Source organism: Oncorhynchus masou, chromosome 24, assembly GCF_036934945.1.
Source record: "Oncorhynchus masou masou isolate Uvic2021 chromosome 24, UVic_Omas_1.1, whole genome shotgun sequence".
NCBI lineage: Eukaryota > Metazoa > Chordata > Actinopteri > Salmoniformes > Salmonidae > Oncorhynchus > Oncorhynchus masou.
Window position 1 is genome coordinate 59,872,045 of NC_088235.1, and position 72,089 is coordinate 59,944,133.

The 72,089-nt window shown below is 43.5% G+C and overlaps 1 protein-coding gene across 2 annotated transcripts; it reads right to left on the reverse strand.

Annotated features, from left to right (window-relative positions):
- Positions 1–28,033: 28,033 nt before the first annotated feature.
- Positions 28,034–50,499, reverse strand: LOC135512414 (uncharacterized). Of its 2 annotated transcripts, XM_064934430.1 has the most exons (6): positions 50,229–50,499; positions 34,313–34,408; positions 31,762–31,903; positions 29,633–30,036; positions 29,291–29,519; positions 28,034–29,055 (listed from the first exon to the last, which is right to left on the reverse strand). In XM_064934430.1, the coding sequence occupies exons 3-6, from the start codon at positions 31,898–31,900 to the stop codon at positions 28,934–28,936; spliced, it is 894 nt and encodes a 297-aa protein (XP_064790502.1). In that variant the 5' UTR covers positions 31,901–31,903; positions 34,313–34,408; positions 50,229–50,499; the 3' UTR covers positions 28,034–28,933. The 2 variants fall into 2 exon arrangements, with proteins under 2 accessions (XP_064790502.1, XP_064790501.1); XM_064934429.1 differs by lacking the exon at positions 34,313–34,408.
- Between the last annotated feature and the right edge of the window lie 21,590 nt (positions 50,500–72,089).

Sequence of the window (72,089 nt, forward strand, 5' to 3'; positions counted from 1 at the left end):
GTAATGCATGGAAAATATGTTTAACAATGTTCAGGTAACCTCAGCAAAATTATGTATTTATTAAGGTCAATGTTTTTATTTGAAAAGCAACTCAATTTAATCAGTCATTTTTTAAATATCAACTATGTTTTACTTGAGTAGTTAACTGTGGGTTAGTGGGTTAACTGCCTGTTCAGGGGCAGAATGACAGATTTGTACCTTGTCAGGCCAGGGGTTAAAACTTGCAACCTTCCGGTTACAAGTCCAATGCTCTAACCACTAGGCTACCCTGCCGCCCCAGATCAGCTCTGAAAATATATAAGGTGAAAAGACCAATGTGATTAGTCAAAAAAACAATTAAGCCCCGTTATCATTGGCACATTGAAGTAAACCCAGATTTGGCCAGTGTTGCAAATTTAGTGACACTCCTCTAGCGACACATTTTTTTAAAAGCGACTAGCGACAAAACTAGCGACTTTTTCTGGTGTTATTGGAGACTTTACGCACGTATCGTTCCTACTCTTCTCAACGAGCAGCGGGTGCAGCCGTCGGCCCCACCCAGTCTCAAAGCACTCACAGGCGGCCCAGTCCTCACGCAGCAGTCCCTCCCAGCTGCAGTCAGAGCAGGAGATGTTCACCTCTATGAGTCCAGACTGCAAATGAATCGCGCATGCGGGAAGCCGCCGCTGGCTGATCCCACCCTGGTTTACATATATATATTTTTTTACCTGAATTAGGGCCAGACTAGTTACTAGAATTTTCTCACATTGCCATTGACAGTTTTTTTATTGTCTTTTTTTGGTCCATTTAGATTGTTAATGTAGATTGTATATAACAAAATGTTATGGTTAAAAATGTTAATGTTTTACTGTGACTTGTTGTAGGCTCCTAAGTGGACCATAAGGCTAAAAACCAAACCAAACCAAATTAAAAAAAAAAAAAACTAAGTAACTCCGCCAGTGTCTCTTTTGGGTCACTTTTGCCGGTCAAAAGGAGGGTTGGAATTGTGACATAAAAAACAACAAGAATCGACAGAAAAAGTTCATTTGTAGTTCTAAACATATTTAGGGTGTTTTTCTCTCACTTTTTGTCTCCCCCACAACATTATTCCTCTCTCCGACAGCATCCATCACAATTACATGCACATGGTAAATTATGCAAATTAGGCGCTGATGTCATTTGGCGACTTTTAGGACAGCCAATAGCTATTTTCCTTACTGAGGAGTTGGCAACACTGGAGTGGGGCTGGCAGATATGATAAATTATGTCATGGTGCTAGGTAGTCAATATGTGACTACGCTAATGTTACAAGCTAGCCAGCAAAAATGTTTAACAATTTAATTCACCCTCATCATGCTGTAACTAACATTACTCAATACTCCTGCCAGTGCCAGCCAGACTCGGAGCCATGTATTTAGCTGGTTGATGTTAGCTAGCTTAACAGGCTATCTAACTTAATTCCTACCTTGCTTGCCATGGCAATGGCAATGGCTATTAGCTAACCAAGCAAACCAGACGACAGGTTTGATATGATGTAGTCAGCTAGCTAGCTTTCAATATAACCTGGTCAGCTAAAATTCCTGCTAGCTCACGTTTCAACTCAGATTTGCCAGCTAACGTTAGGTAGCTAGCATTTGAGGGATGACTGTTCTTATAAAAGTGTAGTGCAAAAATGAATGAAGGATCCAGCTATGGTGGTAATTTGTGTCATGTTTGACTACTGCAGTGCTTCTTGTCCATGTGCTAGCTAACAGCAACAAGCCCAGACGAGCTAGTTAAACATTGTGTCAGAATCAAGCAGTGACCAGTTTGGTGGTTGCATAGTAACGGCGTCACCAGCCTGAATTCTAATGGAGCTGGCACCTGTAGTGAAACGGCTGCACTGGCCCATGTTTCCCTCAACCCAGCTCGAATTTGGGAATTCCATTCCAGCCAGCTCGAATTTTAAGTGCCAGTGGAAATGGGGCTTTAGTGGAAAAATATCAGAATCGGACTGCCTGTATAAAAGCAGCCAACTGTGTATTAGCAGCGATCTCATGCGACCATTACATTTAGAACATGCTCGTTAACACACTCGTACAGCAATAACATCAAACGTACATTTGTGAACTTGTACACATTGTAAATAGAATGGGCTTTCAGAACGTGACCTACCGCTTGCATATCCATACCAGACTGGGAAGAATTGACATTACACCTCATTGGCATCTTAATTGAACCAACCAATCGGAATACATAAACATTGAACACATATTTCTGCAGTGGAATGTGGAAACATAACCAACCCCGTCAGCACATCCTACATCTTTCTCTCTCCATTAATACAAAGTAATGGTGGGCCTTATATTATGATTGATGAGACTGATACATGTGGTGGGGCTGATGGCTGAGGTTTGGAGTTTGCCTTTTCTTCTTACTTCTATATCATTAGCCCAACATGTATCCTATAAAATGACTATATTACATAGATTCTATACAGTATGTCATTCTATTATTAGCACTCAAAGGGTGTACATCTACTGTCTATGTATCATGTAAACCCTGAGCTCAGTGTACCAACTGTCAAACACTGTATCGATGGGTCAGTAGAGTCACATAAACCTCATGAGGTAATTCATGAATAATTACACACCAGGCTGTGACTCATCAAGGATCATTGATTTGATCTACAAAACCAGGCAGCATCCACACAATCCGCTGAGGTACTGTATAACATGTTTGAGAAATGAGTACCGTCACGATCAGCTTTGCTGTAAATAAGCCATACTAAGTGTGTTTATCCTAGCCTACTGGATCGGGGGGTGTCCCCCCCCTCATGCGATACGCATGAGGACCCAGGACATAGACATCTGATATGGGCAGAAAGCTTAAATTCTTGTTAATCTAACTGCACTGTCCAGATTACATTGAAAGAATACCATGCTATTGTTTGAGGAGACTGCACAATTATGAACTTGAACATGTATTAATAAACCAATTAGGCATATTTGGGCAGTCTTGATACAACATTTTGAACAGATATGCAATGGTTCATTGGATCAGTCTTAAACTTTGCACATACACTGCTGCCACATAGTGGCCAAAATCTAAATTGCGCTTGGGCTGGAATAATCATTATGGCCTTTCTCTTGCATTTCAAAGATGGTATAAAAAAATATTTTTTTATTTGTATTATCTTTAACCAGATCTAATGTGTTATATTCTCCTACATTAATTTCACATTTCCACAAACTTCAAGGGGTTCCTTTCAAATGGTATCAAGAATATGCATATCCTTGCTTCAGGTCCTGAGCTACAGGCAGTTAGATTTGGGTATGTCATTCTAGGCGAAAATGGAAAAAAAGGGTTGGATCCTTAAGAGGTTTTATAACTGACATACTTTAAAAAGTGTGCGCTCTCTCCAGGAGCAGTCAGAATTTTCTCAAAGTTGTTCACAACCTCCTCTGAATATACAGTGTTGTGACCCGCCTCAGGCAATGAGATTGTTCAAAGGCAGCAGGCAAACTCTGAGCCCCCTAGTGCTATGGGGAGGGCTGTGACACAGCGTGTTGGAGAGCTAAACCGAAAGATAGACAAATCACAATATACAGGATCAAAGATTTTGTGTTTTCTTGAGAAAATAAAACTGCCTGTCTGTCTTCCTGTGTTTGTTTGTACCTATACCTGTGGAAATCTGTATATTTGTGAATGTGCATGTGAGTGGGTGTTTTTGTATACATATGTGTTTGTGCAAGTGCAGTGATTATTTTCCTATCCAACTGTGAGTGATGTGAATAGCCATAGTTGATGGAAAGCCATATTAGCTGGCTCAAGGGAATATGTTTATCTGTTGTCAGTGTTGCAGCAAACATAGATCATTGTCATTTAAATGAACAGCAACAACAATCAAAGATGAAGAAAAAAAAACGTAATTACATTTTACCTTTGTGAGAGATAGACTTGATTTGGTTAGCCGGGGAACATCAGAGGGAATCAGAGCGCCTGCTCAGGACTCTATGATGAAGCTCTGGTCTAATGTGTGCTGACAGCTGAATGGCTTGTGAACAGAGGACAGGGCCCACGCTCTGTGGACTGATACATATCCAGGCCACTGAAAAATCAACAAAACATACCTAAACCAGGTCAACGTGGGCCACTTATTTTTCGCATAGATCAGCACTGTGATTAATATACCTCAACACAATTCCCAGTACTGGGTTGCAATGCCTACCAGTGAAAACCTCTCACTAGTACCATAGAAGGAACTGCTCTTGCACTGACAACATCTAACTGGTCGCCTCATTTGCTCAGGGCTACAGTGTATGAGCAGCCATGTATGGTGTAATCAGCAGAATAATGGTTCGCTGGGTTCCTGCGTAGGGTGTGTGTGTGTACGTATATGCATGCGTGTGTGTGCCCGTGTGTTATCTAAACGGTGCCTGTTTGGGCTATAGGCTCCACACTAAAGCAATGTAAAGCAAGTTATGTTTGGAAATTCTCCACCACAGCAGCACTCATGTCACACTTGAATACTGTATCTCAGCAGTGCTATATGTCTTCCCCTAACTGGCTAACTGGCCACTAGGGTTAAATGCAGCAAACAGCCACCCACACGTCCCACCAATTGTTCACATGATGTTTCTGGCATTGGTCTCCTTATCTTGTAGAATGAGAACAGCCTTTGGTGCTGGCCAAACAGCGCTGTCACATGGTTTGGATCCAGGTCTTTCCCTCACAGCCTTCAACTCACTGCAGTCCCCAGGCCATTTTCTTTTTGGCCTTTTACAACTCCCAGCATGGCCATTTCACTCTGGCCTCCAAATGCAAAGGCCTGGTTTTCCACACTGGGCTCCTTCTTTCTCCCATGAAGTGTTGTCCTATCTCCTTTAGGCATCTGAATGGATGGAAAAGTTTGCCTTAATCAGATGGAGTGAGTTGAATTCCTATGCAATGAGGGATATGAATAGTCATTGTGGGTGAAAACATGCAGACCATACACGCCACGGTTGCGGAGAGGACTTCTCTATTGTGGAGGAGAAATCAGAAGTCTATCTGAGGTCTCGCTCTCTCTCCGGGGCTAATAGTGCACTACCTACATCTTAACCTAGCTGAGAGAGACGCCTTTAGGTGTAGTGATTGTGAGAAGAAAAACAACTCTGTGTCCTATTCATTTCATCATTGTGATTAACCTAATTCTATTTCTCTGGCCGCCATGTCCCAAAGGACTAGTGATTATCACAAATCCATACATAAGGGAGACAACATCTGTGTATTCTTCTCTTTTACACGTTTCATACACTCTTATCACAGTAGTGAGTGTGTACATTTTCATACTTATTTTTGTCACACTGGTGCCACCGTGGGAATCAAACCCACAATCCTGGCATTGCAAGTGCCATGCGCTATCAACTGAGCTACACAGGACACCCTTCATTGGTCGGTGTGAGCTGGGGGTAGAGCTGCTTCCTCCTGTAGGTTGACTCGATTACTACACAAAAAATGCCCCCAGAGTTATCACTCACGAGTAAATCAAATCAAATCAAATATATTTATATTAGCCCTTCTTACATCAGCTGATATCTCAGAAACCCAGCCTAAAACCCCAAACAGCAAGCAATGCAGGTGTCGAAGCACGATTACCAATCTCTCATACCACACACTCTTCCTCAGCTCCCTCACTCCCCCCATCTGATGCTGTGATGTCTGGGATGCTGATAGCATCTCTGGCTCGTGTTTAGACTGCCTGCTCCTGTTGTTTTTGTCTCCGATGGTGCTGAGTGTGTGTGTGGGCAATACAATGAGAAGCATGCTGCTGCCATATCAATTACAATGAACACGGTCACATGAAATATCATGTCATTTTTACATGGTCAAATCTGTACTCTCTTAATGTGAAAATGTCAGAAGGTATACACAGTTCGGCCATTTTCCACATCAATCCTCTGTTTTAGTAGATACGTTTAATTTAGCTGGGAACGGTAATGGTGACACATGATGCAGAGGAGTACCATAAATTTGCCTGAGAGAAAATTGTACTGTTTGGCATTCCTCCCAAGCTTATCAAGCCATAAGCCTTTCTTCATTTGACATCCTTTACAAAAAAACAAACACAAATTTGCAGTTTCACACGTGAAATTACATGTTCACAGGACTGCAGTAGAAAGAGACAGCAGTTTTAAGTTCCACAGAGTCCACATTGCAGAGGACTTGTCATGGACCAAGAGCACCACCACTCATCAAGAGAGCACAACATCGTCTCTACTTCCTAAGGTGGCTGAAGACGTTTGGCATGCCACCCAGGTCCTCTCCAAATACTACCACTACACAATCAAGAGTGTCCTGACCGGTTGCATCGCGGCCTGGTATGGGAATTGATTCGTCCACGACCTCAAGGCCCTCCAGCAGGTGGTGAAGATGGATCAGTACATCATCGGGACTGTATTTCCACACATCCAGGACATCTACTTGAAACGGTCCATGAGGAAGGCCCACAGCATCATCAAGGACTCCACACAACCCAGCCAAGAACTGTTCACTTCCTTACCGTTGGCCAGACGGTATCGGAGCATGAGGTCTGATAACAACAGTCTCAGAGACAGTTTCTATCCACAAGCCATCAGACTGCTGAACACTTAAACTGGACTGACCACTTGCTCTGATTCTCCATACCTTAGCACACATGCACCCACTCACTCACTCACTCACTCTCGCGCGCGCGCACACACACACACACACACACACACACACACACACACACACACACACACACACACACACACACACACACACACACACACACACACACACACACACACACACTGCTACCAAATTCTTATTCTAATTGATAAATACTGCACAATTTAAACACTTGCCCCCCCCAATACCCTGTTCCCCAAAACATGTATAAATATTGGATGATAAATTTTTTTACTGTGTTATACTTCCTTGCCTTCAGAAAGCATTCATATCCCTTGACTTATTTCACGTTTAGTTGTGTTACAGTTTGAATTCAAATGGATTAAATCTTTTTTTCCCCTCACCCATCTACACACAATACCACATAATGACGGTGAAAACATGTTTCGATTTTTTTGCAAATTTATTGGAAATTATATGCAGAAATATGTCATTTAAATAAGTATTTGCTCCCCTCAGTCAATACTTTGTAGGAGCACCTTTGGCGGCTATTACAGCTTTGAGTCCTCTTGGGTCTGTATCAGTTTTGCACATCTGGATTTGAGGATTTTCTTCCATTCTTCTTTGCAGATTATCTCAAGCTCTGTTAAATTAGATGGGGAGCGACGGTTGAAAAGCATTCTTAAAGTCTTTCCAAAGATTTTCAATGGGATTCATGTCTGGGTTTTGGCTGGGCCGTTCAAGGACTTCCCCATTCTTGTCCTGAAGCCATTCCAGCTTTGTTTGAGGTTATTGTCTTGTTGGTACATAAATCTTTGCCCCAGTCTAAGGTGGTTTGCACTCTGAAGCAGGTTCTTATCAAGGATTTGCCTGTAATTGGCTGCAGTCATTGTTCCCTCTGTCCTTACCAGTCTCCAAGTCCCTGCCTCTGAAAAGCAACCCCATGGCAGGATGCTGCCACCACCCTGCTTCACGGTACGCATGGTGTTAGATGGCTGTGCCTGGTTTTCTCCAGATATAGTGGTTTGCATTCAGGCCAAACAGTTACATTTCTGTCTCATTAGAACACTGGATCTTTTGCCTTATGCTCTCAGAGTCTTTCATGTGCCTTTTTGCAAACTTCAGGCGTACTGTTGTGTACCTTTTTCTCAGGAGCGGCTTTTGTCTTGCCTCTCTGCCATAAATCCCAGATTGGTGAAGTGCTGTAGAGACTGTTAATCCTTCTGGCAGGATCTCCCATCTCAGCCAAAGAGCTCTGTAGTTCAGTCAGTGTGGTTAATGGGTTCTTGGTCACCTCCCTGACCAATGTACTTCATGCCTGGTTGCTCTGTTTGGTCAGACTGCCAGCTCTAGGCAGAGTCTGGGTAGTTCCATATTTTTTCCATTTCCCAATGATGGAGTCCACTGGGCTCTTGGAAACTTTCAACACTCTAGAAGTTGCATTATACCCTTACCCAGATACAGTACATTCAGAAAGTATTCAGACCCCTTGACTTTTTCCACATTTTGTTACGTTACAGCCTTGTTCTAAAATTGATTAAATAAAAATATTCTCATCAATCTACTCACAATACCCAATAATGACAAAGCGAAAACAGGTTTTTAGATTTTTTTGCGAACGTATAAAAAAAATAACTCCAGAAATACCTTATTTACATAATTATTCAGACCCTTTGCTATGAGGCTCGAAATGGAGCTCAGGTGCATCCCGTTCCCACTGATCATCCATGTTTCTACAACTGGATTGGAGTCTACCTGTCATAAATTCAATTGATTGGACATTTATTATTTTATTTAACTAGGCAACTCAGTTAAGAACAAATTCTTATTTACAATGACGGCCTATCCCGGCCAAACCCTAACAACGCTGGGCCAATTGTGCACCGCTCTATGGGAATCGCAATCATGGCCAGTTGTAATGCAGCCTGGAATCGAACCAGGGACTGTAGTGACGCCTATAGCACTGAGATCGAGGGAGAAGGGACTTGGTCAGGGAGGTGACCAAGAACCCAATGGTCAATGTGACAGAGCTCCAGAGTTCCTCTGTGGAGATGGGAGAACTTCCAGAAGGACAACCATCTCTGCAGCACTCCACCAATCAGGCCAGACGGAAGCCACTCCTCAGTAAAAGGCACGACAGGCCGGTTTGAGTTTGCCAAAAGGAACGTAAAGACTCAGACCATGAGAAACAAGATTCTCTGGTCTGATGAAACCAAGACTGAACTCTTTGCCCTGAATGTCAAGCGTCACGTCTGGAGGAAACCTGGCACCCTCTCTACGGTGAAGCATAGTGGTGGCAGCATCATGCTGTGGGGATGTTTTTCAGCGGTAGGTACTGGGAGACTAGTCTGGGAGACTAGATGAATGGAGCAATGTACAGAGAGATCCTTGATGAAAACCTGCTCCAGAGCGCTCAGGACCTCAGACTGGGGTGAAGGTTCACCTTCTAACAAGACAATGACTCTAAGCACACAACCAAGACAACACAGGAGTGGCTTTGGGACAAGTCTCAATGTCCTTGAGGGACCCAGCCAGAACCCAGACTTGAACCCGATCGAACATCTCTCGAGAGACCTGAAAATAGCTATGCAGCGACGCTCCCCATCCAACCTGACAGAGCTTGAGAGGATATGTAGAGAAGAATGGCAGAAACTCCCCAAATACAGGTGTGCCAAGCTTGTAGTGACATCTCAGGGATGATCAAAATAAATTGGATGCACCTTAGAGAGTGTCATAGCAAAGGGGTGTGAACACTTACAGTACCAGTCAAAAGTTTGGACACACTTACTCATTCAGGGGTTCTTTACTTTTACAATTTATTTTCTACATTGTAGAATAAGTGTAGACATCTGAACTATGACATAACACATATGGAATCATGTACCAACCAAAAAATTGTTACATCTAAAGATATTTTATATTTAAGACTCTTGAAAGTAGCCACCCTTTGCCTTGATAACAGCTTTGTACACTCTTGGCCTTCTCCCAACCAGCTTCACCTGGAATGCTTTAAAAACAGTCTTGAAGGAGTTCCCACATATCCTGAGCACTTGTTGGCTGCTTTTCCTTCACTTTGTGGTCCAACTCATCCCAAACCATCTCAATTGGGTTGAGGTCGGGTGATTGTGGAGGCCAGGTCATCTGATGCAGCACTCCATCACTCTCCTTCTTGGTCAAATAGCCCTTGCACAGCCTTCAAGGTGTGTTTTGGGTCATTGTCCTGTTGAAACACAAATGATAGTTCCAATAAGTGCAAACCAGATGGGATGGTGTATTGCTGCAGAATGATGTGGTAGCCATGCTGGTTAAGTGTGCCTTGAATTCTAAATAAATCACAGACAGTGTCACCAGCAAAGCACCCCCACATAATCGCACCTCTTCCTTCCTGCTTCACATTGGGAACCACACGGAGATCATCTCACAAAGACACGGCGGTTGGAACCAAAAATCTCAAATTTGGACTCATCAGACCAAAGGGCAGATTTACACCAGACTAATGTCCATTGCTCGTGTTGTTTTGGCTCAAGCAAGTCTCTTCTTCTTATTGGTGGGCTTTAGTATTGGTTTCTTCGCAGGAATTCAACCATGAAGGCCTGATTCACGCAGACACTTCTGAACAGTTGATGTTGAAATGTGTCTCTTACTTGAACTCTGTGAAGCATTTATTTGGACTGCAATTTCTGAGGCTGGTAACTTATTGTCATGTTTGTCGTATTGATGAGACCAAGGCGCAGCGTTGTAAGTGTACATAACTTATTTAATGAAAGAACGAACACTGAACAAAACGAACCGTGAAGCTGTATGACTAGTACAAACAGGCAACTAAACATAGAATAACAACCTACAAAATAACCAAGGAATATGGCTACCTAAATATGGTTCCCAATCAGAGACAACGATAAACAGCTGCCTCTGATTGAAAACCAATCTAGGCAACCATAGACATATAAACACATAGACTAGAGAAACCCCTAGACATACAAAAAACCCTAGACAATACAAAAACTAAACAAACCACCAATTTTCACACCCTGACCTAACCAAATAATAAAGAAAACAAAGATAACTAAGGTCAGAGCGTGACACTTATTCTCTGCAGCAGAGGTTCATCATAGCGCTTGGTGGTTTTGCGACTGCACTTGAAGAAACTTTCAAAGTTCTTGAAATTTTCCTGGTTGACTGACATTCATGTCTTAAAGTAATGATGGACTGTCGTTTCTCTTTGCTTATTTGAGTTGATATAATATAGACTTGGTCTTTTACCAAATTGGGCTATCTTCTGTATACCAACCCTACATTGTCACAACACAACTGATTGGCTCAAACGCATTAAGAAGGAAAGAAATTCAAACAAATGAACGTTTAACAAGGCACACCTGTTAATTGAGAGAAGAGAAGCTGGTTGAGAGAATGCCAAGAGTGTGTAAAGCTGTCCTCAAAGCAGAGGGTGGCTACTTTGAAGAATCTCAAATTTAAAATATATTTTGATTTCACTGTATGTAAATGTGATTTGTGATATTTCTGTATATTATTTTCACTACATTTGTACAAATTTCTAAAAACATGTTTTCACTTTGTTATTATGGGGTATTAGGTGTATATTGCGTGAGACAAAACATATATTTGATCAATTTTTAATTCAAGCTTTAACTGTCACGATCGTCGTAAGGAGCAGACCAAAATGCAGCATGGTATGTGTTCATGATGATTTTTTTAAATTAAAGAAAGCACTGAACACTGAATACAAACTATACAAAAACAATAAACGAATAACAGCCGTGAAGCTATAATGAGAACTGTGCTGCCACAAGCAACTAACATAGACAATCACCCATAACCCAAAATGACAAAACAGGCTACCTAAATATGGCTCCCAATCAGAGACAATGACTAACACCTGCCTCTGATTGAGAACCATATCAGGCCAAACACAGAAACAGACAAACTAGACATCCAACATAGAATGCCCACTCAGATCACACCCTGACCAAACAAAACATAGAAACATACAAAGCAAACTGTGGTCAGGGTGTGACATTAGCATAAAAAATGTGCAATAATTCAAGGGGTATGAATACTTTCTGAAGGCACTGTAAGCTAAAATGTTTATTCTATTCTACTGAGCCATTTACTTTATGTTCGTATTCTTATCTTTTCTTATTGTTGTTGCATTGTCTAGAATGAACCTGCAAGTAAGTATTTTGTTAGACGGTGTGTACTATGAGTACTATGAGTAATATGATTAGTATTACATTTGCAGTTTCACGTATTAAAAACCTTTACAGGTGAAAAATCAGATATGCAGTTTCACTTGAAAAACTCCCTCGTGAAAATCTCATGTTCACATGAGGATTTGCAAGTTCACGTGTAAAAATCACATTTGCAGTTTCATATGTGAAAACTCCACGTGAAAAACTCACTTTCACATGTGGAGTTGCAAATTCACATATGGTGGTGAAATAGAATTATTCTCTTCACATGTGAAAAGGCGGTGTTAACATATTGCAGAATAAGTTTTTCCACATATGGAATTGCAATTTCTGTAATGCCAATCTGTAAAAAAAGGTAACTTAGACTACCTGAGTATAATAATTCAAGTGTGTGAAAAAGTATTATTTCTTATTTCTGGGACATTCATTCGGAGTCTTGCTGCTGCAGGCGCACACCTCTCTTATGTTAAAATTAAACAGTCAACTCTAGTTTTTGTCATTTTTATGCACTTTTTCCCCCCACACTGTCTGAAAGTGTTCAAAATACACTGAAAACACCCAACATGAATTACAGCTCAATTTAACCAATTTATGAATTTGCAATTAATCGTGATTAATCACAGCCAATCCTGCCATAAACTCAATGACATTTTTGCATCATTTGACAGCGCCAGTTGACATTAAAGTCCACTACACTTTGACGAGCTTTTTCACACATGAGTCGGCCATGGTTGCTCATGGTCATGTGATGAGGTAGCCCTGCCTGCGACTTCAAAATGAGTGTTGGCCCTCTTGGTCACATGGTCAAGCCATTGGTTGAATAGTCCAGCCATTGGGTTCTCTTTTGAGAGACCAAGGTTCTAATCCCGAGAGTTACAAAAGCACACATTTGGTAGCATCACATTATAATGTCATACTATCACGTGTGCTTTTGTAACTTTCGGTCTGAGTCGTGAAAAATGTACATGTGAAACTTCACGTGTCCAAGAACATACGGCTCAGACACGAGACGTGTGTGGCAGGGTCGACAGACAATCATAGACTACAAAGGGAAAACCAGCCACGTCACGTACACCGAGGTCTTGCTTCCGGACAAGCTAAACACCTTCTTTGCCCGCTTTGAGGATAACACAGTGCCACCAATGTGGCCCGCTACCAATGTCTGTGGGCTCTCCTTCTCCATGGCCGACGTGAGTAAGACATTTAAGCATGTTAATCCTTGCAAGGCTGCCAGCCCAGATGGCATCCCTAGCCGCATCCTCAGAGCATGTGCAGACGAGCTGGCTGGAGTGTTTACGGACATATTCAGGTAACTGAACTAAATGACTATCGCCCCGTAGCACTCACTTCTGTCATCATGAAGTGCTCTGAGAGGCTAATTAAGGATCACATCACCTCTACCTTACCTGACACCCTAGACCCACTTCAATTTGCTCACTGACCCAATAGATCCACAGACGATGCAATCACCATCACACTGCACTAGCCCATCTGGACAAGAGGAAAACCTATGTAAGAACTCTGTTCATTGGGCCTCCCGGGTGGCGCAGTGGTCTAGGGCACTGCATCGCAGAGACTCACGACCGGGAGGTCCGTGGGGCGACACACAATTGGCCTAGCGTAGTCCGGGTTAGGGAGGGTTTGGCCGGTAGGGATATCCTTGTCTCATCACGCACCAGCAACTCCTGTGGCCAGCCGGGCGCAGTCACCAGGTGCACGTGTTTCCTCCGACAGATTGGTGCGGCTGGCTTCCGGGTTGGATGCGGGCTGTGTTAGGAAGCAGTGAGGCTTGTTTGGGTTGTGTTTCGGAGGATGAATGGCTTTCGACCTTCGTCTCTCCTGAGCCCACCCCCTCTACAGAGGGTGGTGTGGTCTGCCCAACACATTACCAGGGGCAAACTACCTGCCCTCCAGGACACCTACAGCACCCGATGTCACAGGAAGGTCAAAAAGATGATCAAGGACATGAACCACTTGAGCCACGGCGTGTTCACCTAACTATCACCCAGAAGGTGAGGTCAGTACAGGTACATCAAAGCTGGGACCGAGAAACTGAAAACCAGCTTTTATTTTAAGGCCATCAGACTGTTAAATAGCCATCACTAGCCGACTTCCACCCGGTTACGCAACCCTGCACCTTAGAGACTGCTGCCCTATATACAAAGACTTGGACTCACTGGGCACTTTAATAATGGAACACTAGTCACTTTAATCACATTTAAATAATGTTTACATACTAGTTTACTCATCTCATATGTATGTACTGTATTCAATTCTACTGTATTTTAGTCAATGCCACTCGAACATTGCCCAATCTAATATTTATATATTTCTTAATTCCATTCTTTTAATTTTAGATTTGTGTGTATTGTTTTTAGATACTACTGCACTGTTAGATACTACAGCACTGTTGGAGCTAGGAACACAAGTATTTCCCTACACCTGCAATAACATCTGCTAAATATGTGTTTGTGACCAATAACATTTGATTTGATTGGGAATCATGTGTCTGACTTGTGAAATGCCTTATTTTATCAGGGAGTCATACTGAGACCAGTGTCTCTTTTACAGATGAGCCTTGAATTACAGAAATTACACACAACACATCAACATAAATACAAAATCCAAGCAGGGAAAAAAACACGGTCATAAACAACAAACACACTCATCAGTTATAAGGTCCTCAACCAGCTTTCTGAATATTCCTGAAGGCACCAAAACATCAAATGTAAGAACATTTTGAAGATTGTTCCACAAATAAGATGCATGAAAACTTAAACCTGATTTACCTAACTCAGTAGAGACCAAAGAATTTCTAGAGTTAACAATCCCTGAGACCGGGTGTGGTAACTTGTATGTCTAAAGTTTAGTTAAGATGTAAGGCTCAGTGGGACTTTTTGTAAAAGGGCTTTGTAAATGAAAACATAGCAATGTATCAGCCAACATGACACCAAAGAGGGCCAACCAACTTTCTGGTAGAGAATGCAGTGATGAGCACTAAAAATGTTGACCGTAAAAAAGCGCAGTGCTTTTTTTGGACACCTTCCAAAGTACATATACTTAAATGGACACCATCCAAAGTACATATACGTAAATCATCAGAGTTATTTTTACGTTCTCCAGAGAACAACATATACTTAGTTTTACCTGCATTCAATACTAATTTCAGGTCAATAAAGTTTTCCTGTAATACAATGAAGGCAGCCTGTCGTTCAGATAGAGCCTTGTCAACCTTGGGGGCAATAGCATGCAGTATCATCGGCATACCAGTGCAGGTTGCAATTTTTGTTAATATAAACAGTCAAAAGTACAGGACCCAGAATCGACCCATATCCACGAAACCTGATTTAACACCATCAGTAGATACACAAAGAGTTCTGTCTGTCAAGTCATTTGTAAACCAGCTACATGTAGCCTGGTCTAGGCCAATTGAGGAAAGCCTCTGAATTAGCTATGAGTAATCAAGAGAATCAAGAGAAAGCCTTTGACAGGTCAATGAGGGGATAGTACTAGATATAATCATCAGGTTAAAAATATGGGTTAATGATTCAGCAATCAGGGGGGCAGAGAGCTGCACAAAAAAGGATCAAGCAGATCAACCCCAGTGGATTTTTTTTTAACATCAATTTTAAGCAAGGCATCTTGCACATTACAGAAAGTTACATGTTAAAATGAAAACAGATTCACTAGAAGTTGACTGGTTAACCTTCGAGTCAGCTAGAGGATGGCAGAGGGAAGAGCAGTCAATTGACCGACCAGGGTCAATTAAACCACAGTTTCTCTCAAATAAAAAGCCTGCCGAGACAAAATGATGAGTAAAAGCATCACTTATCCCATTCTTCGGGGACTCAATCTGGCAACCTTTCGGTTACTAGTCCAACGCTCTAACCACTAGGCTACCTGCCGCCCCATATACAGACATATACAGTACCAGTTAAACGTTTGGACACCTACTCATTCAAGGGTTTTTCTTTATTTGACTATTTTCTACATTGTGGAATAATAGTGAAGACATCAAAAATATGAAATAACACACATGGAATCATGTAGTAGCAAAAAAAGTGTTAAACAAATCAAAATATATTGTCTATTTGATATTCTTCAAAGTAGCCACCCTTTGCCTTGATGACAGCTTTGCACACTCTTGAAATTCTCTCAACCAGCTTCATGAGATAGTCACCTGGAATGCATTTCAATTAACAGCTGTTATTGTCATTTATGGAATTTCTTTCCTTCTTAATGAGTTTGAGCCAATCAGTTGTGCTGTGACAAGGTAGTGGTGGTATACAGAAGATAGCCCTATTTGCTAAAAAACCAAGTCCATATTATGGCAAGAACAGCTCAAATAAGCAAAGAGAAATGACAGTCCATCATTACTTTAAGACATGAAAGTCAGTCAATATGGAACATTTCAAGAACGTTGAAGGTTTCTTCAAGTGCAAAAACCATCAAGCTATATGATGAAACTGGTTCTCATGAGGAAAGGAAAGGAAGACCTAGAGTTACCTCTGCTGCAGAGGATCAGTTCATTAGAGTTACCAGCCTCAGAAATTGCAGCTCAAATAAATGCTTCACAGAGTTCAAGAAACAGACACATCTCAACATCAACAGTTCAGAGGAGACTGTGTGAATCAGCTCTTCATGGTTGAATTGGTGCAAAGAAACCACTACTAAAGGACACCAATAAGAACATACTTTCTTGGGCCAAGAAACACGAGCAATGGACATTATTAGACTGGTGGAAATCTGTCCTTAGGTCTGATGAGTCCAAATGTGCGATTTTTTGGTTACAACCGCCTGCCTTTGTTAGACGCAGAGAAGGCAAACAGATGATCTCTGCATGTGTAGTTCCCACCGTGAAGCATGGAGGAGGTGGTGTGTGGGTGTTTTGCTGGTGACACTGTCAGTGATTTATTTAGAAATCAATGCACACTTAACCAGCATGACTACTACAGCATTCTGCAGTGGTACTCCATCCCATCTGGATTGTGCTTAGTGGGACTATCATTTGTATTTCAACAGCACAATGATACAACAGACATCCAGGCTGTGTAAGGGCTATTTGAGAAGATGGAGTGCTGCATCAGAGGACCTGGCCTCCACAATCACCTGACTTCAACCCAATTGAGATGGTTTGGGATGAGTTGGACTACAGAGTGAAGGAAAAGCAGCCAACAAGTTCTCAGCATATGTGGGAACTCCTTCAAGACTGTTGGGAATGAATTCCAGGTGAAGCTGGTTGAGAGAATTCCAAGAGGGTGCAATGCTGGCATCAAGGCAAAGTGTGGCTACTTTGAAGAATCTAATATATTTTGATTTGTTTAACACTTTTTAGGTTACTACATGATTACATATGTCTTATTTCATAGTTCTGATGTCTTCACTATTATTCTACAATGTAGAAAATAGTAATAATAAAGAAAAACACTTGAAGGAGTGTGATGTGTCCAAACGTTTGACTGGTACTGTGTATATATATATATACACAAAATGTTTTGTTCATATGTTTTCACACGTCTCTGAAAACCATGTGTTTTTTTCACGTTCTTTTGATGTGTTTTTTGTTGTTGTAAGGGATAGACAACAAATCCTCACTTGCTATCTGGTGAGCCGTTTCAAAATCTCACCTCGCCAATGATACCGCTGTGGCTCTTTACACTTTCATCTCACTGAAAAGGTTCCCTATTTAACGAGGATACCAACACAAATTCAACACATTCAAAAACATTTAGTGTCAGGGAATTTCACATGCGGCGGAATGTATGAAACAGTTGTCTGTAGCCCTTTTATGTAAATGAGACATTTGACAATAGTAATCTCCATCATGATAGTCATCTGCATCATGCAGACGATACACAACTTTACATTTCTGTGTTACCAGAGGATTTTAGCTCCGTACATCAATTATTAAACTGTATTAGTGATTTAAATAATTGGATGGCTCACATCATCCTCCAGTGAGGCTGTTTCTCTCTCAGACTGATACAGAGAGACTCAACTATGCTTTTACGACAAGCAGGTTTGACTACTGTAATGCTCTCCTGTCTGGAAAAGCCATTGGTCAACTGCAAAACACACAGAATGCTGCACCATGGGTATTGACCAAGATCAGATGCAGAACACATATTACTGTTATGTACTTGAGTGAAGACCCAAAAGCGGTTTTAACAGAAAACAGAGTTCTTTAATGAAAAACAGGAATGGCATAAATCCTCTTCCAACGTTGTCAATGGAACAAAAAGAACGTTAGTATAATGCAGGATGCACCTGCCAGGCAGACTCCGACAGGATAGGACAAGGTGGAAGCAAACGAGACGACAGCTTGCTTCTGGCATCAAAAACACAAACAAGAATCAGACACTGAAAGTAGCAGGAACAGAGAGAGAAATAGAGACCTAATCAGAGGGGGAAGAGAGAACAGGTGGGAAAGAGTGAATGAGCTAGTTAGGGGAGATGTAGAACAGCTGAAGAATGAGAGACAGAGAAGGTAACCTAAAAAGACCAGCAGAGAGAGACAGAGTGAAGAGAAAGGACAGGAACAGACATAACAAGACATGACATATTACACCGTTACATTTAAAAAAATAATTTTATGATTAATCTATTGCTTTTTAAATCAATTGTGCAAGTTATATACCCAGTAGGTTCCTCAGGACCTTTGGCACTGGCCTTATAACTATGCCAAAGCCTAGGACCAAGAGGCATGGAGAAGTACCCTTTAGTTATTATGCCCCCAGCCTCTGGAATAGCCTGAGAACCTGATGAGGGCCGATACTGTGGACATATTTAAAAGAGATTTTAAAACATACATTTTTAGCTTTGCTTTTCCTTAGGGTGCTTTTTAGTCATTCTGTATTATTATTTTTTTTTTTTATCCTCTTATATTTGTTGTGTAGTAAATATTTCATAGTTTTTGTGTGTGAAGCACGTTGCATTCCATGTCTTAAATGCGTTCTGTGAATAAAGCTTGATTTGATGCTTGATGTCCACAGAAGATACTGCAACCTTTATAGTATTGTGACATCTCTCATGGAATGTCGCTCCGTTTGCTTGTGCCACAACTGGCCGGAGTCGACGACGTAGGTCTTCATAATCATCATCGTCGTTCCTATCAGTGTAGCGTCATCCACCTAGGATGGTCTGGCTGATCTAGGATCAGATCCTAACCATCTCTCTGGACCAAACACAAAGGTTGCGGATCAAACATGCCCGGTGTTGATTGGGCAATGTGTGATCACTTGTGCAAACATGGGAGAGAGCAGTTTTACTCTGCAGTCTTCACAATATCTCACCATATCTTATCTGCATGGCGCTGAGACTACGTACTGAGGGATAATGTGACGTGAGTGCCTTTTTTTAACCAATCTCAGTCCAGGTATGTTGTAGAGACGAGTGAGAGATCTCCTGTTAGGACAATAGCCTACTGTGACTACTGGCAGCCATTCACAGCATCTCCCGACCACCTTCACCAAAACCATCTCTGGATCTGTGGCTGTGAGTCTTCTTTGGGTCAAACGAGGTCCATCAACTGGAGGAAGCAGCTTGCGCATCACAAAAACAACTTCATTAAAAGTAGAGTTTCCTTTCTCTTCTTGTGCTGGACCTTTTCAAAGAGGAGCCCACCGAGTAGCCAGCGGCTGACCGACACTGACCCTAAGTAAGCACAAAGCCTGTGAGAGCAAAGGGGTTCCGGGGGGTCACAGCTTCCATTATTGTCCCTTGTATAGCTATTGACAGTTATGTTACTGAAACACACACACACACACACACACACACACACACACACACACACACACACACACACACACACACACACACACACACACACACACACACACACACACACACACACACACACACACACACACACACACACACACACCTCTAAGTTTGATGGGAACCCTAAGGAATGCCAAGCTTAAAGCACATCCCTGTTTATAAAGGGCTGCCACTATTCCTTTTCCAGCACTATGACTACAGCCATTCCTGTAACTATTACTGTTAATACTAGCTATGAGTACAATTTTCAGCTGCCGATAGTGTTTTGTTTTTCCAGCTTCAAGTAGACACTATTTGCCTATTATCTTGTGGGGGGGATTGTAGTGTCATCATCATCATAGTAAAGTGTTTCCGATGTGTTGTGTGTGGGTTGATGTGAGTGTACCAACACTGGATCAATGTTTTCTCTGAAGCGTTTGCCTTTGTCTTCACTTATCGTTATTTTGGAGGGGGCTTAGTGTTGCTCACTCAAGCTGCTGCTTAAAATGTTTACCCTATTGGTATCTGAAATGAGAGTCGCAAGGAGAAAAGAAACCAAGAGGCAGACAGCTCATCTCATTGGTCCCTTCCAACGTGTTCCACCGTCATACAGTAGCCCACCACAACCCACACAATAAAAAAACGAAAAAGGAAGACTTCGAGAAAATGTTACACGCTGCCTTGTTTTCTCAGATTTGGAAGCAGGGTGTTATGGACATTTCTCAGTGGACTGGCATGATTTGTAACTGCGGACAGATTTGACCCTCCAGACCTCTTTCTAAGAATGAACATGTGGATTTGCACGGTAGCTGCCTCCAGCCTCCTGCCTAGTGCTCTCATGTTCTCCCGAGGAAATTACTGTGGCTTGTATTGACTCTCTGTCAGAGGAAGCAGGGTGATTTGGACTTCTGAAGGATACGAGGTAACCTGACCCCTTGTCAGAAGCAGGCATTACACAGGAGAGCGGTCACAAGGGCGAAAGAAATCGCATGACTTCAAGGTGCTGCACACCACACACACACACTGACAGAACAGGTTGTGTGCTTTGGTGTCATGATCTGCTTCTCATATATCTGTGACACACTGTTGAGATAATCTATGGACATTCCTTCAATGTCACCACTATACCCTTGCCTCATTAATGCTGGGGAGGGATTTAATGGGTATTGTGCTACATAAAACCAACATGAATCAGTGTCTGTCACTTCTCCAGGCTCCTGAGGTTGGTCTGGATCCAATAAAGCTGTCATGGTTATCGGCAAAGCACTGACTGGACTTGCACTACCGGTGAACCAGCCATCTCTAGTCAATAATTCTGGCTTCTTTTTGGCAAGTGCCAAAGCCTACCAGCTCTCTCCTCAAGACAAGGGTGCCCCTCACTACCTACACCCCCACAAAAGCTTTGCACTGCAGCTAGCCAAAATGCTGCAAAGGGGTTTCACTCCTGAGCACCGATTTGATTGAGTCTACTTTCTCTTTAGCCCCGGTTCATTTGAATATGAATCTCCACGGTAACCAACAGTAAAACAGAGGGAGACCCATCAACCACCACCCACCCCTCTCGTCCCAGCATCTCTGCTCCATGCTCAAGGCCCGGCTTCCTAAAACAAGGCCTGCTTAGTAAAGGCAATATCTTATTCTTTCCCCCTTGAATGACACAGAGAGGACTGGGGCCATTTGCAGGGCTGCCAAGGACAGTGGACAAAGACCTGAAGCACGGAGAGGGAGAGCACAGCCCCCCACTCCACTTCACAGTGCACAAGGGCCTGGGACTGAGAACACATCCAGGGGCCAGGGACAAAGCTTTCCTCATTTCTCAGATCATCACTCTATCACTTGCTGGGAGTCCTCAGGAATGACTTCTTTTCAGCAATGACTCCATTTCTGATTCATCTGGAACCTACTACTCATAGAATCAAAACACATTTTATATGGATTAAATTGCCCCTTCCCTCTTCAACCTCCATAACAATATTGTAGAAGCCCCTAGGGCAGTAAATTGATCCGGCATGGTGAAGTTGGAGTGCTTCAACCACAGGCATCCCACTCATTAATAATTATGTGCAGAAATGATTAGGATGTCTTGACAAACATTAATGAAGAACCCCGGGACTCCTTATTTCAATAATTAATAGCATAAAGCAATGATTGCTGTGAATACCTTAATGCTATTACACTTGCAAATGAGATTTTCTTGCATTGAATGGGAAGGAGAAGAACAACTTTGGCAAAATGTATTTTGAAAGTAAATTATGGTGGATTGTCTTAAATGGTTATTGCATAATTCATAAAATTATGAAAGGGCCCACTGGGAAAACAAAGATTATGTACGCGAGAGAGGGGATCTGGTGTTGTGCATACTAAACTGAACTATGTTTATGAAACTAGATCACACCACCAATATATAGTATAATACTCTGTGGATTTATCATACAATTTCAGCAATATAATCAATGAAACATCACACTGGGCACAGAGTGGTTGGAATCAACCAGTCTTTTCAACGTTTCTGTGCTAAGTGGGATTCTACAAATGTATAATTCTTTCAGTCCAAAGCTTACCCATAAACAAAGCCTTTTCCATGTCTTCATCCAAGAGATCTGCAGGAAAAAATAGAAATAGGCATTAATTACAGTATTTTGATTTCCCCCACAATCATCTCTCCCTTCATCTGCCTCTCGACCTCTCTCTGTGCCCTCTCACCTACCCTTTCTCCATCCGTGTACTCTCCCTGACCCCTGAAGCACCATACTTAGTGTGCCACCTGCTGGTGACAGGGTTTTCTGACCCCACATTTTGGTAGGGCAGTGGGATTGAGGGTGCTGAAGAGCACTATACTAAAAGTAACAAATGTGAAAGCTACAATATTGAGTGTTATTGTACATTGCTGAATGAGAGGGAGAAACTAGTGTTATTGTTGTGAAAATATGGGTAAAAAGTCCACAGCGCACTTGTTAGAGCTATTTTCTATAGAAAAAGAAAATGTGTTAGAGTTATTTCTGTTGATTTATTATTGCTAGAGAAATGTATTTAAACCGTTTCTATGTATGGATATCCGTATTATTGTTGCCATTATAAACTGCCATTTAATGGGTTAATTTAAGATTGCACCTCAGTTGAACTGGGCGACAGGTAGCCTGGTGGTTAGACTGTTGGGCCAGTAACCAAAGGTTTGCTGGATTGAATCCCTGAGGTGACAAGATAAAGATCTGTCGTTCTGCCCATGAACAAGGCAGTTAACCCACTGTTCCCCGGTAGGTCGTCATTGTAAATAAGAATTTGTTCTTAACTGACTTGCCTTGTTAAATAAAAGTTGTTTGCAGTAACTTCTTTGTTAGTCTAATATCCAGTGGCGTCATGCACCCCGAAAATATGAGGGGGCACAAAGTGCTTCATGGGAAGAAGCCATTTCAGGCTATCAATCAAGCTATAGTAACTAGCTTGTCTATTTTACAGTAGCTGGCATGCCTGATTGCCTGAAGTTGGTAGACTTTAGAAAAGCAAGCAATAACTAAATATACTATATAAGATTCACATTCCTTTCAATCTTTTACCCAGATTTTAGCAGAGAAGCATATTTAGTTTCTGTAAAAAAAGAACCAAAGGTCAGGACGATACAGACAGCTCAAGAGGTATGCTTAGATATGCATAAAAAAAACGTTTTTTTTACATAGAATTAAGCATAATGATTATGGCTCTAGATAGCAGGAAAAAGCTGTTTCAAGTGTTTGAAAAATTCAAAATTCTCCAACTAGAAGTCCAACTAGAAATGAGAAACTAGAAGTTGGAGAATCGAACATTTTTCAAACACCTGTCAACTAACGTGAACTCAACATGAAATCAACAAACAATTTCAGCTTTTAATTGGATTTAGGTTAAGAGTTTGTTGGAAAAAAAGACAAAATTCCCTTATGTTGATTACTTTTTCCAATCCAGTCAGTTTTCCACATCATCACATAGAATTTTTTGTTTTTGAAATTATGTGGAAACAATGTTGATTCAACCAGTTTTTCCCAGTGGGTTGGTATCTAGTTATAAGGTTGGAAGATTGGGAACCAATCTGGGCTATTTAAAGCCAGCTTCATCAAAGTGCTAGGTGGCTAGTAGTATTTAAAAAAAAAATAATAATAATATATAATAATGATAATATATATATATTTTTTTTTAAACAACAAACCTGAGGTGGCACGTGCCCCTGTGCCCCATACGGACATAGAACGCCTCTAGTAATATCCAAAACGGATAGTAGCAGTTTCAACATTAAGGATTCCAGCTTTAAGATACAGTTTTCACTATTTCATTGGTGGATTTATCACCTAATTTCACCCTTTATCATTCAACATCAAATGAACTGTGTGACATACCTGGACTTTATGTGAAAATAAAATACTAATTTTTTTGTTTAAATCAAGAAATTATATCTCAAGCCTTTTCTTGGAAACATTGGAATCATATAGAAACCCTCTCTTTATGGTGTCAGGAATTGGCCTATATCAGAATGCTGGGACATTGTTGGAAGCCACTACAGGATTTTCCAAGAACACGTCACAATGAGTAAGCAGCAGCGAAAATATGGCTAGTGGTCACACCAATTCAGTGGCCTTGTGACTACCCTGAGACTGAAAGGTTGGGAGTTTGAACCTTGACTGAATCTTACCAAAGACTATTAAAATGTGTCTCTGCTTGGCACTCAAATTGGGGGTAAGGCCCTGTGATAGACTAGTGCCTCATGCTACAGGAGATAGGCTGCTGTTATGGGTTGTGCAAGGCTACTTACTTCACCGTCACACATTTCATGAGTTATTACATTTAATTGTTCCTTACCTGCTGAAAAAAACAGCATTGACCAGCCTAAATTTCAAGCTGGTGCTGGTGACCTGCTGGTGCAGCATGTTCTTGCTCAGGGGTATTCAACTCTTACGCTGTGAGGTCTAGAGCTTGCTGGTTTTCTATTCTACTTGGTAATGAAAAGCACCCACCTGGTGTGCCAGGTCTAAGGAGTTATTTGGTTAGAGGGGAACAATGAAAACAAGCAGTGGAACTTGCTTCAAGGTCCAGAGTTGAGTTTGAGGGGTCTAGCTGGCAAAACCACGGCCATCATTATCATATTTCCCAGCATGCCCTATTGCTGTTCGATTTGTTAGTTTTTTCTTTTTTCAATATCTGTGTTTTTGCATGTACACTGATAGATTATGTAATCTTATGCTACACAAAGATAAATAACAAACATTTTTCTTAACTAATCCAATCTGTTACTTGGACTCACATGATTTTTTTTTCAGTTAAAATGGTTTAGGTAGTCTTATTTATTTATTTGTCAAACAGGCAGTTATTCTGAATGCAGATTGTGTGTGAATAAAAATTCAAAGGGTTGGCTATTCCCAAACATCCCTTTGCAGCAAGTATTCTGTGACATACCTGATGTGGCTATTGCATTTATAAAAAAAAGTAGGCTCTCAAAGTAAGGCCTTGTAATAAATGCAATGTGTTATCTTAAATAATTAAAAATCACTTTGGTGCTGGTTTTTCATTTGAGCAGCATAATGTTGGTACGCTGGTGACCTGGAGGTTTGACGTATGGTATTATGCGTCTTTCTCAGAGACCTGGTTGCTTGTTGCGTCATAACAACAAATGAGAATAAAGGGGAGAATTCACGTGGTGGTTAGGAGAACTAACGTCAAAGGTTAGGATGATGTACGTCAAAGGGTAGGAGAACTAAAAAGACAAAGGTTAGGAGAATTCTCGGAAAAGGTTAGATGAATTGAGTTAACGTTATAATAAATGTTCGGGGAAGGGTTAACGAAAATGCTCCAGTTGTCCCGGATGCGCATCAAACATGCAACCTTTGGACTGCAAGACGGTCCCGATATACGCTCGCCCATCCTCCCCGACCAGCCTCCCTCCCATCGTTTCTGTCTTAAGTAACCTTCTGTTGTTAGTAACCATACCAAATGTAACATATCATACTTATTGGAGGTGCAACGATTCACATAAAGTACAAAATGTCTGTCCAGTGAGTCCATTCAAGGGATCAGCATGGTGGATTTGTTGAAAATATGCCATAGTCTGCTGTAAAACTTTGCAAGGCCCTCAAGAAACCCTCAAGAGAGACCTTTTTGCTATGCCAAGTAGACAATCAAATTCAATCAATCGTATGCATTTATATAAAGCCCCTTTGGAACAGAGCGGCTCTCCAGTTGGGCTGACACCTTTCCTGGCCGGAGGAATAAGGCAACTTCATAGAGAGTCAGACATAAGATGGAACTTTATTTCCAGATGACATAATGAGATGGATGTGGTTCTGTACAAAGAGAGATGAGTGAATATACTGTACATAATAAACTTAGCAAGACAATGAATGGGTCATCAGATATAATAGCACAAGAGCAGTAATAATATGGTCTGTATAAATTGATATATCAGTGGCATAAGCAAAGGACTGTATAGCACAGAGCACAGCTACTATGAACAACTAACAATAGACAGATTGTAACTGTAAACAGTAAACACACAAGTTACAATAGTAACATCAACTCACTTCTGTCCACGCATTAAATCAGACATGTCCACTTGGAGTGGGGTGGCTGTGACCTGAGCAGGCAAGAGGACTGTCAGGTGTCCGTCCACTAGCAACCACCTGACCCTAGCAACCTATCAGTGGCCTGGTCACAGAGGTTGTTGGGAATTTGGGGACCCAGTTTGGGGAAATCCCTAGTTTCTCTGGCACCATCAGGGGATGGATGGAGTGAGCTGCGTGAAGTGACGAGACTCACAGGCAGGGGAATCGGTAACACCTTTACATCAGCAGTTGTCACAAATTGCTTTTAAAGTAAACCCATGTAATATCATATTGAACATCGAATTATAGGATCTCTATTAAGTTAAGAGATCCTAAAATTCTATGTTCAATATGTTATTCAATGGGTTTACTTTAATAGTACTAACTCTGCCTTCCTTTACCCTAAAGAGCAAGCAAAAGCGAACCAGAGGCACATTGGCTATCACAAATCCCTAGAAGGAAGAGACCTAGAGAGGAACTGGGCTCTCGGCTGTACCTGCTGCATAGCCTATTCAGTGCTAGCGAATTTTATATTGTGTATCTTCCTGTCTCTATCTGATACAGTGCTGTCTCCTTCTCAGAACCTAGCCAGTAAACATCTCACTGTAAGGGGTCTGTCTGTTCCCTATATCTTTCACAGGAGGGGCTGCATTATTTCCTCTCCTTCTTATTATTTCACCTTTCCCTGACATTCAGGGATTATTGATGATGTCTCCTGTCTCGCTGTGCGGCCGCCCTTTGACCGGTGGACACGTCTTGTTTCTGGGCAGATAAATGAAAACATCAGAAACCCATATTGATTTCATAGCCAGGGACCAAGACTAGACACGCTGTCAGGGGTACTTTGATTGTTTTCTCTCTTTTTGGAAACCACCTACTCTCCTCAACTGGCGAGAGTACTGGCTACTGCACAGACAGAGAGAATGAAGAACAAAACAAGTCATTCAATTATTAATTGGGCCAAGGAGGAGTGGTCAAATGAGTCGATGCCTGGTTTAATAGCACTCTGTGGCATTTTAGAAGCAAGGATGAATTTTGGAGACAGCTCAGGTTATCTTTACTATCAGAAGTTCACATCACATCCTGGAGCTGAATGGAATGCAGCTTTATTGAATTTGTATCGAGACAGAATAAAAAGGCCACTATAAACAGGATAGGGGTTATCTTGCTGTCAGTGGGTGGAATGGGGTTCAGGACAAATGCCCACGAGGGGCTGTTAAGTCCCCACCCAGTGTTGTTGTCTGTGAATAAAGACATGAGTTGCTTTACAGGTAATCTCGGATGAAGGAATGGTTAGGAACATGGCTAGGGAGAGGGACTGCAGTACTGGATCAGGGTTAGGGATTTAGGATGGAAATATTCAATTCATTAATTGAAAAGTAGAAATTGGCTATTTTCAATTAATGGACGCAATTTTAACTTGAATTGAGCTCAAGGGCTCCTGAGGATCAAAAGCTGTGTTCACACAGCAGATTTGATTGGTCAAAATACCAATTAGTGAAAAAAAGATCAGATTTGGGCTGTTTGTACATTGGTCTGTTTATACATAGCCAAAGAGCCTAAGAGTAATGCATCTGAAAATGGTCACATGGCTACTTCAGTGGATATTTCAATTCATCAATGGCAAGTGGCTAATTGTAATTACTGCCTATGATCCTATTTATGTGTCATTTTATTTCAGGAGTAATGTCCTATTTGATGTGGTGCATCTGCCCAAAACTAAGGCTGCGTTTCGACAGGCAGCCCAATTATATTTATTTAACCAATTAAGTCTTTTGACCAATCAGATGAGCTCTGAAAAATATCTGATGTGATTGGGAAAAATGAATGGGAAAAAATATCAGAATTGGTCTGCAAGTGGTTAATGCATAATTACCTAACCTTTCCACAGATGACTAGAGAGACAACATATGAAGGACAATGACAAACTGCAGTCTTTTAATGCACCATATTCAATGGTCAGACATGACCGGATATAAAATAACAAACTTGACCGTTTCTCATTACCAACGGTTACATCTTCTCCAATATGTAATATCTGCATCAAGCCACATCTCCAGTCCTAGTCTCTTCATGTGGGCCCTGTGGACATAGTGGACTTGGGGAGAGTCACACACTGTTTAAGTCCGTTAAGATGAATTCATTCATGCCGTCATCCTCCCGGAGGCTCAGAGTACCTAGGGTCCATTAGGCATGATGCTTATCTCAGGGGGAAGAAGAGGGATGGAGGAAGAGGTTAAGGAGGGGACCACGGGGTGGTAATGGAGCTTTTGGAGTTAGCTTAATGCCTAGGATCAGAGAAATCAATGGAGAAATATCATTTGGACCCCCTCCACCCCCCCCTCCTCGGTCTAAGTGGGTAGAGGTCAACGACAGTGAGGCGTCTGTCTGGTGAGACATGCCTGAAGCCTCCGTTCCTCTACTGGTTGATCACACATGGGTCGGCAGTCCTGGATCTATGCATCTCTATCAGTCAGAGAGAATACCCCGGGGGCTGTTCCCGTGTGGTTTGCTAATGGTTGGCTGGTGACAGAGGGTGGATATAACCATCAATGCTAGATCTTTTGTACCTTTTTCCACTTGGTCTTGTATCCTTCCTCTATCATTAGGCTGTCTTTTGAGTAATTTTGCCATTCTCTTCCACAGTATCTTTAGCTGAAGACAATGTTAAAGCCAATGTGAAAAAATTCATAGGCAAGACATTTGGCAGGCACATGCACTGATACACTGACATAGTTAATGTAATAAAAAAAAAAAACTAGAACAAAAATGTTGATTGAATAAACTTGGCGTTTGGGCAGGAACAGTCCTTCATAGATAACTGGGGTCCCGGTTGGCTCTCCTGGATCGGAACCGGATCTCAGACAGCTTGGAGTTGATGCCGGTGCCAATTTGCCCCTTCCTGGCCAATGGGAAGCGGGCCAGCGTGGCATCTGCGGAGGGAGAGAGTGACAGCACAACAACAATTGGAGGAGGGAGGACAATGCAGGAGTGAGGAACAGCCATGTTTTACTTTAACTGTACCAGTTATGTATCTTTCTAATGATCGAGAAAGTGAGTGTATTGTTTTCACTTATCAATGAATGATCAAGTGCACTTGGGAGAAAAATACAATGACAGGTTGTTGGTAAGGCTGTTGATCAGGGAATGTGTCAATAACACACATACTATAGATGGCGTTGAGCTTGTGTGGGTCCAGGGCGGTGCGGTGGTTGGGGAACGTTGGTCTGCGGCTCCTCCCCCCTCGCAGGTTGCTGTTAAGCAGGGTGTCCATGTCGAACACGCCCAGCAACAAGGTGCGCGCCATCGCCGTGGGAGACTGCGTCTGATTGGCTGCATGCCAGGACCGCATTTCACAGAAGACACCGGAACCCGGGTATACCTCCACCTGGTTAACCTGCACAACCAATAGGGAGAGAGAGCAAATGTGGTCAGAATTAAAAACACATTTAGACCTTCATAACCTTTGGAGGAAGGTCTTTATCTGGAATGAACAGCATGTTTCCTTACATGGCCAGTCCCATTAACACAGTGTGTCTCTGAGCATGTCCTCATCACAGGTAGGTTGGATGCTGAGCCACACAGAGAGCTGTGGAGGTCGTCGTTCTCTGTGATGTCACTCAGCTCCAAGTCTCCGTCCACACTGTGCTCACTGATGGCCATCTCGGGTCCAAAGTTGGACATGCTTTCATTCATGTCCTGAGTCATAGCTGAGCGGTTGGACATGAGCTGATGATGGAGTGGAGAACTGAACCCTTGGCCAAAGTGTCCTGACACGGAGTGGTGGTGTGTGTAGGTGTAGCTCTCGCCCCTCCCTGTTGCCGTAGAGACCGCCTGTGGGGACACTGCAGGGTGGGGGGGCTGGTTGGCTTGGCCCAAGGTCTGCCACATGGTGGACAGCAGGCCAGGGATCTCTGGGGGATGACACCACAAAGAAAGAAGAAACATGCATGAGGGAATGTGATCAGTCCAGAGCAGTTGAATTATACAATTGCAGATGAAGTCGGAAGTTTACATACACCTTAGCCAAATACATTTCAACTCAGTTTTTCACAATTCCTAACAATTAATCCTAATAAAAATTCACTGTCTTAGGTCAGTTAGGATCACCACTTTATTTTAAGAATGTGAAATGTCAGAATATTAGTAGAGAGAATGATTTATTTCAGCTTTTATTTCTTTCATCACATTCCCAGTGGGTCAGAAGTTTACATATACTCAATTAGTATTTGGTAGCATTGCCTTTCAATTGTTTAACTTGAGTCAAACGTTTCAGGTAGCCTTCCACAAGCTTCCCACAATAAGTTGGGTGAATTTTGGCCCATTCCTCCTGACAGAGCGGGTGTAACTGAGTCAGGTTTGTAGGCCTCCTTGCTCGCACACGCTTTTTCAGTTCTGCCCACATATTTTCTATAGGATTGAGGTCAGGGCTTTGTGATGGCCACTCCAATATCTTGACTTTGTTCTCCTTAAGCCATTTTGCCATAACTTTGGAAGTATGCTTGGGGTCATTTTCCATTTGGAATACCCATTTGCGACCAAGCTTTAACTATCTGAATGATGTCTTGAGATGTTGCTTCAATATATCCACATAATTTTCCGACCTCATGATGCCATCTATTTTGTGAAGTGCACCAGTCCCTCCTGCAGCAAAGCACCCCCACAACATAATGCTGCCACCCCCGTGCTTCACGGTTGGGATGTTGTTCTTTGGCTTGCAAGCCTCCTCTTTCCTCCAAACATAACGACGGTCATTATGGCCAAACAGTTCTATTTTTGTTTCATCAGACCAGAGGACATTTCTCCAAAAAGTACGATCTTTGTCTCCATGTGCAGTTGCAAACCATAGTCTGGCTGTTTTTATGGCGGTTTTGGAGCAGTGGCTTCTTCCTTGCTGAGCGGCCTTTCAGGTTATATCGATATAGGACACATTTTACTGTGGATATAGATACTTTTGTACCTGTTTCCTCAAGCATCTTCACAAGGTCCTTTGCTGTTGTTCTGGGACTGATTTGCACTTTTCGCACCAAAGTACGTTAATCTCTAGGAGTCAGAACGCGTCTCCTTCCTGAGCGGTAAACTGGCTGATTGGTCCCATGGTGTTTATACTTGCGTTTGTACAGATGAATGTGGTACCGTCAGGCATTTGAAAATTGCTCCCAAGGATGAACCAGACTTGTAGAGGTCTACAATTTTTTTCTGAGGTCTTGGCTGATTTCTTTTGATTTTCCCATGATGTCAAGCAAAGAGGCACTGAGACTGAAGGTAGGCCTTGAAATACATCCGCAGATACACCGCCAATTGACTCAAATGATGTCAATTAGCCTATCAGAAGCTTCTAAAGCCATGACATAATTTTCTTGAATTTTCCAAGCTGTTTAAAGGCACAGTCAACTTAGTGTATGTAAACTACTGATCCACTGGAATTGTGATACAGTGAATTATAAGTGAAATAATCTGTCTGTAAACAATTGTTGGAAAAATTACATGCAAAAAGTAGATGTCCTAACTGACTGGCCAAAACTATAGTTTGTTAACAAGAAATTTGTGGAGTGGTTGAAAAACGAGTTTTAATGACTTCAACCTAAGTGTATGTTAACTTCTGACTTCAACTGTATATTGATTTTACTCATCCTCACCCTTCACTAGCATGTTATGTAGCCGTTGGTTTTCAGCTGCCATTTCGACCTTCTCTTTCTCCAGTTCCCGAACACGCGACCTGAGGAACTGGAGCTCTGTAGTGTGGGAAGGGTTAAATACGTCCATCTCCATCTTCATTGTCTGTGAAGGAAAGAGAAACGCAGATGGCTGATGAGTGAATGGTTTTGAGAGACACTTTCCATCTACTCTATTGTGTTGCCAAGGTCACTTATTTTTAAGTGATCTAGGTTGTGGTGTCAAACAGTCTTTAAATGGCTACAACAGAACAAAGAGGTTTCTGTACTCAGTGCAACAAACACTTATAACACCTCCCATCTATGGCTCTGTCACCTTCTTTTGTGACCACACAAGTCTAGGGCTGTGAAGGTAATGGTAATTTGGATGACGGTTATTGGTCAGACAAATCACCACGGTTACCATTATAAGGGACTGTTAGGAAATGACAGGTAGTGTCATAACCCCCCCCCCACCACCAACGTAACAAATATGATCACATCACCCTCCCTGTAGTGCTGTAAAATAAATTGCACACCTTCCGACCCTCATTGAATTAATTCATGATTATGACCACAAATAATAACTGTAGGGACCCTGTGTTTATATACGTGGATATCGACTTTGTCACTTCAGTATGCTTTTGTTGCACAGTGATGCCATGCAGGGTTACGGGCCAGAAGGTTGAGGATTCACCGACCACCACAGAGGAGCTAACTCTCCCTGCCTGTTTCATTACACTACGATCAGAGCCGGCTGCAGACAATGATCAGCTAGGGGGAAATCAGGTGTTCAATATGTTGATGCTTTATTTATAAAATATATGTAACACATTTTCCACCAACAGGTTTCTGTGCCAATGCACCAATACAACCAATAAGCAAAGCATAACTGCATACCGACTACCAACTTTGGACTCTTCAACATCATGGTTTGCGTTTTCAACACCACAATCAACTAGACTAGGCCTATGTCAATCTGGACAAACAGAAAATACATCCCTCCCTACATGGTACCCAGTACCGTAGGCTTGGCTTGACAATCTTTAAATGTCATTCAACCTTTAGTGATTTGTAACAGATGTCTGTTTCCATTCATTGAATGGCCTGTGCACAGTTTGGATGCTGGAATTATATTGGACTGGACGAATGTGCGCAGGTAGCCTACAGAAGACTTTTGAAGTACCAAAATCTGATTAAAACATTGTGAGTGATTGTGTTGATGCCACACATAAAAGGATAATACATTTTAAAAGTTCATTTACAAATATTTAGGCTATATTGAAGCGTTCGGTTCTATGTGCGTGAGGAATAGGCACTCGGATTGGAGAGGAGGCAGAGCGTGCCTTAAACTTTCCTGAATGACTGGGCCTGAAGCATATGTGGCCACATTATTAAAGAAATACTTGAGAATGATAATCCGCAACAGTCAGCGCATTTTAGTATCAGAAGTATAAATACAGCCAGACTGGCCTGCTACTGTGCCTTTCTAGACATTATAAACTGTCGAGAGTAGCCCCACAACCGATCCAAATGGAATGAAACATTCAAATCACAGCGCTTTTGCGCTGTTAATCAAATGACACGTTCACTGCAGTTTAAGGCCGGGAGTACAATTTTGTGCTCACTTGAAAACAATAATGCAATTTTTCATTGCATTGTGGTGTTGTAGGCTAGTCTAGGTAGGATAATTGTATTGTCCCTAAACAAGATCAATAGGGGAGCATTTTGAGCTGTGTGTCTCATGTCTTCACTGTCCTTTCATGCACAATGATGCACCTTCCTCTCCACAGCCCTGAGCTACTCCCCTTGTTCTTGTGGATTTATATAGAACATTGGTGAAGCTTCAATGATTTTATGTGTGCTAGTCTGACATTTAAAAAAAGCAATAATTTCCTTAAAGGTTCTGTATATCATAAAGCTACCTCTACGTTCGACAGACAATGGTGATAGACATTCACAGAAAGCTATGACAAACACGTATGAGGCAAGGACTATAAATAACAGCATTTCAAAAACGCTGACATTAACAATGTACCAAAAAAGCTAGGCAAAACAAATCATTTTAAATAATTAATTATATAGAAAAACTTAGAATTCCCCTCACACATAAACTACAATGTCACTACAAAGGCTTTTATGAACATTTGATTAAAATTAAGTTTCATTGTTCTTAAAGTTATCTATTTGTTTTTTTCACTATTTCAGGAAAATAAAATGCTGTAGATTATAGACGTTCCACGAAGGGAAAGAAAATACCAAATATTATAATCTGTCATCGCACTCATTAATATGCAAATTGAATCGTGTTTAGTCAATCATTTTACCGTGCAACTTGGGTTGTTATATGCCACATCATATTTGAAGAGATGCAGAAAACATTACGTTGATGCATTTTCAATTTGAATATTAATGAAGTTTACATAATTTACCGGTTCCCGGGATTTAACAGGTCCTTGCATTTATTAGTGTACACAACAAACAGTTCTACAATGCACTGCTTCAAAAAAGGCAATCCTTTTTTCCCCAATCTTACATTTTTGATACATTTTCTATAGGTGGAGAATACAGAATAAAGCTGTCATCTGGGGTGATTTTCATTGGATCAAAGCCCGTTTCAAGCACCTCCTACCTGGATGAACAAAAATAGGCATATGGTTTGCAGTTAGCCTACATGGACTAATATGGGAATGAGTGAGCAGCCTTCAACAAAAGGACATTTATTTCATTCATTATTATTCTATTCAATTATTTTCTAACATAACTTGATGTATACACATATGTAAATATATGAGTTGATATCACCAGTCTGATTATCAGCAGATATCTCTGAAAGAGTGTCAAACCTAGGCCGCGTTCAGCAGGACACAATGGTTGGGGTGAAACATTTGATTCAACAGAAGCCGTGCTGTTCTAAACAACCAACGGAACGCTGTGATTATGGCCACCCAAAGGTGATTGTGTTATGATTATGATTCATAGCTATTCAATACCTTGCCCAAACAGTTGTCCCTTATAGGGAGATGGCTTTGTGAATAAGAGGCTTCTTCACCTGAGATTGGACTCTAAAGATGTTTGTAGATGTTTTTAAATATGTTTGTAGTGTAACAGAGTTAAGAAAGTGCCATAAGCTCACTCCACTTGAAATATCTCCAATGTTGCTTTTGAATAGCTTAACTGGTTCGTATATTGTCAGATGGGCGGTCACGTGTGCTGGCTAGGCAGAGGACCCCAGGTCCAAGACGTGGTACGGACAGTTTATCCTGAGTTGTACTCAGAGAGGGAGGAAGCTAATACTGCTAAGTTAGATCATTGCTGCCGTGACACGGATCCGCAGTTGGGCACATCTCAACGGCTGGGGTTGCTATGGAGCGAGTTTCGAGGGGGTGAGTGTAACCGAGGTACAGTAAGAATGTACGTGTAAGCTAACTCCACAGCTTCACTACATAGGCTAGTTTCACAACATTCACCCCCCTTTGACCTATTCCCCCACGAGAGACCACCCCATGTTGGGCGCCATTGTCACATGCAATGTAACATCCATGAAGTTTTTTTTTTCGAAAAAGGTTTTTGTAAAACATGCATCTTACATCAGATCATCTTGACACTTTCTCTGTCAAGTTAACTTTCATCACGGTCTATAAATCGTTGCTCTCTTTTCATTGTCAGTATCCTTTATCTTTATGATGGATAATCATTTATTATACGTTATATATATAACATTTTCACATTTCCCGAAAAATGTAACAATAAGACACAAATTACAAAAATGTTCACCAATGTGGGCAATAACGCAATCCCACAAAATACACAACATGCGCAGCAGCAGAATAGCATAAAACAAAATGGAGCATTATCCGAGCAGGTTGCAGGCCGCATGGAAGCCTTTAGCGTAGCGTATTTACTTCACACAAAATCGCCAAAAATTCAAAGCACGCGCATAATTGTCACTGCCGGATTGAACATGCTCCCTGAACGCAGATTTTATTTTATTTTTTATTTCACCTTTATTTAACCAGGTAGGCTAGTTGAGAACAAGTTCTCATTTGCAACTGCGACCTGGCCAAGATAAAGCATAGCAGTGTGAACAGACAACACAGAGTTACACATGAAGTAAACAATTAACAAGTCAATAACACAGTAGAAAAAAAGGGGAGTCTATATACAATGTGTGCAAAAGGCATGAGGAGGCAGGCGAATAATTACAATATTGCAGATTAACACTGGAGTGATAAATGATCAGATGATCATGTACAGGTAGAGATATTGGTGTGCAAAAGAGAAGAAAAGTAAATAAATAAAAACTGTGGGGATGAGGTAGGTGAAATTGGTGGGCTATTTACCAATAGATTATGTACAGCTGCAGCGATCGGTTAGCTGCTCAGATAGCTGATGTTTGAAGTTGGAGAGGGAGATAAAAGTCTCCAGCTTCAGCGATTTTTGCAATTCGTTCCAGTCACAGGCAGCAGAGTACTGGAACGAAAGGCGGCCGAATGAGGTGTTGGCTTTAGGGATGATCAGTGAGATACACCTGCTGGAGCGCGTGCTACGGATGGGTGTTGCCATCGTGACCAGTGAACTGAGATAAGGCTGAGCTTTACCTAGCATGGCCTTGTAGATGACCTGGAGCCAGTGGGTCTGGCGACGAATATGTAGCGAGGGCCAGCCGACTAGAAAATCAAATCAAATCAAATTTTATTTGTCACATACACATGGTTAGCAGATGTTAATGCGAGTGTAGCGAAATGCTTGTGCTTCTAGTTCCGACAATGCAGTAATAACCAACAAGTAATCTACCTAACAATTCCTAAACTACTGTCTTATACACAGTGTAAGGGGATAAAGAATATGTACATAAGGATATATGAATGAGTGATGGTACAGAGCAGCATAGGCAAGATACAGTAGATGGTATCGAGTACAGTATATACATTTGAGATGAGTATGTAAACAAAGTGGCATAGTTAAAGTGGCTAGTGATACATGTATTACATAAGGATGCAGTCGATGATATAGAGTACAGTATATACGTATGCATATGAGATGAATAATGTAGGGTAAGTAACATTATATAAGGTAGCATTGTTTAAAGTGGCTAGTGATATATTTACATCATTTCCCATCAATTCCCATTATTAAAGTGGCTGGAGTTGAGTCAGTGTCAGTGTGTTGGCAGCAGCCACTCAATGTTAGTGGTGGCTGTTTAACAGTCTGATGGCCTTGAGATAGAAGCTGTTTTTCAGTCTCTCGGTCCCAGCTTTGATGCACCTGTACTGACCTCGCCTTCTGGATGATAGCGGGGTGAACAGGCAGTGGCTCGGGTGGTTGATGTCCTTGATGATCTTTATTTTGTAGATGACATCGCCGAAGTCGAGGATCGGTAGGATAGTCAGTTTTACTAGGGTAAGCTTGGCAGCGTGAGTGAAGGAGGCTTTGTTGCGGAATAGAAAGCCGACTCTTGATTTGATTTTCGATTGGAGATGTTTGATATGGGTCTGGAAGGAGAGTTTGCAGTCTAGCCAGACACCTAGGTACTTATAGGTGTCCACATATTCAAGGTCGGAACCATCCAGTGTGGTGATGCTAGTCAGGCATGTGGGTGCAGGCAGCGATCGGTTGAAAAGCATGCATTTGTTTTTACTAGCGTTTAAGAGCAATTGGAGGCCACGGAAGGAGTGTTGTATGGCATTGAAGCTCGTTTGGAGGTTAGATAGCACAGTGTCCAATGACGGGCCAAAAGTATATAGAATGGTGTCATCTGCGTAGAGGTGGATCAGGGAATCGCCCGCAGCAAGAGCAACATCATTGATATATACAGAGAAAAGAGTCGGCTCGAGAATTGAACCCTGTGGCACCCCCATAGAGACTGCCAGAGGACCGGACAGCATGCCCTCCGATTTGACACACTGAACTCTGTCTGCAAAGTAATTGGTGAACCAGGCAAGGCAGTCATCCGAAAAACCGAGGCTACTGAGTCTGCCGATAAGAATATGGTGATTGACAGAGTCGAAAGCCTTGGCAAGGTCGATGAAGACGGCTGCACAGTACTGTCTTTTATCGATGGCGGTTATGATGTCGTTTAGTACCTTGAGTGTGGCTGAGGTGCACCCGTGACCGGCTCGGAAACCAGATTGCATAGCGGAGAAGGTACGGTGGGATTCGAGATGGTCAGTGACCTGTTTGTTGACTTGGCTTTCGAAGACCTTAGATAGGCAGGGCAGAATGGATATAGGTCTGTAACAGTTTGGGTCCAGGGTGTCTCCCCCTTTGAAGAGGGGGATGACTGCGGCAGCTTTCCAATCCTTGGGGATCTCAGACGATATGAAAGAGAGGTTGAACAGGCTGGTAATAGGGGTTGCGACAATGGCGGCGGATAGTTTCAGAAATAGAGGGTCCAGATTGTCAAGCCCAGCTTATTTATACGGGTCCAGGTTTTGCAGCTCTTTCAGAACATCTGCTATCTGGATTTGGGTAAAGGAGAACCTGGAAAGGCTTGGGCGAAGAGCTGCGGGGGGGGGGCGGAGCTGTTGGCCGAGGTAGGAGTAGCCAGGCGGAAGGCATGGCCAGCCGTTGAGAAATGCTTGTTGAAGTTTTCGATAATCATGGATTTGTCGGTGGTGACCGTGTTCCCTAGCCTCAGTGCAGTGGGCAGCTGGGAGGAGGTGCTCTTGTTCTCCATGGACATCACAGTGTCCCAGAACTTTTTGGAGTTGGAGCTACAGGATGCAAACTTCTGCCTGAAGAAGCTGTCCTTAGCTTTCCTGACTGACTGCGTGTATTGGTTCCTGACTTCCCTGAACAGTTGCATATCGCGGGGACTGTTCGATGCTATTGCAGTCCGCCACAGGATGTTTTTGTGCTGGTCGAGGGCAGTCATGTCTGGAGTGAACCAAGGGCTGTATCTGTTCTTAGTTCTGCATTTTTTGAAGCATGCTTATCTAAAATGGTGAGGAAGTTACTCTTAAAGAATGACCAGGCATCCTCAACTGACGGGATGAGGTCAATGTCCTTCCAGGATACCCGGGCCAGGTCGATTAGAAAGGCCTGCTCACAGAAGTGTTTTAGGGAGCGTTTGACAGTGATGAGGGGTGGTCGTTTGACTGCGGCACCGTAGCGGATACAGGCAATGAGGCAGTGGTCGCTGAGATCCTGGTTGAAGACAGCGGAGGTGTATTTGGAGGGCCAGTTGGTCAGGATGACGTCTATGAGGGTGCCCTTGCTTACAGAGTTAGGGTTGTACCTGGTGGGTTCCTTGATGATTTGTGTGAGATTGAGGGCATCTAGCTTAGATTGTAGGACTGCCGGCGTGTTAAGCATATCCCAGTTTAGGTCACCTAACAGAACAAACTCTGAAGCTAGATGGGTGGCAATCAATTCACAAATGGTGTCCAGGGAACAGCTGGGAGCTGAGGGGGGTCGGTAGCAGGCGGCAACAGTGAGAGACTTATTTCTGGAGAGAGTAATTTTCAGAATTAGTAGTTCAAACTGTTTGGGTATGGACCTGGAAAGTATGACATTACTTTGCAGGCTATCTCTGCAGTAGACTGCAACTCCTCCCCCTTTGGCAGTTCTATCTTGACGGAAGATGTTATAGTTGGGTATGGAAAACTCTGAATTTTTGGTGGCCTTCCTGAGCCAGGATTCAGACACGGCAAGGACATCAGGGTTAGCAGAGTGTGCTAAAGCAGTGAGTAAAACAAACTTAGGGAGGAGGCTTCTGATGTTGACATGCATGAAACCAAGGCAGTTAATAAACCTAACAGGAAACCCCTACAGTAAAGTCTATAAAATAACATGTGACTATTTGAGCTGTCATTGTGACTCTTCAGACAGTCACAAATTTGATAGCCAACTGACATTTACTCCTGAGGTGCTGACCTTTTGCACCCTCGACAACCACTGTGATTATTATTACTTGACCCTGCTGGTCATCAATGAACGTTTGAACATTTTGGCCATGTACTGTTATAATCTCCACCCGGCACAGCCAGAAGAGGACTGGTCACCCCTCAGAGCCTGGTTCCTCTCTAGGTTTCTTCCTTGGTTCTGGCCTTTCTAGGGAGTATTTCCTAGCCACCGTGCTTCTAAATCTGCATTGCTTGCAGTTTGGGATTTTAGGCTGGGTTTCTGTATAGCACTTTGTGACATCGGCTGATGAAAATGAGCTTTATAAATACATTTGATTGATGGGCCTATGCACAATCCACTACATAGACAACTCTGTCACAGATATAGTCTGTTAACAAATCAGAAGCATTAGGGGAAATTATATCTTCTCCTATCCCAAAGCCTAGGCTATTTTTCTATCCAGTCCCAATCAGACTGAAAGCCAAAATCCTTACTCCTGTCTGGCCTCAGGGCCTGGACAGCTTGCTATCATCGACGGAAAAATGAATTCCCATGTTTATCAAGACATTTTGCAGGAGAATGTTAGGCTATCTGTCTGCCAATTGAAGCTCAACAGAAGTTTGGTGATGCAACAGAACAACGACCCAAAACACAGAAGTAAATCAACAACAGAATGGCTTCAACAGAAAAAAATACACCTTCTGGAGTGGACCAGTCAGAGTCCTGACCTCAACCTGATTGAGATGCTGAGGCATGACCTCAAGAGAGCAGTTCACACCAGACATCCCAAGAATATTGCTGAACTGAAACAGTATTGTAAAGAAGAATGGTCCAAAATTCCTCCTGACCGTTGTGCGGGTTTGATCCACAACTACAGAAAATGTTTGGTTGAGGTTATTGTTGCCAGAGGGTCAAGCAGTTATTAAATCCAAGGGTTCACATACCTTTCCCACCCTGCACTGTGATTGTTTACACGGTGTGTTCAATAAAGATGAAAACTTATAATTATTTGTGTGTTATTAGTTTAAGCAGACTGAGTTTGTCTATTGTTGTGACCTAGATGAAGATACGATCACATTTTAGGACCAATTTATGCAGAAATCCAGGTATTTCCAAAGGGTTCATATACTTTTCTTGCCACTGTATATAGTACCAGTCAAAAGTGTGGACACACCTACTCATTTCAGGGTTGTTCTTTATTTTGACTATAGTAGCCATCCTTTGCCTTGATGATAGCTTCACACACTCTTGGCATTCTCTCAACCAGTTTCATGAGGTAATCACCTGGATTGAATTTCAATTAACTTCAATTAACAGGTGTGCCTGTCTTTCCTTCTTAATGCGTTTGAGCCAATCAGTTGTGTTGTGACAAGGTAGGGGTAGTATACAGAATATAGCCCTATTTGGAAAAATACCAAGTCCTTATTATGGCAAGAACAGCTCAAATAAGCAATGAGAAGTGACAGTCCATCATTACTTTAAGACATGAAAGTAAGTCAATCCAGAACATTTCAAGAACTTTTGAAAGTTTCTTCAAGTGCAGTCGCAAATACCATCAAGCGCTATGATGAAACTGGTTCTTATGAGGACCACCACAGGAAAGGAAGACCCAGAGTTACCTCTGCTGCAGAGGATAAGATCATTAGAGTTAACTGTACCTCAGAAATTGCAACCAAAATAAATGGTTCACAGAGTTCAAGTAACAGACGCATCTCAACATCAAATGTTCAGAGGAGACTGCGTGAATCAGGCCTCGAATTGCTGCAAAGAAACCACTACTAAAGGACATCAATAAGATGAAGAGACTTTCTTGGCCCAAGAAACATGAGCAATGGACATTAGACTGGTGGAAATCTGTCCTTTGGTCTGATGAGTCCAAATTTGATATTTTTGGTTCTAACCACCGTGTCTTTGTGAGGCGCAGCGTAGGTGATCGGATGATTGAATAGGTGAGTAGGTGTTCTAAAACTTTTGACTGGTAGTGAATGTAAATGTGATATTTCAGCTTTTGTAGTTTATTTTGGCAAAATATATTAAAAATCTGTTTTTTGCTTGGTCATTCTGGGGAATTGTATGTAGATTAGTGAGGAAATAAAACCATTTTTTATGTTTTTAGAATAAGGCTGTAACGTAACAAAATGTGGATAGAGTCAAGGGGTCTGCACACTCCGAATGCACTGTATACACTTCATGGCCAAAAGTATGTGGCACCTGCTTGTCGAACACATCATTCTAAAATCATGGGCATTAATATGGACTTGGTCCCCCCTTTGCTGTGACAACAGCCTCCACTCTTCTGGCTTTCCACTAGATGTTGGAACATTGCTGCGGGGAGTTGCTTCCAATCAGAAAGAAGAGCATTAGTGAGGTCAGGCACTGATGTAGGGCGATTAGGCCTGGCTCGCAGACCGCGTTCCAATTCATCCCAAAGGTGTTCAATGGGGTTGAGGTCAGGGCTCTGTGCAGGCCGGTCAAATTCTTCCACAGCAATCCCGACAAACCATTTCTTTATGCACCTCACCTTGTGCACGGGGGCATTGTCATGCTGAAACAGGAAAGGGCCTTCCCCAAACTGTTGCCACAAAGTTAGAAGCACAGAATCGTTTACAATGTCATTGTACAGTATGCTGTAGTGTTAAGAGTTCCCTTCAGTGGAACTAAGGGGCCTAGCCCGAACCATGAAAAACAGCCCCAGAACATTATTCCACCTGCACCAAACATTACAGTTGGCACCATAAATTGGGGCAGGTAGCGTTCTCCTGGCATCCGCCAAATCCAGATTTGTCTGTCGGACTGCCAGATGGTGAAGCGTGATTCATCACACCAGAGAACGTGTTTCCAATGCTCCAGAGTCCAGACGGCGAGCTTTACACCGCTCCAGCCAACGCTGGGCATTGCGCATGGTGATTTTAGGCATTTGCACGTCCATGGAAACCCATTTCATGTAGCTCCCAAAGAAGCAGTTATTGTGCTGACGTTGCTTCCAGAGGCAGTTTGGTAGTGAGTATTGCAACAGAGGACAGACAATTTATACGCGCTGTGTGCTTCAGCACTTGGCGGTCCCGTTCTGTGAGCTTGTGTGGACTACCACTTTGCGGCTGAGTCATTGTTGCTCCTAGACGTTTCAATAACAGCACTTACAGTTGACCGGGGTAGCTCGAGCAGGGCAAAAATTTGACGAACTGACTTGTTAGAAAGGTGGCTTCCTATGATGGTGACACATTTAAAGTCACTGAGCTCTTCAGTACGGCCATTCTACTCCCGCTGTTTGTCTATGGAGATTGCATGGCTGTGTGCTCGATTGTATACACCTGTCACCAATGGGTGTGGCTGAAATAGCCGAATACACTAATATGAAGGGGTGTCCACATACTTTTCTATATAAAGTGTATAAATATACAGTGCATTCAGAAAGTATTCAGACCCCTTGACTTTTTCAATATTTTGTTACATTACAGCCTTATTCTAAAATTGATTATAATGTTTTTTCCCCTCCTCAATCTACACACAATACCCCATAATTATAAAGCAAAAAAAGTATATTTTTGTAACATTTTTGCAAATGTATTAAAAACAAAAACTAGAAATATCACATTTACATAAGTACAAATGGAAATTACAATATTTTCTAAATTATTGTTTTTGTGCTCAGCCAGGCCTTTCCTTCGAAATGGCTATCCGTGTTTTGACCTAAGGGACTTATTGAAATTTACAGAATGGTGACCTGGAGGAAAAGGGCAAAGGGTCATGCTTTTTCAATTTCAGTCAAGGGGAGGATTTAGTATTTTTTAAATCTAGTCCAGGGGAGGGTTATGTAGTTTGTAATTGATTAAATGTTTTAGAATTAGTTGCTTATTAGGCTATAGGCCCAATGCCACCCCTCATCTCTGATTCTCCATAGGCTCTATAGGCTATTTAGTGTGGTCTCAAATCAAATGATCCATAGCCTACAGGTTACGAAGTGCATGCTCAGAGAAGCACAGGCAAAGTTATATTTCTAAGATTGGTGCTGGGATGGTTTAAATTAAACTAGGCTGCATTACACACTGCAATGGATATTCCAACCCTGAGCCCCAGCCTGCTCTGCTTTGTGTGAGCTGCTTAACCAATGGCTGTACTGTGTAGGGCTACGATGGCATTTCAGGAGGAGAGTGAAAGGTTTCTTCCAAAAGTATATTTGATTAGGCCTAGTCCCAAAACTGCACTATCATGCTATGTTCTGTTCAGTTTGAGAAAGAGAGCACGAAGATGAAAAGGAGGACCAGAGGTCAACTTTGATAGCTTGCTGCTACTATATTTGAATTTATTAAAAACAATATGTTTCTTTCCCATGATGTATTTTTCAGAGTTATTGACCTCACAATAAGCCAGACTCGAGTAACTTACAATGTGGTGCTGAAACTTGAAGCAGCAGCCTCGGCACAATCAATTGGAAATGGACAGCTCATGGTGCTGAAAGTAGGCAAATTCGAGTAGGCATAATTCATTTAAACTGTCTTTACTAACAACAAGAGGGCTTTGTGTTGGAGCCTATTTCTTCCCATTTAAGAAATAAGAGGTACACCTACCTGTTTGACAGACGAAATTAGGCTATAGGCTGCTATAGCCATAGATTTGTCGGTCAATTCCACCACCCACCATGCACTCTTTAAATAGTCCTTCACTGACATAAACGTAGGCTGTTAAGTTAAAACCAATACTCAAATTGAGGGGGTATGAGAGGGCATGCCATAGGGCAAACTTTTATTGAAGAAAATGGCAAAAAAACAACACGTTAGCTTAAGATTGAGAAGAAAATAAAACGGATACAATTATATAAAAGTGATCTATAACGGTGATTTGGTCCGCAATGCTTTATGCTTGAAACAAGCTTTAAAATACCTGGGAAAGACGTCACTCCGATGCATATGAGGATATCATTGTTTAGTTTCTTTGACATTCAGAGGCCGACTTTGCTTGTGAAGTAATCTAATTCTGTCACTATCAATTTATTACGCTATTCACTTTCTGTACAATAGAAGATGTTTAAACCCAGACAGCTTTTAGGGAAACACGTGTGACCTGCTGTTGTTGGGATAAGAGTAGGTTAAGAGTAGAGTAGCCAGCAGTTAAAACTAAAACATTTCTAAGTAGTTAGTTCCACTATGTCTGGGGTTGAAAGGTAGGCCTAACTTCTGAAAGTACAGTAGTACCATGCTCAGATTCCTAATGACGTCTCAGATTTAATTATTTGCAAACAGGGACAGTTTCGTTGCAAACACAAGATACACAAATTTGGCACTGGAGAAATATGATAAGATTAACTCTCTGTCCATTCTTAGCCTGTAATTCTGGTAATTAGTGTTGTGTTAAAAAGAGATCCAGCTAATATGTACAATTATGAGAATTGCATATCATCTATATAAAAGGCCATTTTTTTCTGGGACCTGCAAATACGACGATAGATTCATGCAAAGTTTTTACTATAAAGGAGATCTTTCCAACCCTACTCCTGTCCACGGTTGTTTACGAACCCACAACCTTCTAGCCCGCAGCCCTGTGAGCTATCAAAATTCCCACATTACCATTTAATGCTTACAGGATGAAGAACAGCTCAGACGGAATATCTAAGGCTCTGTTCTGTCCAATAAGTGAGAGTAAGCGGTAGACATGTTATCTGCTATCCACTTTGCTTTAATTATTAGTTTGGCTATAGGGGAGGGTCATTTTTTATTTTTTCAAGCGTTCAGGGAAGGTAAGGTCAAATCCATTTTGCTTAAGGGAGGGCAATCTATTTTCATTTCAGAGAAGTCCGATTTTCTCCATGTAACCCTTATTATAAGTAACGTTCACTCCCTAAGACTTACAAACTCACAGGCTTTTGTTAATATGTTCAGTCTCCCCAAAAAGCATGTCTATTTTATCTAAAAATCCATAATGCTTCTTATTTTCTTTATATCTCCAACATGACAATATTCATAAGTCCTATCTTTGGGGTATACACTCCCCCCAAGGAGTGCTATAGACACACACATCAAAAGTTGAATTTCTATTTTGTGAGCCATTACAGTTTTTCTCAACCGTATACAAGCATTTTTTGGAACGATGTTGATTTTCAAAACAGAGACCACAAGACACAGATCTGTGTGGCCTTTTGCAAGACAGTAAATGCATTTTAAAAATATAGATTCCCAATTCAACGGCTCAGACACAAGAGGCATGTGGCAGGGTCTACAGTCAATCACGGACTACAGGAAGAAATCCAGCCCAGTCACGGACCAGGATGTCTTGCTCCCAGGCAGACTAAATAACTTTTTTGCCCGCTTTGAGGACAATACAGTGCCACTGACACTGCCTACAACAGAAAAATGCGGTCTCTCCTTCACTGCAGCCGAGGTGAGTAAAACATTTAAACGTGTTAACCCTCGCAAGGCTGCAGGCCCAGACGGCATCCCCAGCCGCGCCCTCAGAGCATGCGCAGACCAGCTGGCTGGTGTGTTTACGGACATATTCAATCAATCCCTATACCAGTCTGCTGTTCCCACATGCTTCAAGAGGGCCACCATTGTTCCTGTTTCCAAGAAAGCTAAGGTAACTGAGCTAAACGACTACCGCCTCGTAGCACTCACTTCCGTCATCATGAAGTGCTTTGAGAGACTAGTCAAGGACCATATCACCTCCACCCTACCTGACACCCTAGACCCACTCCAATTTGCTTACCGCTCAAATAGGTCCACAGACGATGCAATCTCAACCACACTGCACACTGCCCTAACCCATCTGGACAAGAGGAATACCTATGTGAGAATGCTGTTCATCGACTACAGCTCGGCATTCAACACCATAGTACCCTCCAAGCTCGTCATCAAGCTCGAGACCCTGGGTCTCGACCCCGCCCTGTGCAACTGGGTACTGGACTTCCTGACGGGCCGCCCCAGGTGGTGAGGGTAGGTAACAACATCTCCTCCCCGCTGATCCTCAACACTGGGGCCCCACAAGGGTGCGTTCTGAGCCCTCTCCTGTACTCCCTGTTCACCCACGACTGCGTGGCCACGCACGCCTCCAACTCAATCATCAAGTTTGCGGACGACACAACAGTGGTAGGCTTGATTACCAACAACGACGAGACGGCCTACAGGGAGGAGGTGAGGGCCCTCGGAGTGTGGTGTCAGGAAAATAACCTCACACTCAACGTCAACAAAACTAAGGAGATGATTGTGGACTTCAGGAAACAGCAGAGGGAACACCCCTATCCACATCGATGGAACAGTAGTGGAGAGAGTAGCAAGTTTTAAGTTCCTCGGCATACACATCACAGACAAACTGAATTGGTCCACTCACACAGACAGCATCGTGAAGAAGGCGCAGCAGCGCCTCTTCAACCTCAGGAGGCTGAAGAAATTTGGCTTGTCACCAAAAGCACTCACAAACTTCTACAGATGCACAATCGAGAGCATCCTGGCGGGCTGTATCACCGCCTGGTACGGCAACTGCTCCGCCCTCAACCGTAAGGCTCTCCAGAGGGTAGTGAGGTCTGCACAACGCATCACCGGGGGCAAACTACCTGCCCTCCAGGACACCTACACCACCCGATGTTACAGGGAGGCCATAAAGATCATCAAGGACATCAACCACCCGAGCCACTGCCTGTTCACCCCGCTATCATCCAGAAGGCGAGGTCAGTACAGGTGCATCAAAGCTGGGACCGAGAGACTGAAAAACAGCTTCTATCTCAAGGCCATCAGACTGTTAAACAGCCACCACTAACATTGAGTGGCTGCTGCCAACACACTGACTCAACTCCAGCCACTTTAATAATGGGAATTGATGGGAAATTATGTAAATATATCACTAGCCACTTTAAACAATGCTACCTTATATAATGTTACTTACCCTACATTATTCATCTCATATGCATACGTATATACTGTACTCTATATCATCGACTGCATCCTTATGTAATACATGTATCACTAGCCACTTTAACTATGCCACTTTGTTTACATACTCATCTAATATGTATATACTGTACTCGATACCATCTACTGTATCTTGCCTATGCTGCTCTGTACCATCACTCATTCATATATCCTTGTGTACATATTCTTTATCCCCTCACACTGTGTATAAGACAGTAGTTTAGGAATTGTTAGTTAGATTACTTGTTGGTTATTACTGCATTGTCGGAACTAGAAGCACAAGCATTTCGCTACACTCGCATTAACATCTGCTAACCATGTGTATGTGACAAATAAAATTGGATTCGATTTGATTTAGATTAGTTGCCTTCTCAAAACATAAATACAGTCATCAAAAGAACCTGACAGCCTGCAAAAAGATGAACGCAACCTTGAGTCCAAGCAGACAAAACAGAAAGTTAGTCTGTATTTTAAAACCCCCCAGTAGATCCAATACATTTTCTTTGCAGTCACTAAAATGTGATGATCAAAATTGGAAATACAAGTATCCAAAGGTGCAGAATTATGGGCAATTACTATCATTTGAACTATATTCCACCAAACACTGTTATACACATCAAATGTTATTCCTGGATTCTCTTTTTTTAAGCATATTGTGTGCAGGATCCATTACATGTAATCTGTATCATCACAATACAATTCCATGTATTTAATACACACGCTGGTTTGCTCATAGTTGTGTACACTTTCCATTGGCACAAAGAAACCCAATCCACAACAGAAATAAGACCAGAGTGGAGGGCTAAATTGAAATGCTTCTTACAGAAGAAATATAGAAAGCATATGCATAACCATAGACATTAGACTAAAGGTGATGACAGAACAGTTCACCTGACAAGACTGAATCCAAACATTACACTATTGACTTTAAGTGCATTTTACATTTTACTGTACGCCGCATTTCTTAATAACAAAATACTAAACATTCAGTAACATGATAAGAATATTCTCTTAAAATTTGGCGTAGGTGCAACATAAGACCATAAAATGACAAGGGTTTGAGTGAGAGGTCTAACTGGTGTTTCAAAATGGCCACACACCTCTCCAAAGTGTGCACAGTTCCTAAGTAACTTCAATGCACTTATGACTCAAAGAACAGTCTTAAAATATACGTTTTTGTTGTTGTTGCTTTCCTAGCTGTGCCATTGAGGAACTAGAGCAAGCACACTTGTAGTTGTTTTGAACACAGACCTGCATCCCCGCCTTTACACAATTACTGTTGTTTAAAAATCACAAAACAGTCCATTATAAATCACAATCTGGGTTAGGTGGGCATAATTTGAAAGCTTGTTCAATTGCCAACATGACTAGCTAAATTATACAATTAAAAAAAACAACAATTCATATTGGAGTTGTCCCTGTTGAAATTCGAGACGTCTATGCATATTCATGAGGCTAGCATAGCATCTCATTCTCCATTGAAAACAAGTGGTTGAAGTCAACACCCTCATCGAATATTCAAACAAGTATCCAAATAACAAGATGCATCCACCACTCCAAAAAGAGGAATAGGCGGGAGCTTGAGAGCCTGTCATTTCGCTAAGTGGACTACAAATCCCATTGTTAGGGTGGAAATATAGGCATCTCGTCATTATATCCAGTATCTCTGGGATTGTTTGTCATTGCAGCCGACAGTGCAGGTGACTACCGACTGACTGATCTACAAATCACCTTACACTATAAATAACTACTCATTATTATTTGTAGATCAGTCAGTCAGAATTAACCAATGATACATTACGGTTTGATCCTCTCGAACATAACCACTGACACAACTGATATGAATTCAAACTTGAGTTGTGTGGTTTGATGAATTCTATTCATTTTGCCATTGGGCAGAGCGAGAGAAAGACTAACAAAATCAATGAGGGCCTCCTTGAGGTCAAATCAAATCAATTCCTATTTGTCACATGCACCGAATACAACCGGTGTAGACATTACAGTGAAATGCGTACCTCCAAGCTCTTAACCAACAATGCAGTTTTAAGAACCCCCCCCAAAAAAAAGTAATAACAAGAATAACAAATTATTAAAGAGCAGCAGTAAATAACAACAGCGAGGCTACATACAGGGGGCACCGGCATCGAGGTAATATGTTGATGTAGGTAGAGTTATTAAAGTGACAGGGCCCCTAGGCAAGTGTCCTGCGCGCTCGCTCCGCTCGGTATTCGGCCATGATTACTACACATTTAGATAGCTGGTTAGATTAATTTACCAACCTAAAAATAGTTCGCTGACATGACTAATCGAATTGCTAAAAAATGTGTTTTTGTTGTTTTATTGTCAGCTGCCAACTAGAGGCTACGGGCGGAAGCGACGTTGTCTCGCCGAATAGAATAGATTACATTGAAGACAGCATCACTAGGCATCCCATTTAGTATTACTCTTTGTACAGTACCTAGACAGCTGACGGCTAGTGTGTGAATGGTCCATCATAACAAAAGCGAGGTGGTGGATGAACAAATATGAAGCTGGTCACCTGCGGTAGACACTGAATGAACACTATTAGCATAGGAATTATAATAACTTAGGATCTCTATGATGAACACGTCATATGTAGTAAGCTGTTTCCAAATGTGACCAACCACACTAACGTGCAAGCTAGATTGTGAAATTACTTGAAGTACTGAGGGAAAACAGTCTTACTCTATTATTGCCAATGCTAGCCGTCTCTATTCTTTGTTGTAGGATCATGCATTCGTGATTCCGCTCCACCTCACATTTAGACGGCTGTGATTCCGGCATTTCTTGCATATTATCACGCGAATATCTAATGTGACTTGAAGTTATATTCCTTAAATGGTAATGTATCCGTTTCCAAATGCAATAGTCGCGTATTTGCTGTCAACAACGGACGTTATCAAAACATTGAAAGTGAAAGCAAGCACGCTGTAAAAAATAATAATATGTCCGGTGTTTAAAGCGATAGTTTCCGGTATGACGTCACGTGCAATATTATATCAAAGCGTTTCTCAAATGTACTGTCTTTGACCGTATTCCTTTTCCCTCTCAAAAGGTGCTGTTTGCAGTATACATTCGTAGTATGATTATGTCTGGTACAATGTATGTATATATTTTGAAATATGAAACTGCTCAATGGCTATTTTGGACACTGCCAGGTACTAATTGATAACAATAATATGGAAACAAGTAGGACTCCATTCCTCAGTCCTCGAGACTTTCCAAATGTAAATAATGGAGATCCCCATGAAATTCTTCCCCTTAAAACCAGAAGACATACTGAACATCCCCAGTATGATTGGTATATGATACAGTTGTAATAAGTCGTTTCACCCATTAATTTGACATTGTCAATTCTAGGTTATTTTGTGGAGGACAGAACAGCATCTTGTGCACTAACCTGTGATGATGCTATGTGCATAAGCTAGCTACTAGCTAAGGTTATCTAACATTGACTATTTTTGTGCCTGGCTGGTTACTGGTCAGTTGACAAAATGTGCTGCTGTTTTATATAAAGCCCTTGTGTGTACACAAGTTGTATTAATCTTAACAAGATGTACTATCACCTGCTGGGTTATAATTTATAACCAACAGCTTCACAACAACAGCCCTACAGCATGCTCACGTGAACATGCAGTTCACACTGTAAACCCCAGGTGCAAGCCAGTGACAGATACAGTACATTGAAGCCAGATGGTCTGGCCTAGCTTTCAAGAACTGAGAACCACAGTAGTATAATACCCATAAAAGCTAGCGGTCAAACAGGGAAATGGTTCCAATTGTTTTTCCACCATTCATTTGTCCCATAGGGGATTTTAGAAACACTTAAAACAAGGGCTGTGTTTTGAGTAGGCTTACCGTAGCGTGACGCTTCGATAACACTGTAAATCTCTCTAGGACAAGGTGATTTTTATCAATATATTCACCTATATTTACTCCCCCCCCCCAAAAAAAAGGATTGCTAATTAGCTGCTAATGTGCTAACTACAAATGCCATGATGAGACTGCCGAATCAAGGCAAAGGTACCGTGGTTGCTCAACTAAAAGTTTTGCGATTATGTGGCGGGACTTAGAGATAATTTGTGGTGCAGTACGGTACCCCGCTTCACCACTTCATTGCTCCAGACCATTGCAAGGGGGAGTTAGAGCACTGATTATGCTTTTGGGTCCCAAGGCGCTACTGTGTCTCTAACTGACAATGAATGGGCGACATAAACCAAATAGAAACTGATCATTGTGAACTTACTTACTAAAACTGTTGTTACATTAAGATTTTTATTCTAAGAGAAACTTAGACTACAATTAAGGTGTGGAAATGTTAGGATTATTTTGCCTACTCCCGACCAGTCACGTTGTACTGTGCCCGAGTGGCACAGCTGCGTTGCTACAGATGCTGGTTCAGTACCCATGCCGGCCGCAACCGGGAGACCCATGAGGTGATGGTAGGCTTTTGGTTTCTCTCCCTCTAAAAACATAAATAAATCATTCTAAGTAACAAACTTGCTTTATTTACAAATTTCGTAACAATGTCTCACCCCATGTTCAAGAATGGCCTTTTTCTCGCTCACTTGAGGTTGTTTGAAAACAAAATCATCTCCAAATGATCTTTATTTTTTAAGCCATAGAAAGTTGGTTGCAATTTCAGTTTAATCCACCAGAAAAGACAGAACAAATAATACAACACATATTGTGGTTAAACTCAAATATACTAATTGATAAAATGCCCCTTAGATATTCATTTCGAATCCTCCAACCCTCTAAATGTAATTATTGACGAAGAGTAACGTCATTAAAAAATATATTTTTTAAATATACTGTAGGCCTACCGTAGGCGGCATGAGTCTCACTAGCGTTGAGTAATGTGCAGCTAAAAGTGGTGTAGGTCTTATTTATTTTTAATGTGTATGCAGCATTGGTGTGTTGGAGTCACTTTTAATTCTTCACTGATCTACCGTTTCTATCATAGGCCACTGTAATCGACGGGGGCTCAGGGCGGTACCATTCTGCTCAAATGATGAAGGTACACATGGATAAAATTCCAATTTTGAAGACCGAGATTGAGTCATTGAAGGCAGACCAGCAGAAAGAGAAACATTCTCTGAGGGCAGAGATACAGGCGACAGCTGATGAATTGGTCCAGAGCCAGGCGGCATTGGCGGAGAGTCAGGCGGAGAATGACGCGTTGAAGAGAGCGAAGAACGAGATGGAGTCATGCCAGGCACACCTGTGAGCTCTGGAACTCCACCTCCGACAGGCAGAGTCAACATACCTGGTGGGTTCGTCAGGTTGTCGGTTCACCCTGACATTTCCATTCCTCTTCTGACGTTATGCTGTTCTGCTATTCCAAGGATGTGTAACCGAAGAGAGATACCACGAGTGGACACAGAATACCAACTGGGATGGATCCCGAGGCAAATGTGGCTTACCAGTGAACCTCTGCGTGTTCATCATTAATACCGTGTCTCAGAAGTTTCTGTCCATGACTGATCCAACCTGAAAAAGCATTAAAGACAGAGTTAATGAGTACTTGAGGTCACTGAGAAAGTCTGGACATGGCCTGTTCTCCCTTATGTGAGGAATTAAGCACTTTAACATGTTTACTACAGTATGTACTGTAGGCTATGTTTACTTGTCAGACTGCAATGTAGCCTAATAAACAAATGCAGGCGGCTTCTATCTCCAAAATGCTTTATTATCCAAATGTTTAAAGTGCGTATGGGCGACCTCATGCTACCGCAAAGTGGTGGATAAAGATTATACTGTACAGTACTGTATTTCTTCATAAGCATCTTTATGCTTTCGTTAATAAATATCACTGAATGACAGAAATAATGGAACAAAGTAGGCTAATGAAGGTAAACAAATGGTTGCTTACTTGAAAATACTCTTTCAAAATTAATGGACGAGAGAGCATTCAGAGGTCAAGACAGAGCTGCTCTGTGACAAGCATGAGGACTGGTCTTGATAAATCAACAAGATTTTTATTTTCACTGAATCTCCGTTTGGATATTGGTTAGACTACAATTAGAGTGTGGAAATGTTATGCTCTTCCATCCTAATGGAGACCCTTGAGGGTTTTGTTTTTTGTTTTTCTTGGAATAGAAATACAATAATTGTCCGGCATAGGTGTATAGGTGGCAGGGAATTCAGGCGCAGGAGAGTCAAAAGGAGTGTAAAATGGAGTCTTTTCATAAAGTCCACGTAGTATGCTCCATCACACTAAAATGTACACATACAAACAGACATGGGTACGAGGACCCGACGCGCACCTATACAACAAGCAACTACACTGACAAATCACTGACAATCTCTGACAAAGACATGTGGGGAAACAGAGGGTTAAATACACAACAGGTAATGACTGGGATTGAAAACAGGTGTGTGGGAAGACAAGACAAAACCAATTGAAAATGAAAAAAGGATCAATGATGGCTAGAAGACCGGTGACGTCGAACGCCGAGCACCGCCCGAACAAGGAGAGGCAACGACTTCGGCAGAAGTTGTGACAATAATATTAATCAAATTAATTAAGCTACATTTCTTAAAATCAACCTCTTATACTATGTTCTTATAACAAAAAGGTTTTTACATTCTCTAGTACAACCAATATTGAAGGCTATCAAACTCTTCTCAAAGATGCCCTCTGTTGGTCAAACTAGCACTAACTAGCATTAATGGTAACAATGGCTGACAATTATTTTATTTTTTATTTTATTTCACCTTTATTTAACCAGGTAGGCTAGTTGAGAACAAGTTCTTATTTGCAACTGCGACCTGGCCAAGATAAAGCATAGCAGTGTAAACAGACAACACAGAGTTACACATGGAGTAAACAATTAACAAGTCAATAACACAGTAGAAAAAAAGGGGAGTCTATATACAATGTGTGCAAAAGGCATGAGGAGGTAGGCGAATAATAACAATTTTGCAGATTAACACTGGAGTGATAAATGATCAGATGGTCATGTACAGGTAGAGATATTGGTGTGCAAAAGAGCAGAAAAGTATATAAATAAAAACAGTATGGGGATGAGGTAGGTAAAATTGGGTGGGCTATTTACCGATATAGACTATGTACAGCTGCAGCGATTGGTTAGCTGCTCAGATAGCAGATGTTTGAAGTTGGTGAGGGAGATAAAAGTCTCCAACTACAGCGATTTTTGCAATTCATTCCAGTCACAGGCAGCAGAGAACTGGAACGAAAGGCATCCAAATGAGGTGTTGGCTTTAGGGATGATCAGTGACATACACCTGCTGGAGCGCGTGCTACGGGTGGGTGTTGCCATCGTGACCAATGACCTGAGATAAGGCGGAGCTTTACCTAGCATGGACTTGTAGATGACCTGGAGCCAGTGGGTCTGGCGACGAATATGTAGCGAGGGCCAGCCGACTAGAGCATACAGGTCGCAGTGGTGGGTGGTATAAGGTGCTTTAGTGACAAAACGGATGGCACTGTGATAAACTGCATCCAGTTTGCTGAGTAGAGTGTTGGAAGCAATTTTGTAGATGACATCGCCGAAGTCGAGGATCGGTAGGATAGTCAGTTTTACTAGGGTAAGTTTGGCGGCGTGAGTGAAGGAGGCTTTGTTGCGGAATAGAAAGCCGACTCTAGATTTGATTTTCGATTGGAGATGTTTGATATGAGTCTGGAAGGAGAGTTTACAGTCTAGCCAGACACCTAGGTACTTATAGATGTCCACATATTCAAGGTCGGAACCATCCAGGGTGGTGATGCTAGTCAGGCGTGCGGGTGCAGGCAGCGAACGGTTGAAAAGCATGCATTTGGTTTTACTAGCGTTTAAGAGCAGTTGGAGGCCACGGAGGAGTGTTGTATGGCATTGAAGCTTGTTTGGAGGTTAGATAGCACAGTGTCCAAGGACGGGCCAGAAGTATATAGAATGGTGTCGTCTGCATAGAGGTGGATCAGGGAATCGCCCGCAGCAAGAGCAACATCATTGATATATACAGAGAAAAGAGTCGGCCCGAGAATTGAACCCTGTGGCACCCCCATAGAGACTGCCAGAGGACCGGACAGCATTAAATAACGTGCCATAGAATTCTGGAATTCTTTTAAAGGAAGAACCACTGTAAGAATCTCTGGATTCTTACCTAAATGTAGTAATAAATAAATTGGCTACATGTCTTTAAATGGACAATTCTTTGAAATGTCTTGTGCAAGTTTTAAATTTACACAATACCTGCTAACAAAAGTTTCAGCTTGTCACGTTCTGACCTTTATTTCCTTTGTTTTGTCATTATTTAGTATGGTCAGGGCTTGAGTTGGGGTGGGCAGTCTATGTTTGTATTTCTATGATTTTGGGATTTCTATGTTTCGGCCTAGTATGGTTCTCAATCATTAGTTGTCGCTGATTGAGAATCATACTTAGGTAGCCTTGGTTTCACTGTTTGTTTGTGGGTGTTTGTTTCCTGTCTTTGTGTTCTCTGCACCAGATAGGACTGTTTCGGTTTTGCCACATTTGTTATTTTGTATTTGTGTTCATGTTTAGTTTTCTTATTAAAAAACATGAACTCTAACCACGCTGCATTTTGGTCCTCCTCTCCTTCGACGGAAGAAAGACATTACAGAACCACCCACCACAACAGGACCAAGATGCGTGGTGACAGGCAGCGGCAGCAGGAGCAGCGCAAGGAGAACTGGACATGGGAGTACGAGTTGGACGGTAAAGGACCCTGGGCACAGCCAGGAGAATATCGCCACCCCAAAGAAGAGCTGGAGGCGGTGGAGGCAGAGAGGCGCTGGTATGAGGAGGCAGCACGGCGGCGCGGATGGAAGCCCGAGAGTCAGCCCCAAAAATGTCTTGGGAGAGGCACACAGGAAGTATGGCGAAGCCAGGTAGGAGACCTGCGCCAAATTCATGTGCTTACCGGAGGGCGAGAGAGACCGGGCAGGCACCGTGCTTTGCTGTGGAGCGCACGGTGTCCCCAGTGCGGGTGCATAGCCCGGTGCGGTACATACCAGCTCCTCGTATCGGCCGGGCTAGAGTGGGCATCGGGCCAGGTGCCATGAAGTCGGCTCTACGCATCTGGTCTCCAGTGCGTCTCCTTGGGCCGCATGGCACCAGCCTTACACATGGTGTCCGCGGTTCGCCAGCACAGCCCAGTGCTGGCTATTTCACATCGCCGCACTGGCAGGGCAACTGGGAGCATTCAACCAGGCAAGGTTGGGCAGGCTCGGTGCTCAAGAGCTCCAGTGCACCTGCACGGTCCGGTCTATCCAGTACCACCTCCATGCACCAGCCCTCCGGTGGCAGCCCCCCGCACCAGGCTGTCTCTCCGTCTCAGCCCTACAGGTGCTCCCGCCTGTCCAGCGCTGTCAGAGCCCTCCTCTTCTCCAGAGCTGCTAGAGTCTGCCGTCTGTCCAGAGCGGCTAGAGTCTCCCGTCTGTCCAGAGCTGCTAGAGTCTCCCGTCTGTCCAGAGCCGCAAGAGCCTCCCATATGTCATGAGCTGCCAGAGCCTCCCGTCTGTCATGAGCCGCCAGAGCCGCCAGTCAGCATGGAGCCGCCAGAGCCGCCAGTCAGCATGGAGCCGCCAGAGCCGACCAGTCAGCATGGAGCCGCCAATCAGAATGGAGCCGCCAGAGCCGCCAGTCAGCCAGGAGCCGCCAGAGCCGCCAGTCAGCCAGGATCTTCCAGAGCCGCCAGTCAGCCAAGATCTTCCAGAGCTGCCAGTCTGCCAGTATCTGCCAGAGCCACCATTCAGCCAGGATCTGCCAGAGCCGCCATTCAGCCAGGATCTGCCAGAGCCGCCAGTCAGCCAGGATCTGCCAGAGTCGTCAGCCAGTCTGGAGCTGCCCTTCAGTCTGGAGCTGCCCCTCAGTCCCGAGCTGCCCCTCAGTCCCGAGCTGCCCCTCCGTCGTCCCGAGCTGCCCCTCCATTGTCCCGAGCTGCCCCTCCATCGTCCCGAGCTGCCCCTCCATCCTGAGCTGCCCCAAAGGTCCAGAGCTGCCCCTCAGTCCAGTGGGGCCATTTAGCAGGGTCACCGTGTTTAGGAGGCCACGGAGACAGACAATGAGGCGGAGAAAGACTGTGGGGTCCACGTCCCGCGCCAGAGCCGCCACCGCGGACAGACGCCCACCAAGACCCTCCCCTATAGGTTAAGGTTTTGCGTCCGGAGTCCGCACCTTTGGGGGGGGGGGGGGGGTACTGTCACGGTCTGACCTTTATTTCCTTTATTTTGTCATTATTTAGTATGGTCAGGGCATGAGTTGGGGTGGGCAGTCTATGTTTGTTTTTCTATGATTTTGGGATTTCTATGTTTCGGCCTAGTATGGTTCGCAATCAGAGGCAGGTGTCATTAGTTGTCTCTAATTGAGAATCATACTTAGTTAGCCTGGTTTTCACTGTTTGTGGGTGTTTGTTTCCGTGTCTGTGTTTTACACCACATGGTACTGTTTTTGGTTTTCAGTGTTCAGTTTATGTGTTTAATAAACAACCATGGACACTTACCACGCCGCACAGCTAGAGATGAAGTGCAGGAGCTTGCAGGGGTTTTTAGTTTTGCATGATGTCTACTTTGAGAGTAAATAGAGCCGAATATATTGATGAAAGTCACCTTGTCTGAGAGAGATTTACATGGTTATCAAAACGTCAAACCAGGGTAAACCTTAATTTAAGTGTTACTATAATCCCCTATGGGAAAAAATGAATGGTGGAAAAACGATCAGAACCATTTCCCTGTTTGCTCACTAGGTTTTTTTGGTTATTGTAACACCTCCACTGTGGGGCTCTATACCCAGTTTACCGCCGGCACCCCTTAGGTTCTCAACTGATGGTACTGTTCACAGCTGGCTACCTCATGAACTACAATTCCGACACTGTTTAATCCCAACGCACTGTCTAAACGCAAATATGCTTATTCTCCGTTTACAACGTGACGTAGTTCATTAGGCTATCTTCACGTTGTGTTGCACACAATATGGAGGAGAGCCTGTCTCTCGTCAGAGATTGCATTCATTTTGGGAGAAAGGGCGCCGGAGGAGATGGCCGCCATTTTACGGTCTCCTAACCAATTGTGCTATTATGTGTTTTTTGTTGTTGCGATAATTGTAAATTATTTTGTACATAATGTTTCTGCAAGAGCTTCTGGATATCAGGACAGCGATCACTCACCTCGGATTAGACAAAGATTTCTTCAACAACAACAACAACAACAACAACAAGCAGGACTCAAACGATATTCTCCAAACACCCCACAGGGCAGACATCACAATTATTTGCAAAAGGAAGTGATGCAGAGGACGAAGAGCCGGATGCCTCGTCTGGACCCGCAGAAGACAACTAGGAAAGCTGCAGTTGACATCAATATTAATCGCCAACGTGCAATCATTGGACAATAAACTAGACGAGGTAAGATCACGAATATCCTACCAACAGGACATCAAATACTGTAAAATCCTACGCTTCACGGAGTCGTGGCTGAATGACGACATGGATATTCAGCTAGGGGGATACACGCGGCACCGGCAGGATAGAACAGCACACTCCGGTAAGATGAGGGGGCGGTCTGTGCATATTTTTAAACACCAGTTGGTGCACGAAATCTAAGGAAGTCTCAAGATTTTGCTCGCCTGAAGTAGAGTATCTTGTGATAAAATGCAGACCACACTATTTGCCTAGAGAGTTCTCAGCTATACTTTTTGTGGCTATTGATTTACCACCACAGATGGATGCTGGAACTAAGACCGCACTCAGTCAGCTGTATAAGGAAATAAGCAAACAAGAAACCACTCTCCCAGAGGCAACGCTCCTAGTGGCCGGAGACTTTAATGCAGGGAAACTTACATGTTAAATGTGCTACCAGAGGGAAAATAATTCTTGATCACTTGTACTCCACACACAGAGACGCGTACAAAGCTCTCCCTTGTCCTCCATTTGGTAAATCCGACCACAACTCTATCCTCCTGATTCCCGCTTACAATCAAAAATTTAAGCAGGAAGCACCAGTGACTCGTCTATGAAAAAATGGTCAGATGAAGCAGATGCTAAACTACAGGACTGCTTTGCTATCACAGACTGGAACATGTTCCGGGATTCTTCCGATGACAGTCACTGGCTTTATCAAAAAGTGCATTGAGGACGTCGTCCCCACAGTGACTGCACGTACATACCCCAACCAGAAGCCATGGATTACAGGCAACATTCGCACTGAGCTAAAGGGTAGAGCTGCCTCTTTCAAGGTGCGGGACTCTAACCCGGAAGCTTACAAGAAATCCCGCTATGCCCTGCGACGAACCATCAAACAGGCAAAGCATCAATACAGGGCTAAGATTGAATCATACTACACCAGCTCCGATGCTCGTTGGATGTGGCAGGGCTTGCAAACTATTACAGACTACAAAGGGAAGCGCAGCCGCGAGCTGCCCAGTGGCACGAGCCTACCAGACGAGCTAAATCACTTCTATGCTCGCTTCGAGGCAAGAAACACTGAGGCATGCATGAGAGCATCAGCTGTTCCGGACAACTGTGTGATCACGCTCTCCGTAGCCGACGTGAGTAAGAGCTTTAAACAGGTCAACATACACAAGGCTGTGGGGCCAGACGGATTACCAGGACGTGTGCTCCAGGCATGTGCTGACCAACTGGCAGGTGTCTTCACTGACATTTTCAACAAGTCCCTGATGAGTCTGTAATACCAACATGCTTCAAGCAGACTACCATAGTCCCTGTGCCTAAGACCACAAAGGCAAACTGCCTAAATGACTACAGACACGTAGCACTCACGTCCGTAGCCATGAAGTGCTTTGAAAGGCTGGTAACGGCTCACATCAACACCATTATCCCAGAAACCCTAGACCCACTCCAATTTGCAAACCGCCCAAACAGATCCACAGATGATGCAATCTCTATTGCACTCCACACTGCCTTTTCCCACCAGGACAAAAGGAACACCTATGTGAGAATGCTGTTCATTGACTACAGCTCAGCGTTCAACACCATAGTACCCTCAAAGCTCATCACCAAGCTAAGGATACTGGGACTAACCACCTCCCTCTGCAACTGGATCCTGGACTTCCTGACAGGCTGCCCCCAAGTGGTGAGGGTAGGTAGCAACACATCTGCCACGCTGATCCTCAGCACTGGAGCTTCCCAGGGGTGCGTGCTCAGTCCCCTCCTGTACTCCCTGTTCACCCACGACTGCATGGCCAGGCACGACTCCAACACCATCATTAAGTTTGCTGACGACACAACAGTGGTAGGCCTGATCACCTACAACGACGAGACAGCCTATAGGGAGGAGGTCAGAGACCTGGCCGGATGTTGCCAGAATAACAACCTATCCCTCAACGTAACCAAGACTAAAGAGATGATTGTGGACTACAGAAAAATGAGCACCGAGCACTTCCCCATACTCATCGATGGGGCTGTAGTGGAGCAGGTTGAGAGCTTCAAATTCCTTGGTGTAAACATCAACAACAAACTAGATTTGTCCAAACACACCAAGACAGTCGTGAAGAGGGCGCGACAAAGCCTATTCCCCCTCAGGAAACTAAAAAGATTTGGCATGGGTCCTGAGATCCTCAAAAGGTTCTACAGCTGCAACATCGAGAGCATCCTGACCGGTTGCATCACTGCCTGGTACGGCAATTGCTCGGCCTCCGACAGCAAGGCACTTCAGAGGGTAGTGTGTATGGCCCAGTACATCACTGGGGCAAAGCAGCCTGCCATCCAGGACCTCTACACCAGGTGGTGTCAGAGGAAGGCCCTAAAAATTGTCAAAGACCCCAGCCACCCCAGTCATAGACTGTTCTCTCTACTACAGCACAGCAAGCGGTACCGGAGTGCCAAGTCTAGGACAAAAAGGCTTCTCAACAGTTTTTACCCCCAAGCCATAAGACTCCTGAACATGTAACCAAATGGTTACCCGGACTATTTGCACTGTGCCCCCCCCAACCCTTCTTTTATGCTGCTGCTACTCTCTGTTTATCTTACATGCATTGTCACTTTAACTATACATTCATGTACATACTACCTAAATTGGCCTGACCAACCAGTGCTCTCGCACATTGGCTAACCGGGCTGCATTGTGTCCCATCCCCCGCCAACCACTCTTTTTACGCTTCTGCTACTCTCTGTTCATCATATATGCAGTCACTTTAACGATACCTACATGTACATACTACCTCAATATGCCTGACAGGTGTCTGTATATAGCCTTGCTATATTTGCCTTTTTACTGCTGTTTTATTTCTTTACTTACCTACACACACACACACACACACGCACACACACACACACACACACGCACGCACGCACGCACGCACGCACGCACACACACACACACACACACACACACACACACACACACACACACACACACACACACACACACACACACACACACACACCTTTTACCCCCCGCACCATTGGTTAGAGCCTGTAAGTAAACATTTCACTGTAAGGTCTACACCTGTTGTATTCGGCGCACGTGACAAATAAACTTTGATTTGATTTGATTGACCTTTTCACTCAAGACAGGATAAAAATATTGCTTCAAGGTGATAATAAAAACATGTTTTGTGTTGTTACTTTTTCCTCATTGTGTTTCACTAAATTTATAGCAAGTCAAGCTAGCTAGCTAGCAAAAAGATAGGCTAGGTCGGAGTTTCAAGATCAAGTTTCACTTTTTAATGTCACATGCACAAGTACAGTGAATTGCAAACTCAAAACCCAACAATGCAAAAGACAATAACAATATAATACTAGAAAACAATACATGAGAAATAAGAAGAAATATTAAGAACACAATCAGTAAGTAAGTAAACATACTATACTGAGTCAGTTCCAATACCATATTTACAATGTGCAGGGATACTGGAGTGATGGAGGTAGATAGGGGTAAGTTGACTAGGTAACAGCATATAAGATGAACAGAGTAGCAGCAGCTTGCATGTAAGTGAGTGTACGTGTGTAGAGTCAGTATAAATGTATGTGCATATTATATGTGAGTGAGTAGATGATGGAGTGAGTGTTTACGGCCTGTGAGTGTGCAGAGAGTCAAAAAAGATACATGGTTAACTCGGATAGTCCGTGTAGCTATTTTGTTAGCTATTTATCAGTCTTATTGCTTGGGGATAGACGCTGTTCAATAACCTGTTGGTGTCAGACTTGTTGTACCGGTTGTTGTGCAGAAGCAAAGAGAATAGTCTTGGGTTCCGCGGCTTCCTTCCTCGCCACCTGATATAGATGTCCTGGATGGCAGGGAGCTCGGCCCTAGTGATGTACTATGCTGTCCGCACCACTCTCTGTAGCAGCATGCGATGGAGGGCGGTGCTATTGCCATACCAGGCTTTGATGCAGCCAATCAAGATGATCTCAATGGTACAGCTGTAGAACTTTTTGAGGATTTGAGGGCCCATGCCAAACTTTTTCAACTTCCTGAGGGAGAAGAGGCGCTGTTGTGCCTTCTTCACAACTGTGTGCCTGTATTTGGACCATTTTAAGTCTTTAGTAATTTGGACACCGAGGAACTGGAAGCTCTCGACCTGCGCCACTGCAGACCCGTCGATGTTGATGTGCTTGCACTCCATTTCCTGTAGTCCAAGATAAGCACCTTGGTCTTACTGACATTGAGGGAGAGGTTGTTACTCTGGCACCACTCTGCCAGGTCACTGACCTCCTCCCTGTAGGCTGACTCATCTTCGCCGGTGATCAGGCCTACCACCATCGTGTCTTCAAAAAACTTAATGATGGTGTTGGAGTCGTGCGTGGCCACACAGTCGTGCGTGAACAGGGAGTACAGGAGGGGACTAAGCACACACCCCTGTGAGGCCCCTGTTTTGAGGGTCAGCGTGGCAGAGGTGATGTTGCCTACCCTCACCACCTGGGGGCGGCCCGTTAGGAAGTCCAGGATCCAGTTGCAGAGGGAGGTGTTCGGACCCAGTGTCCTGAGCTTGGTGACGAGCTTTGAGAGAACTATGGTGTTGAACGCTGAGCTGTAGTCAATAAACAGCATTTTCACATAGGTATTACTCTTATCTAGGTGGTGAGGGCAGTGTGGAGAGCAATTGAGATTGCATCATCTATGGATGTGTTGGGGCGGTTTGCAAATTGGAGTGGATCTAGGGTGTCTGGGATGGTGGAGTTAATGTGTGCCATGACCAGCCTCTCAAAGCACTCCATGATTACAGAAGTGAGTGCTACAGGGCAGTACTCATTGTGGCATGAACAGTGGTGACCCGTCATTCAGGGCAGGTGGGGCAAACAATATGTAAAAAATGATGGTTTCTTTTGTGTTTTCTTGAGTAAGGCAGCTTCAAAATGCAAGTGTTTCAGCCTAGCTCAATTCTTCCTGTGGTGGGGCAGCCAGCAGACAATACGGAGCATAGGATTTGGTAATATTCTCTATTGCGCTGTGATTGTCTCAGTGTTCTGTCACTCATAGGGACACTGTCACCGCAAAATCTACGGGGAGAGCTCTAAAATTCAAACCCCTTCGGTGCTGCCATATATTTACAATAGAAGTGCCCATCCAAGAAGGCTCAAGGTCATTGGCCAGATATAAAATGTAAAATATACCATAGCTTTGATTGAACTGATCATGTCAACATGATACTTTCAAAATCTTAGCTAGCAAGCTAGACAAGTAGTCATCATGAATCAAGTTGACAATCTACTGGCAAATCCTTTTCAATCCTTGCCTTGTGAAGAGAAATTATAGATAAAATGTATCGGTGCTCATCGGCCCTTAGACATAAACATTACACAACAAGTTGGAGTAGTTTGGAAGGAATCAGTGGCCAACTGCAAGCTTTGCCAAGCAATCATTAGTCTGCTATTCAGTGGAATGGGTGTGTGGTCCAAGTCTGGATTTAAGGGTCTCTTTTCCAAGCTTAAAGGGATACATTCACATGCAACACAATGGGCCAGAAAAGGTTGACTGTCAATCCAGCATGACTTCTGCCATGTTCAAAACAACTGGAAACTCGGAAATCTCAGACTTCAGTGAGTCGAAGTCAACAGGGAACTCCGACAGGGAAAATACATTTTGAACGGTCGTCCAAGTCTGGAACTCGGGCCTCTTTCTAGACCTCCTACATGGAGATCATTGACGTCGTGATTGAACATGTTTTTTTCCCCGAGTTCCTAGTTGTCTTGAAAACACCATAAATCCAGAGAATGCCAGACTTTGATGACAAAGTTTGCTGACAAAATTTGCCCACTAGAAGGACCGCAGCGACATCTTCATTTTCAAGTGAGCACAGCTCAACAAGGTGAGTCCAAAAATGTCTTGTATGCTACTACATAAATGATGTAATATGCCAGGGAGAAATGTAAACTGTAGCTAAGAAAGCAATACTAAGTGTATGTCGTGTAGTAAGCTGTTAGTTGATGGTGCAAATGTAGCATATATCCTGGTTTAGAGAAATGTCATCATCGAATATTGCAAGAGGTTTCATTGTCTGCTTATATGCCCCTTTTATTTATCCTACAGTTCTGTCTTGGTGTACAGGGAGAATACTGTAAGAACGGCCCATGTTCTGAATTCTGTCGCTGTACATTTCAAAAGTGCTGAACAAATAGTTACATTGATTACATCCGTCCTAGCTCGCTAATTGTCTTAATATAAATTACGGATTGCCTCTTATGCCATAGTTTGTACATCTCAATGGTCATTAGAAAACACATTTGTTTAAGCAAGCCATATCAGCTATGTTTTTTTAAAAGGCAGTAAATGAGGCTGAATGAACTGTTTCGCTGCCAGACAAGGCTCTGCTGATAGCCAGGTGTAACAGTGGTAAGGATTCACTCCATGGTGCTGAAAAGAAAGCTCTGCTGTTGGGACAGCTTTATGGAGGCCCTAACAGTTTGTGGGCACCGTTTGTCACCGTTATAGTGCAATTAATGTATTGTTTAGTGTTGTGTTGTGTATTGGCTTTGCCTGCATGCAAAACATTAAAAAAAATGTTTTCCCCACCAAGATTTACATGCTAAAATCCCCACTGGGCATGAAGCATTAGATTTATTGGCAACAGGAATGATAGTGGTCATTTTAAAACATGTGGGGATTACAGATTGGGACAAAGGAGGTTGAAAATTACCATGAATGTGCCTGGCAGCTGTTTGCGTATGCTCTGATAACGCGCCCTGGAATACCTTTGAGCCGCATGGCCTTGAGGGCGTTGACCTGGTTGACCTGGTGTTGAAAATACCATTGTAGCTAACGACCTCCACCTAAGAATTATCATTAAAAAAACAATGTCATTACCATCACAATAAACTTACATGGGAGCACGTGTCCAACTACGTTTGGTTACTTGAACGTCAATGTCGTTCTCTCTGTCATGTTGGAAAAATGTTCTATGGCTCTGTAAGCTTTTATTTTTATTTTTCATAGGCTACCTAGCTAAAATGCTTTCTAGCCTAACCATCTCGCATGGGCAACAATGAACCATCTAAGTTAGCTACTAGGCTACATTTAGGCTACACATTGAACTTCAATCATCTCAGGCCAGTGGCACAATATATGAATTTATGTTTAGATCAGAATCGCTGTCATAATCATTGGCCCGTACAGAGAATTAAGTCAAAACCACAAGTTCAAATCCCAATCTCCATTCATGGCTTAGGATAGGGCTGATTTAGCAAGCTAACTATTGCAGGGCATCAACACAAGCAGACCAGAAACAGACTCGTTTTTCTGACAATTCTGACATTTCGCTCAGGATGTGATTTGATTGGTGTGAAGCCAAATACAAACTGTCCTCCATTGGGGGTGTTTTGCTGACCCAGGACAACCCACAGTTGAGCTCAGCTCAACATTGATTGGCAAATTATGTAATACTTTTTTTATCAAGGGAGGCCAAATGCTTGCAAGCATCAATCAATCAAATGCTACAGCATCATACTCTTTTGTTCCAGACAGCATCAGAAACATAGGCTACACACACTGAGACAGAGCGGAGTTGTGCATGGAGTTGTATAGCTTGTTAAACTTGAAATCAATGGTTTTTGTTTGGTATGGCTCAATGTAATGCAATAGAATTCTAGTCATGAATAAGGGTTAGGTCTTCCCCAAGTTTTTGATGGTGATTGAGTGAGGCAATACCATGAATAAACCATTATATATCTGCCAACATTGGTTATACTTTAATCTTTCTATTCTTCCTTTCAAGACAAGGTAAAGGGTAAAGACCATATATTTTCAGTTCAGATTCGTTCAAAGGTCTTAGTCTACACGCACCTGTTGCTACAGTAAGTTGTTCAAATGTTATCAGTAAGTTGACTATTATATCAACACTGTGTTTGGAAGAAGGTTTTTCTTTGACCGATTCTAAGGTTTAGTTTGACTGATACTTCTAGCCCTGGAATGTGAATTCAGACTGAGAAAAAACATACATGCTCTTAAGAAATGTCCTGGATAAACCTTTCAAAACTCAATATTTGTCTCTAAATCTGAAGGTAAGAGCAACATTCATCTGAGGTATATCTCCAGAGAATGAAATAGCCTTTCCACCCACTTCAATTGTCAGACTTTGAGAAACTCAGCAGTGAAGGCATATTGATTGTGTCTTTTGAGACTCTCTGGCCCATCAACTCTGAGTCAGTCTCAGGCTCACACATCCCCAGGAGACAGGGTTTGGTTTGAGCTGGCTGAATGACACTTATCTAGCCATACATTTCACTAGGCCTATTGAGCAGTGGAGGCTCCTCAGAGGAGGAAGGGGAGGACCATCCTCAGTGAGTGTCATAAAAATATTTTTTTTGTCATGTCTTATTATGTCTGTTCCTGTCCTTTCTCTTCACTCTGTCTCTCTCTGCTGGTCTTATTAGGTTACCTTCTCTTTCTCTCCTTCTCCAGCTGTTCCTCATCTCCCCTAACTAGCTCATTCACCCTTTCCCCACCTGTTCCCTTTTTTCCCTCTGATTAGGTCTCTATTTCTCTCTCTGTTCCTGCTACTTTCGGTGTCAGATTCTCGTTTCTCATGCCAGAAGCAAGCTATCGTCTCGTTTGCTTCCACCTAGTCCTATCCTGTCGGAGTCTGCCTGGCAGGTGCATCCTGCACTCTACTAACTATCTTTTGTTTGCATCGTGTCCAGTTCATCATATGCTACGTGTGATCAGCTACCACCGTTCCTCTGTGACCCGCACCGACCCAGAGCGACCTGCAGCCTGTCGCCGCTACCCAGCTATTCATCAGAGGGACTTTATGTTTCATTTGTCACCCTCTCTGCGGGTATTCTATTGTGCCATTGACAACGTCGGAAGAGGATCTATGCCATTCCTGTTTTTTCATTAAAAGAACTCTGTTTCTGTTAAAACCGCTTTGGGTCTTCACTCAAGTACATAACAGAAGAATCTGACCAAGAATGGACCCAGCGGCTCCGGACCCTTTTCACTCCGCCGTCGAGATCCAGGGAGCGATGCTAGGCAGACACGAGGAGGAATTGTCTGCTGCTCGTCATGCCGTTGAGACCCTGGCCGTCCAAGTCTCCGACCTCACAAGACAGGTTCACCAACTCCACCTCGATCCACCGCCCACTTCCAGGGTTTCCGAGTCTCCGGAGCCCAGGATCAATAACCCGCCGTGTTACTCTGGGGAGCCCACTGAGTGCCGCTCATTCCTCACTCAGTGTGATGTGGTGTTCTCTCTCCAGCCCAACACTCCAGGAGCACAGCCCGCATCGCCTACGTCATTTCTCTCCTTACCGGACGGGCGCGTGAGTGGGGCACGGCAATCTGGGAGGCGAGGGCTGAGTGTATTAACCAGTATCAGGACTTTAAGGAGGAGATGATACGGGTTTTTGACCGTTCTGTTTTTGGGGAGGAGGCTTCCAGGGCCCTGTCTTCCCTATGTCAGGGGAATCGATCCATAACGGATTATTCTATTGAGTTTCGCACTCTCGCTGCCTCTAGTGACTGGAACGAGCCGGCTTTGCTCGCCCGTTTTCTGGAGGGTCTCCTCGCCGAGGTTAAGGATGAGATTCTCTCCCGGGAGGTTCCTTCCAGTCTGGACTCCTTAATAGCTCTCGCTATTCGCATAGAGCGACGGTTTGATCTTCGTCGCCGAGCTCGTGGAAAGGAGTTCGCGTTCTCCGTTGCCCCCTCTCCGCATCACTGCCACCTGCCGCATCACTGCCACCCTCCTCCGCCGGCTCGGATGCTGAGCCTATGCAGCTGGGGGTATCCGCATCTCGGCCAAGGAGAAGGAACGGAGAATCACCAACCGCCTCTGTCTCTACTGCGGCTCCGCTGGTCATTTTGTCACCTCATGCCCAGTAAAAGCCAGAGCTCATCAGTAAGAGGAGGGCTACTGGTGAGCGCAACTACTCAGGTCTCTCCTTCAAGATCCTGCACTACCTTTCCGGTCCATCTCCGCTGGCCCGGTTCATCTGCTTCCTGCAGTGCCTTGATAGACTCTGGGGCGGAGGGCTGTTTTATGGACGAGACCTGGGCTCGGGAACATGACATTCCTCTCAGACAGTTAAGGGATCCCATGGCCTTGTTCGCTTTAGATGGTAGTTCTCTCCCCAAGATTCAGCGTGAGACGCTGCCTTTAACCCTCACTGTCTCTGGTAATCATAGCGAAACCATTTCTTTTTTAATTTTCGTTCACCTTTTACACCTGTTGTTTTGGGTCATCCCTGGCTAGTGCGCCATAACCCTTCAATTAATTGGTCTAGTAATACTATCCTATCCTGGAATGTTTCTTGTCATGTGACCTGTTTAATGTCTGCTATCCCTCCTGTTTCCTCTGTCTCTTCTTCACAGGAGGAGCCTGGTGATTTGACAGGGGTGCCGGAGGAGTATCACGATCTGCGCACGGTGTTCAGTCGTTCCAAGGCCACTTCTCTCCCTCCACACCGGTCGTATGACTGTAGTATTGATCTCCTTCCGGGAACTACTCCCCCGGGGTAGATTATACTCTCTGTCGGCTCCCGAACGTAAGGCTCTCGAGGATTATTTGTCTGTATCGCTCGACGCCGGTACCATAGTCTCCTCCTCCTCTCCCGCCGGAGCGGGGTTTTTTTTTGTTCAGAAGAAGGACGGGTCCCTGCGCCCATGCGTGGATTATCGAGGGCTGAATGACATAACAGTTAAGAATCGTTATCCGCTTCCTCTTATGTCTTCAGCCTTCGAGATCCTGCAGGGAGCCAGGTTTTTCACCAAATTGGACCTTCGTAACGCCTTACCATCTCGTGCGCATCAGGGAGGGGACGAGTGGAAGACGGCGTTTAACACTCCGTTAGGGCACTTTGAATACCGGGTTCTTCCTTTCGGCCTCGTTAACGCTCCAGCTGTCTTTCAGGCACTAGTTAACGGCGTCCTGAGAGACATGCTGAACATTTTGTTTTCGTTTACATGGACGATATCCTGATTTTTTCACCGTCTCTCCCGATTCATGTTCAGCACGTGCGGCCGCGTCCTCCAGCGCCTTTTGGAGAACTGTCTTTATGTGAAGGCTGAGAAGTGCACTTTTCATGCCTCCTCTGTCCCTTTCTCGGTTCCGTTATTTCCGCTGAGGGCATTAAGATGGATCCCGCTAAGGTCCAGGCTGTCATTGATTGGCCCGTTCCTAAGTCACGCGTCGAGCTGCAGCGCTTTCTTGGCTTCGCGAATTTCTATCGTCGTTTCATCCGTAATTTCGGTCAGGTGGCAGCTCCCCTCACAGCCCTTACTTCTGTTAAGACGTGCTTTAAGTGGTCCGTTTCCCAGGGAGCTTTTGATCTTCTCAAGAATCTTTTTACATCCGCACCTATTCTTGTTACACCTGACATCTCTAGACAGTTTGTTGTTGAGGTTGACGCGTCAGAGGTGGGCGTGGGAGCCATTCTTTCTCAGCGCTCCCTCTCTGACGGCAAGGTCCATCCTTGCGCGTTTTCTCTCATCGCTTATCGCCGTCAGAACGTAATTATGATGTTGGTAATCGCGAACTGCTCGCCATCCGCTTTAGCCCTAGGCGAATGGCGACAGTGGTTGGAGGGCGGCCGTTCCTTTTGTCGTTTGGACTGACCATAGGAACCTTGAGTACATCCGTTCAGCCAAACGACTTAATGCGCGTCAGGCTCGTTGGGCTCTGTTTTTCGCTCGTTTCGAGTTTGTTATTTCTTATCGTCCGGGCTCAAAAAACACCAAGCCTGATGCTTTATCTCGTCTCTTCAGTTCTTCTGAGGTCTCCACCGACCCCGAGGGGATTCTCCCTGAGGGGCGTGTTGTCGGGTTGACTGTCTGGGGAATTGAGAGGCAGGTAAAGCAAGCACTCGCTCACACTCCGTCGCCGCGAGCTTGTCCTAGGAACCTTCTGTTCGTTCCCGTTCCTACTCGTCCGGCCGTTCTTCAGTGGGCCCACTCTGCAAAGTTAGCCGGCCACCCCGGCGTTCGGGGTACGCCGCTTCCATTCGCCAGCGTTTCTGGTGGCCCACTCGGGAACGTGACGCGTCGATTTGTCGCTGCTTGTTCGGTCTGCGCGCAGACTAAATCTGGGAACTCTCCTCCTGCCGGCCGTCTCAGACCGCTTCCCATTCCCTCTCGACCGTGGTCTCACATCGCTTTAGATTTTATCACCGGACTGCCTTCATCAGCGGGGAAGACAGTTATTCTTACGGTTGTCGATAGATTCTCTAAGGCGGCTCATTTCATTCCTCTCGCTAAGCTCCCTTCTGCTAAGGAGACGGCTCAGATCATTATCGAGAATGTTTTCCGAATTCATGGCCTTCCGTCAGACGTCGTTTCAGACAGAGGCCCGCAGTTCACGTCTCAATTTTGGAGGGAGTTTTGCCGTTTGATTGGGGCTTCCGTCAGTCTCTCGTCCGGCTTTCATCCCCAGTCTAACGGTCAAGCCGAACGGGCCAATCAGACTGTTGGTCGCATCTTACGCAGTCTTTCTTTTCGTAACCCTGCGTCTTGGTCAGAACAGCTCCCTGGGCAGAGTACGCCCACAACTTCGCTTCCTTCGTCTGCTACCGGTCTATCTCCTTTTCAGAGTAGCCTCGGTACCAGCCTCCGCTGTTCTCATCTCAGCTCGCCGAGTCCTGCGTCCCCTCCGCTCAGGCTTTTGTCCAGCGTTGCGAGCGCACCTGGAAGGGGTCAGGTCGGCACTTTGCCGTAATAGGGCGCAGACTGTGAGGGCCGCTAATAAGCGTAGGACCAAGAGTCCTAGATATTGTTGCGGTCAGAGAGTATGGCTCTCCACTCAGAACCTTCCCCTTAAGACAGCTTCTCGCAAGTTGACCCCGCGGTTCATTGGTCCGTTCCGTATTTCTCAAGTCATTAATCCTGTCGCAGTGCGACTTCTTCTCCCGCTATCTTCGTCGCGTTCACCCGGTCTTCCATGTCTCCTGTGTTAAGCCCGTTCTTCGCGCCCCGCTCGTCCCTCCCCCCATCCTTGTCGAGGCGCACCTATCTACAGGGTTCGTAAGATTTTGGACATGCATCCTCGGGGCCGTGGTCATCAGTACCTAGTGGATTGGGAGGGCACGGTCCTGAGGAGAGGAGTTGGGTTCCCTCTCGGGACGTGCTGGACCGTTCGCTGATCGATGATTTCCTCCGTTGCCGCCAGGTTTCCTCTCGAGTGCGCCAGGAGGCGC

What these genes read in the sequence shown, in the direction of transcription:
- LOC135512414 (XM_064934429.1), bottom strand. Translation starts at nt 50,336, where the DNA reads ATGCAAGAAATGCCGGAATCACAGCCGTCTAAATGTGAGGTGGAGCGG. An exon ending in ACATAACATGCTAGTGAAGG is followed by an intron (nt 30,037 to 31,761) that starts GTGAGGATGAGT and finishes GTCATCCCCCAG; the next exon opens with AGATCCCTGGCCTGCTGTCC. An exon ending in GTGTTAATGGGACTGGCCAT is followed by an intron (nt 29,520 to 29,632) that starts GTAAGGAAACAT and finishes TTGGTTGTGCAG; the next exon opens with GTTAACCAGGTGGAGGTATA.